Here is a 67,592-nt window from a genome sequence, read left to right as displayed (position 1 = left end):
TAATTTGTGTTGTTTGGATTATAACAAAAGTGACCATGGAGGGAGTGGGAGGGGATTCATTTGTGTTTCACGATTTCATTCAGAGAAATTTAAGCGAGAAATGTAAGTTTTATTCCAACATAATTAACTATTATAAGGTTCTTCTAAAAATAAAAAAGAAGCAACTATAGGTTTGTTATTATTGTTTAAAAAAAAGTCTATAATCATTTTTATTAATCCAAGTTAATTATTTTAAGGCTATTATTTTAATTTTTATTAATCATGACATAGTTAAACAAAATGGAAGCTAAATAATAAACAATAATGTGGGTAATTAATTTCAAGAAAAAGACATTTAATTGACTAGTCTTGAGGGAAGTTCTCATTCGAGCAAATTCAAGTTTCTTGTTTAAAATTTGAGAATTGTCCTTCAATATTTTTTAGGATAAAATTTAATTTACTCCCTATTTAGAATGACAATTATCACTTTATCACCTACAAGTAGAAAAACTTCAATTTACTCATATTTTCATTTAGAAGATGATGGCAAAAGGGAAGGGGGCATGGTGATGACCTTTTTTTAATTTTCTTAATAGTAAATAAAAGTAAATTGATGTTTTCACACTTTAATAAGATAAAATATATCAACTAGTTAATCAATTACATAAAATAATTGTTGGTCACAAAATATAATATAATTAGGAAAACTATCAATTTTTTTTTTAGTGTAGTAAAGTTCGTCACAAAAGAAAATGAATAAGATATTAAATAATGTGCCTCTGAAAAAAAAAGTTCATGAAATATAATATTACTCAGGACAAAATTTTAAACTACTATTTTTGTTTTGTTTTGTCATAGTAGGTAATTATCTGCGAGAAAAAAATAGGGTCTTAAAGCTAATCGAAACCATATTAGTTTTGGAGACTAATATTTTTTGTCACAAATGATTTGATTAATTTTACATCCCTCTTTTAGTTACGAAATAATTATGTCACCTATAATTATATTTCACCACCATATTTTTTGTTATAAAAGACGATATTTCGTAAAAAATGATCAATTTTGGAGGGAATTTTTTGTGCTAAAAGAAATGACATTTTGCGACTAATTTTATGTTTGTCACAAAACATTTGATTAGGTGACCAATTAATGGGTCCTAAAATTAATATTATTCGTTAGAAAATATAACATGAGCCAGGACGAGATTATCGGCTACGATTTAAAAAATTGTCACGATAAGTACTATTTTATGACAAAATTGATTGACACTAAAAGTGTACATTTAATAATGATAAAATTATCAGTTTTTCACTTATAGTGTTGATGCGCTCATTATTTCTAAATTATTTTAATACTCCCATAATAAACTTTTATGTTAAATTAATTTGCAGTATGTTAATTTTTATATTGTAAATATTTCAACAATAAAGAGGAAATTGAAATTGAAAGTGGGAATAAAAAAGAATTGCTCAGCCATTTAGAATGCATGATTGAGGAGATGTAATTAATAAAAAAATAAGTATTTAAAAAAATTTAACAAAAGGGCAAAGTGAGCCATGACTACTATTGTTAGGTGGCTATTTTGCTAGCTAACTATCACACATTTTAATTTATATATATTATAAAAATAAAATAAAATAAAATAAAAAATAATAAAATAAAAGAAGAGGATGCGTTCCTTGCCTATAAAAGGCAAAGGGATGCAGACAGAGAAGGTGGTAGAGAAGAGAAGAGAGGAAGCTGAGACTAAGGATTAAGAAAAATTTCTTGTTCTATGTAGTTCATTCTCTTATAATATATTTTAGAAGTTTGTTAAATAAAATGAGTGTTATGCTTTTCAATATGAGTAATTAATTTTTTGAGATGAGGTGAAAAGTGAAGCTTAAGGATTCAAATGTTTGATTAATTACTCTCTCAGTGAATCTTAAAGTTTATTTTAATTTGTTATATTTTTCTTCCTTACTAGTTTCTTTTGTGTCATGTTAATTTATAGATCTAAATATCTTCAAATTTATATGATATTTTAACATAATATGGACACTTCAATATAGTTGTGGCACTTTAAGTATTTGGTCATATATTTATCACACTAATGGTTAGTTAAGAATTAAATAGCATAATAATTAACTGACAAAATAAATGCAAAATATAGATATGAGAGAGTGTTATAACCATAGTTTGAAATCTGAAAGTGGATCTTATAACATTAGCATATTTTTAGATTGATTCCTATTAATTTCCTTTTCTGCATTTAATTTTCTTTGTTTAATAATTGACTACTAGATTTTAAATTCTCTGTGGTTCGACCCCAGACTCAATGGTTATAGTATAACTAGACATTTTTATACTTGAGAGTAAACAACACTTTTGAGTTATGTCACAAATCTACAAAGGTCGTAATAAAATCGTCTTAAAAAGTCAAATTTCTTGCAGTGGTTTGAGTTTTACGTCTAATAAAATGATTGAGATTGTGCAAAAAGCTCCAATTAAAGAACCCCAGTTGTTCTTAAAGAAAATGTAGTTTTAAAAATAGAAGCTAAATCGAACCAATTATTCTTGAAGACCATGAGATAATTGATATGGTTTTGACCATTTATATTAAAGACAAGAAAGTTGTTTTTGAATAAGACTAAGCTGAAAAAGTGAAATTCAATGAAGAGCAGATCAATTAAAATATGGAGAAAATTAAAGAGATATTCTTATGGTTTGTTTATATAAGTCTACAGTTTTTAGAAAAGCCATAATCAAGAGCAAGAAGAAAATGAAGTTTTAGTACTTATGAGTTTCAAGAAAAGTTGATGCAAACTACTATATGCATGTTTGAATTACAAGATTATTTAATTCTTCACTGCAAGTTTCATCCTCCACATAGTCTTTTGTTTTCAGTATATTTCGAGGACAAGTTTTTTTTTTTTTTCTAAAAAAGGACGAGATTGATGTAGGAAGTATATATAGTAAAACATTTCAAAATTACCGTCTTTGAGTTGATTTAGAGGGCATTTGGAATTGAGGTTGGGTAGCTGTAGCTTATAAGTTACAGCAGTAAGGTATTTGGTAAACACTAACTGTTGTAGCTTGGAAGTTTTGTTGGTATAATTTTTCACTTATATGATGGAAAATCTATTATATCTTTAATATTTTTATCAAAATTATTATTTAAAATTTATATTTACTACATATTATTAACTTTTGTTTTATATTTACATCTCTTTTTCTACAACACCTTGATATGTTTAATTTGTAGTTAGGAAGTGAGCTAGAGTTGAAGAAGAAAGACGAGAGGAAGTGTTGCCAAAAGCTTAAACTTATTATATATTTGTTCCATTAGCTACACATTACATATATAGCCTCTAAACTAAACACCTAAGCTAGAAGACAGAATAACAGTGGCATATAATCTGGAAAATAACAAACTGGTGCCGAAAAATCAGCACTCAAGATTATTCAATGGAAACCACTAAGGTCTAACAAACTTGACCAAGTCTTGATGATGACCAAATCTTCCACTCACCCTCTCCCGCTTTAAAGTTGAAGACGTGCATGCAATCCCATGCATTTTCACACGTCCCATGCATTTCCATACGTGGTCTGAAGGCATGCATGCAATCCCCATGCACACGAGCACATATCATTCCCCCCCACTCACAATATCCTTGTCCTTAAGGATGAAATCAGGGTATGTCTTGGCAAAATGCCGCTTAGTTTCCCAAGTGGCATCCTCCACTGGCGCACCAGCCCATTTAACCAATATATAAGGTTTTAGACGAAAATTACCTTTACGTATCACACGCCGATCTAAGATAGCCTCAGGCTGTGGAAGAAATGTTGAAGTTTCTGACATTAGAGGAAGTCGCGGAGAAGCAAGTGGTACTGATCCCAAATGCTGATGCAGTAAACTAACATGAAAAACATTATAGATTTGAGAACCAAGCGGAAGAGCTAACTTATAAGCAACTGAGCCCACCTTTTCAATGATTTGATACGGACCAAAATAACGTGCAGCAAGCTTCATGGAGCCACGAAAGGCCACTGATGTCTGTCGATATGACCGAAACTTTAAATAGACATAATCCCCCACTTGGAAATTCACTTCTCGTCGATTCTAGTCCGCTTGAGATTTCATATGGTCCCGAGCCCGAAAAAGATTCTACCGTAACTCATGCAAAATAGAATCCCTGTCTCGCAAGTATTCATCCACTGCTTGGACCCGTGAAGTATCCAGTACATATGCTAATAAGCTCGGGGGCGGAATGCCATAGACAACTTCAAAGGGAGATAGTTTAGTAGAAGAATGAGTGGCTATATTATAGCTAAACTCAGCCCAGGGAATCCATTTTAGCCATTGCGCGACTGATCGCCTGCAAAACAACATAGATACTATTCCAAGGTGCGATTGACCACCTCGGTTTGGCCGTCAGATTGTGGGTGATAATTAGAACTCATGCATAACTTAGTCCCTTGCAGTTGAAACAGAGTATGCCAAAACGAACTGATAAATACCTTATCTCGATCACTAACAATTGAAGTGGTAATACCGTGTAGGTGAACCATATGGCTGTCAAATGCCTTGGCTACAATTACAGCAGTAAAATGGTGCTTTAAGGGCACAAAGTGGGCATACTTCGTTAATCGATCCACGACCACCATGATGATGGTATACCCATTAGAAGATGGTAACCCTTCTATGAAATCCATTAAAATGTCAATCTACATTTGTTTTAGAATGGGTAGCGGCTGTAATAGTCCGGCGGGTCTCATATTGTCTACTTTATATCGCTAGCAGATGTCGTAATGTTGCAAGAATTCTTTGACCGTCCGCCTCATGTTGGGCCATAAAAAACTACTTTTGATGCGGGCAAGAGTTTTATGGTAACCAAAATGCCCATCTATAGGGGATGCATGACAGTCAGAGATTATCTTAGGAATTAGTGATGAAGTGGAACTCAAGTAGACTCTATCACGTTTGAACCAAACTCCATCTCTCTGTAGTAGCTGGTTAGACTGAGACAAGCTCCTCCGAGATAGGTCTTTATAAAATGTGTCCTACTGTACCTCCTGTTGAAGAACTGGCCACCAATTTGCATGAGGTAACGAAATTACTAAAAACCCCACCATTCGAGATAATGAATCTGTACCTTGATTCTTAGGCCCTTTTTATATTCAATTTCATAATCATACCCGAGGATCTTAGGCAGCCATCGAGTTTGTACTGGTGTTGTGATCTGCTGTTCCAACAGATATTTGAGACTTTTTTGGTCAGTTTGAATTGTAAATGGTTTCCTGAGTAAATACGATTGCCATTTTCAGATTGATTTAATGATAACAAGCATTTCTTTCTCATATGTGGACAATATCAAAGTAGAACCTTTTAAGGCCTCACTAAAATAAGCTATTGGTCTGTTTTGTTGAGAGAGGATGGCTCCAGTTTTGATCCCACTTGCATCATACTCGATCACAAAGCGTTGGGAAAAATTCGGTAGGCGCAAAACATGTGGAGAAGTCAATGCTGTTTTTAATTGATTAAAAGCCACTATTGCATCCTTATTCCAATGGAAGCCATCTTTAGTTAAGAGCCTGGTCAAAGGAGCTGCTATACACCTAAAATTGCGATTAAACTTCCTATAATATCCAGCCAAACTAAGAAATCCATGGAACCCCTTCGTTGTCGTTGGTGTAGGCCAATAAATGACTGTTTGTATTTTAGCAGGATCAATAGCCACACCCTTTTCAGAGATGATATGACCCAAATACTCAACCTATAAAACTCTAAATTGACACTTTGACTCTTTGGCAAACAAGCTGTTAGTTGATAAAATTTCTAAAACTTGACGAAGATGCGAGATGTGATCTTCCTAAGTTCTAAAATACACCAATATGTCGTAAAAAAAAAGTATGAACCTCCGAAGATATGGACGAGAAAGATTATTTATGAGACTTTGAAAGATTGCAGGAGTGTTGGTGAGTCCGAATGGCATAACAAGAAACTCGTAATATCCCTCGTGTGTAAGAAAGGCTGTCTTTGGAACATCTTCCCCTTTTACACGGATTTGGTGGTAACCTGCTCGTAAGTCTAACTCGGAGAAGAATTTGGCGCCGTGGAGTTCATCCAAGAGTTCATCTATGATTGGGATTGGATATTTATCTTTGACTGTGATAGTGTTAAGTGCTATGTAATCCACACAAAATCGCCAAGACCCATCCGCCTTCTTAACTAGTAAAACTAGAGATGAAAAAGGACTGATGCTAGGTCGAATAAATCCTGCTTGTAGGAGCTCTTTAACTATTTTTTCAATTTCATTTTTTTGGTAGTAGGGATATCGGTATGGCCTTACACTCACTGGTTTTGTAGTTGGCTCCAAGGGAATTTGATGATCATGTGTCCATTTTGGTGGTAAGCCACAAGGCAGTTGAAATACATGACGAAATTCGTTTAGGAGGCATATGAGGTTAGGTGAATATTCATTCAAATCTTTATTATTGTTAGCAGGAATAATTTGAAAGAAAAAACCAGTGCCCTGTAAGTTGAGAAAGTGTTTACCAGTGAGAGCCTCTATGCCTGCTTGTTCAATTCCTCGGAAGGTATGGATGCATTCTCCCTTTCTGAAGGTCATTATCAATTTCTTGTAGTATGTCTCGATAGGCCCAAGAGTTTCAAGCCATTGAACGCCCAACACCAATTGACATGCTGCAACTGGTAGGATGTAATAATCTGCGGTGATAAGATGATTGGTGTATTACTAGAATTCTGGTTTATTTTTTGGACAAGTGGAGGTCTTAGCACGCTAGCTGTTGTATTTGGCATCGTCCTAGGTATCACTGAGGATGTTTGGAAAGGATAGGACATGCGAGCCTTTCTTTGCAGTAAGTTCCGTTCTTCGACGCACCGAGCCACTCTTATGGCGTCTGCCAAGATTCGAGGTTGTTTGATCTTAACGTCTAAGCGAATGTCATCTCGGAGTCCTGCAACAAAACAACCAACAAGAAAATGTTGAGGTAAGCCATCAATCTGATGGGAGAGCTTTTCGAAGGCTTCTTGGTAGGCTACTACTGTTGTAGTTTGTTTAAGGTGAGACAAAGCTTCAGACGGGTCCTCGTAGTCGGTCGGGCCGAAACGGAGCAGGACTGCCTTGGTGAACTCCTCCCAACTTAAAGGTCCACGAAACTTCATCAACCATCTTTGCCATTGTAAGGCAATTCCCTCTTAATGGAAAGAGGCTAGTTGAACTTGTTGATCAGGGGTAATATCTTTGAAGTCAAAGTATTGTTCTGCTCTGTAGATCTAACCACTTGGGTCTTCACCGTTAAACTTTGGAAACGACAATTTTATATGGTGATGGGGTTTTTCAGTAGTTGGACCATGGAGAGAAGGGCTTGGTTGGTTTCAGTTGTGTGAGGATTCTGTAGGGGCAAAGGGATTGGTTTCAGTATTGACAGTGTTTGAGCTGCGTAATATTCGAAGGGCTTGAAGCTCTGTCAAGACCGTTTGCAAGGTGGCATTTACTTGATCAAAGCTTGACTCATGGCGGGCTAGAATTTCACTAACTTCGTTGTGGAATTCAACATTAGTTTTGCCACGAGTATCCATGATCAAATCCGCTCTAATACCACCTATATGTTTAACTTGTAGTTAGGAAATGAGCTAGAGTTGAAAAAGAAAGACGAGAGGAAGTGTTGCCAAAGGCTTAAACTTATTATATATTTATGGGAAAATATCCACCAACCACCTATTTTTTCGAGCTTTTTCAAAAATACACATATATATATTTTTTTAGCTGAACTCCACCTAAAGATGCATTTTTTTGCATTTATCCACTGTCGTCTTAACTATGTTACTAGAATTAATAGAATATCGGTCAAATGACCTTTTTACCCACGAATATAAAATTATTATTTAACCCTAAATAAATGCCAAAAAATAAATGAAAAAGAAAAAAAAATAAAAAAAGTACTAATAAATTGAAAGAGCTGAAGTGTGATTAGATATGATTAAATTAAACATTAATCAATATCCAGCCGTTAATTATTGTAAAACATAAAACATAAAACTACTTCAATTAAATAATGATAGGGATTAAAAGTTAAAAAGCTTAAGCTTAATCATCATCATCTAGATCAACACCCTTAAAAGCTCATACTCCTTCCTGGCTGCTTCCTCCTCGGGCATGAAATTATTTTCAATCCCAAAAAACTTCATGATATACTCGACACTCTTGTTCTTGATTCTGTTGGTCAAAGTCTCTGTCAAATAATCCAACATGTCTTTGATATTCAAATAATCCGCCACCAATAACATCTCTTTCAACTCATCATTACTCTTGCCCTTCCCAAACTCCTGGTTGAACGTCTTCACCCCCTGTTTCGGTGACATTTTCTTTCGAAACTCCATGGGCCTTACGAAATTTGATTATGTACGGCAGCTGCGGCACCACCATGTCCTCTGATGTGTCGTCACTCGTCGAAGAATGACTTCACAATCTCGAACACCCTTGCTCTTCCACTTTGAATAGTTACTGTTCGCCGTCTTCAAATATATTTTCTTCGTTGCCTGAGCAGAGCAAGAGGAGGATGTTTCCCAAAATTATTACAAATCAACTTAACCTATATTCCAGGGTTACCATACAAATCGAAACGTAGAAGCTTGATAGCAAATAAATTGGACAAAAAATGACGTGCTTTTGGAGAAAAAAATGGCTGGATTTTAATGGTCCTCAAGCACTTTACAAACATGAAGTTTGATGAAAACTGGAAAAAGATGTCCTTTTGACTTTTTTTTTTTAATTTCAACCGTTAAACGATGTCGTTTATTTCTTGTATTGGGTGAAATAACAATTTTATCCCTATGGCATCAGCAAAGTTTTAACAGAGTTAAGACGGCACTGGATAAATGTAAGAAAATGCATTTTTAGGTGGAGTTCAGCTAAAAAAAAAAAGACATGTGTATTTTTGAAAAAGCTCGAAAAAATAAATGGTCGGTAGATATTTTCCCTATATTTATTCCATTAGCTGCACATTACATATATAGTCTCTGAACTAAACACCTAAGCTAGAAGACAGAATAACAGTAGCAGATAATCTAGAAAATAACAAACTGGTGCTGAAAAATCAGCACTCAAGATTATTCAACAGAAACCACTAAGGTCTAACAAACTTGACCAAGTCTTGATGATGACCAAATCTTCCACTCACCCTCTCCCGCTTTAAAGTTGAAGAAGTGCATGCAATCCCAAGCATTTTCACACGTCCCATGCATTTCCATACATGGTCTGAAGTCATGCATGCATTCCCCATGCACATGAGCACATATCACACCTCAATCTCAAACAGGACCTTAGTATTTTATTAGAATCTATTTTATTTTAGTAAGCTTTTTTGAGTTATATTTGTAATTTTAGTTTACGGATTTTAGATTATTCTTTTATTAGAAAAGGCTAGAATTGATAACAGCTATTATTAGTAGTCTTGTTATTTTTATTTATTATCATACCTTTCATTGATAATATTTCTATTTTAGGTTTATCTTTATTGTGAATACAAGTTTTTCTTTCTTCGACAAGTATCCTTTCTTAGGTATTTGAAACATACGTTAGAATGACATCACTTCTACACTGCGTTCACTTACATATCTATTTATATTAATATATTTTAACCCATGCGAAAATCAAGAAAGCAACATGCATACATATCTATTTATATTAGGATCCCTCTATCTTACGTGCATGTAAGATAGGGATTGACTTTATATTAATATATTTTAACCCATGTCAAAATCAAGATAACAGCATGCATTGCTTACTTTTTATTGTCGGTTCACATATGACGTAAATTATTTTAAATATCTCTTAGTTTGATAATTTATGTTGTCATATCTTTATCTAGATATTCTGATTTTAGCTGACATTCTTGTTGAATAACATGCAAAGTGAATGTTCATAAACTCCATGTCAGAATTGATTACTATAATCATTAGCAAAGATCATGGGAAGTCAAAGGACAAGCATAGTGGTAAACAATATCTTCAAGATCGCTAATCAAATTGCAAGCACTAATCTATTTCTAATAGTACTGAAGTTATGGTGTTCTAGTTTATTAGAATCGATCTCATATGAGGCACTGTAATTTAAAAGAAGAAGAAAATAACATTGCTTCAACTTCAGGAAAGTAATAGGCTTCCAGTATAATTGACCACTTGAGGCAAATCTCAAACTCAAACTTTAGAATGTCGGTAAAAGCCAACAACAGGCATCAGCAAAAACATATTATACTTAAAACAGATGGAGATCACATTAGAGAATACTTTGTAAAACTGCATGTGTGAAACTTAATTAAAGACAACTCAATTCTAGGCCGTTGCCATGTATATCGCTTGTGCTTACATGTTGTAAAATGTACACCCTCCCAGTGCTAAATGGATTCTCAGAGCAAGTACATAATTGTGTGGAAAAAACAGCTCGATGGGGGGAAGTGACACCGAGAAATGCTGCATTAGCAGTAGATAATACTGTTGACAGTGCAAATACGGTTTGATAAAGCTACAAAAAGGTATGCTTAAACTTTAAGCAGAAGCAACAAGCTGTGGCTTAAAATTCTTTAAAATGGCTTTTTAATCTATATATTTAAATTGAATCGTAAGAAAACTTCTCTCATTATTGTAAATGCGTGTGTCAAGCAACAAATTCTTCAATGACTCTTCACTTGTAGCTTCAAAAACTCATCGAAGATACGATTTTAGTTACCTGACAGTAGTTCATTAATACAAGATTGGAAATTACATTACAGATAGATTGAAAAAAGGCTCAGAACAATTACATTGTAGAGTGATAATGTACACTTGAGAAGCAAGCTCAGCATCCAATTTCCTTTGAACATCAATCTCTTCTATTGCATGTAACAACACATTTTAGAAGATATGCTTAAATCCAAATCGTTCCTTTTAACATCAATCTCTTCTATTGCATGTAACAATACATTTTAAAAGAAATGCTTAAATCCAAATCATTTTCTAAAGCTTCAAATCAGACATAAGATTGAGACCAGAAACTGCTTTGAGATTGAGCAGAGCCATCAGCACAAATTCTAAAACTTCAATGGCTCAATCATACTTCTCCCTCCAAGAGTAAACCAAAAAGAATACCCAAGAAAGCGCCAGAGCCAAATCACCAACCACCTGTCTAGGCCAATCCCAAGCCAAATCTGCAAGCCTTCTCTCAAAAACGACCCTCCACAAAGCCATCGATACATGTACAAGCATACACCCTTTAGCAAAAAAGCTCTGAAACTCAGCATCCTTCACAAATGCCACCATGAACAGCAGAAACCCTACTACAAACAGAAGCAAACCCGCAAAAGAATTTGAAATCTGAATCAATAACTGATCATGTGGGGTTGATCCTGTAAGCTTTTGCGCAGTCTCAACACCATGACCAATCACATACATTTCTTTAAGATAAAACATAATCGAAGATCCACATGTGATAGAAATCAATGAATAGAGAATGCAGATCACACAGAAAATATATGAACCCATCAAACCAAATGCAAAGAAAAATTAAGAAACCACCCTATTTCATTTGTTATAAGATCAAAACTTTACCGTGTGACAATTCATAAAAGATGAACCTCCCAAGTAATAATCTGCATTATTGAAGATGTCATTGAGAGTTTCAATGTGGGGTCGGGAGGAATAGAAGATGAATCTGATCTGCAAATGCAAATGGGTTTTAAAGAGATTGAAGAGAGTAAGGTGTTTATGTTAAGAGGTTTATTGGGATGCGGATTTATGGCAGTTGGGTTTGGCGGGTTTTATGATTTTTGTCGGTAATTTTGGTAAATTATTTGATATAGACCACCATAAAAGATAGAAATCAAAATTATATAATTATATTCATAATTTTCAAATAAATTCATGCTCCTTTATTAAAATCTTCGATTAATTTTTTTTTGGAATATTATATAAATTTTTTTTGGAATATTATATACAATACGTTCAATCAAAGTCCATCAAATAATTGAAGTCCACTAAATCCCAAGATGTGGAATTAAAAAAAAATATTGAGAGACTCGAATGCTCACTTTAAAATTAAAGAAAAAGGTATCCATTAACCCAATTTAAAAGTTATCGGCGATGTCTAATTTTAGATGTTACTTGATGATTAATTAATGAAAAATGATACTTGCACCGAGTCAAATCTTGAATTTAAAATGGCTCCGTTTTACTAAGTCAAAAAACGTACCGTTTGGTGCCAAAATTGTTTTCTCTTTCCTTCGTTGATTGAGGTAAACTCTAGCCATTATTGCCTTGAAATCTAGCCATCACATATACCCAACCACCCCACTGCCACTATCGACAGCCACCACCGTTTCACTTGTACACCTGAGATAATCACCCATAACTCTAGTCCCGATTGTGTTTGTGTTTGTGTTTGTGCGTTTCTATTTGTTTTTGCTTGAAATTTGGTAAAACAATTCATACCATATCCATCAACATGAAGGTACTTGTTTGGGGGAAAAATAGGAAAGATAGCAGAACGCCACGTGTCGACGAATGGAATAACTTCAATGTAATCTGCGGTACCCGGCGTGATTCGAGGTACCTCGCACAATTAGAGGTACCTGACATGATTAGAGGTATCCGGCATGATTAGAAATACCCGACATAATCAGAGATACCTCGCATAACTCCAGAATAACTCGAGGTACCCCGCATAACTCCAGAATAACTAGAGATACCCTGCATAGATTGAGGTACCCCTTATAATTCAAGGTACCCGGAATAACTAGAGGTACTCGGCATGATTCGAGGTACCCAATACGATCAGAGGTACCCCGCATGACTCTCGTATAACTTGAGGTACCCCGCATTAATTGGAGTACCCCATATAACTCGAGGTACCCGGCGTAATTAGAGATACCCGGCATGATTAGAGGTACCCCGCGTGATCAGAGGCACCCTACTTAACTCCAGAGTAACTCGAGGTACCCACATGGATCGGGGTACCCTATATAACTTGAGGTATCCGACATGTCATACTCAGGAAAATCCTCTTAAAAAGTCCGCTATAGGAAATATCTCCATATCTTGAAGGATAATATTTGATTTTGTCAGAATTAGGAATCGAAAACGTTGTACCAAAAGGAGGGGACAACCGCCTGCTACCTTTGCCAAAAGTGAAGGACATTGTCCCAAGGACTGTGGTCCTTAGCCGCTTACCCGACAGTTACTGTAAAGGTACCCTGGACCACTTTCTAGCGCGCGCCACGTTTCCAAGGGATGAGATACGCCGTGAGCATGCGCATAACAGCCCCAAAATCACAAAAGGTAAAAAGACGTTAGCAAAAAAAGATACGCCACGTGGCAGCTGAGGTACTCCATATATAAATGTGCCCAGGTTTTATTCTCCATCAGGCTCTCATTCACCCATAAACACTCACACTCCGAAAAATAGGTTTTCTTCAACCTTGAACCTTAATTTACAGAGGGTTGGCCAGCTCTCTTTACCATAAAAAGCTTGAGTTTGCTGACTTGAGCGTCGAAGTATGAACGCCGGGGTACCCCGGTTTCACCTCTGACCTCTATTTCATTGTTTTGCAGGTGTGAAGCTCATTTTGAAGGACACTTTTCTTACTTCTGACCTTTCTTCATTGTTACTACTCTCTCTACCCTTTTCGTCTCCCTCGAATTTCAGATACATTGCACACAACAAACCAATGAGGTAGCCCGTCTCCCCCAAAAATACAAATTCATTGTTCTAGATAGGTTTGGCTTCTCCTACCCCCAAAATCTGTCGAAAACAATTGGCGCCGTCTGTGGGGAGGCACACAAAAAGCCTCCACAGCGGTTACCAAACTAGTTATTGTGTGTACTTCAATACATGGCACTCGATGTACCTCCCGAAGGTTTAATTGTGGATCCTACAAGAGTGGGAGATGATAACAGTGGTGAAGGTAGTGATCCCGCAAGAATGGTAGCCCGCCTCAGCAAGGGCAAGGGTATCAAGCATGAAATACTAACTAGGTAACCCAAGAGGGGGGGTGAATTGAGATTTTAAAATTTAAGCTAAGCAAACCACACAACAATTTAATCTATTGCCATAATCAAATTGAAAACAATAAATTCAATCATGCACAATATTAAAAGAGTAAGGGAAGAGAAAACAAACACAATGATTTTTACGTGGTTCGGCAATCCCCGCTTACGTCCACGCCTCCAAGCTCACCGGGCTTGAGGATTTCACTAAGCTAGCCTCCCAAGGCTTCAAACGCTTACAATTGACTTCCAAGGTGTCAATGTACCTTTACAACAAGAGATTATCCCCAATCTCTTAACCCAAGTGTATCCCAACACTTACAATCTTTTAACTTGATTTTACAAAAAAGATTACAAATGAATCTCTCTCACACAATGTGTTTGATCACAAGTGAAAGCTCAATGTGTGAATGAATGAGATGAATACAAGGATTTAAAATTCAATGAAAGTTGTATTCTCAATATTTTGCTCAATGATGATCGTTGGAAAACTTCTTGTTTGAATTGGATTGAGCTTATTTATAGTTGGAGCTGAAAAACTAGCCGTTACAAACTGTCTGCCCGAAAACAGTTCACCGTTAACCATTAACGGTTAACCGTTTACGCTGGTCAAAAGTTACCGTTGGGCCAAAATTTCAAATAAACGGTTAGCCGTTTAGGCTTACCCTTTCGCCGTTAAATTCCAGAGACCTGCAAAACAAATTTAATTTAACCGTTCTTACTAAACGGTTCAAGGTTAGCAATCTGGAAATAATCGGTTAACCGTTTTCAGTAAACGGTTCACCGTTATTTTCCAAAATCATCATTTTAACAATACTTTGCAGAACATGCTTTCTGGAAATTATCGGTTAGCCGTTTTAAATAAACGGTTAGCCGTTTGCTACAGTGAAATTGCTACAGTGAAATTATTTTCTAAAATTACAGTTTGACCCCAAAACTTTACAAAACTGTAGCATGGCCCAAAATATTATGAAACATTGCACATAGGTCCAATTTCAAAATTTCTAAGTAATGCTTTGTTAATCCCAAAACTTTCTGAAATTATGGTATAGACCAAAATGCTATGACACTTTTCAAATAAGTCATTCTCCAAAATTTCAAGCAATATTTGTTTATTTCAAAGTTTTCAAAATTCTTTCAATTAAACCATAAACTTTGAAAAACAACCAATTTCATAAAATCATTTTTCCATTAAATATGAAACATTTATAATGTGAAAATAATAATTTATTTAAAATGTATAAAAAATAATTTGATCTTAAAAGATTAATCATTCTTAATCTTGTTTGTTATCATCAAAATCAATATTATGGAAACATATATGTTAACAAAGCAATCGACAAGTATTTGCCAAGATGAGCAACCTATCTCTCACAAGCGTTTTGAAGATCTTGCCCATGCAATACTTAGGGCGGTTGGATCTCGGGCACCCGAAAGTTCGCTTCTATCAGTAACACTAGATGCTCCCCCATCTCAAACGGACCAACAAGCTATGGTCAGAAAAGAGGTACCTGAGGCCAGCAAGCCAAAACATGGGCCATCGGGTACCCGTTTTAAGTTTCAAACCGTGGGCTCCCGAGACGAGCGTTCCACTGCTTCTTGCAATTCCCGGAGCAGCCAGGGTATGAGGCGTGCAAAACGTGCCCACGAGAATCTCCGTGAAAAGTTAAACGCCAAAGGGGCTTCTCAAATGGTGGCGACATCATCGGGTACCCCTCGCACTTGTGGAAAAAATGGAGAACCTGTAAGTCCAAGTGAAACTCCTCTCCGAGAAGCAAAACACCACAACTACTCCAACACCAATGACCTACCAATCACTATTTACTATGGAAATTCGGACGGCAGCTCTTCCCGAAATATTCACCATGCCTCAGGTACCCCAATACTCGGGTACCACTGATCCCTCGGAGCATGCTGAGCTATACCGCAACCAAATACTTATCAAGGGTGTAGATGAGAATGCCATGTGTAGGATGTTTAGACACACACTCACGGGCCCCTTGAAGTCATGGTTTTGGTTCTTGAAGGCAGGTAGCGTATCTTCCCTACACCAATTATTATCCGAATTTACTAAAGAGTTTTCCTATGCTTCCACTCAAGATAGGGCAGCCTCCAAACTTGCCTTTATCAAGCAAGGGGAAGTCGAACCTTTGGCGGAGTACGTGAGCCATTTCCACTAAGAGGTGTTGCGAACCGGAGCATTTGGAAACCAACACACACTGACCTATTTCTAGAAAAATTTGTAGTTGGGCAAGTTATGACGTTCCTTTCAAAAGAAGCACCCACTTTCATATGGGGAAGCTCGTTCCCGAGCATTGCAGCAAGTAGAGATGGATGAGAGATGCCATTTAAAGCGCCAAAAAGATAAGGCCGAGGTCACAAAGAACAAGAAGAAGCCCAAGAGGACGGAAGCCCTAATACCAAGGGTACCCCGAATGCGGAGCCCTCCATGGGTTGTCCCGCATGGACAAGGGTTTAACACTCAGGGTATCTCACGGGTACCTCAACCTCTAAGATCGCCACCACCAAAGAACCAAGTGCCACCACCGAGGCCTCGGTGGTGGGGTACCCCATAACCAGTTACTTTGGAGTTATGTGGGGATACCCCACGGGGACCAGATTAAGCCCAAATGTGAATTGGAGGCACCTTGGAATCCTCGAATACCCAAAGATGAAAAAGGGGTACCACGGTTGAAGACCCAATTTCAGTCTCGATTTGCGCCACCGATCCAACAAAGACCGTCAAAATAGGCTCCAACCTTTCAGAAGAACAACAAAGAAAAGTCATACTACTAGTAAAGTGATAACACTCTACCTCCTTCTATTTATTTTGTTTGTTTTCTTTAATGCTTGTATGTTTCAAATATATGCTTGGCTATGTGGGGTATCCAGAGTGTACCCCAAATTAGTCAGTTTCCTAAGCCTTTAATGATAATAACAAGTGATCCCAGGATCCCCCATATTCTCCTTAGGATAACAAAATAATGTCATATAATGATCCATATCGCCACTCTTTATGAATGCATTTTCTTTACAAAGTTTGATAATGTGAGCTCTTTTATTTGCCTCTCGATTTTTTGATATGGATGAGTAGCTTGAAATGCTATAATAATATGTTCACCATTAAACTAATTCTATATATGTCGTTGAGCATTGTTTATTATGAAGCAAGATGGTATCCAGAGATCACCTTATTCTGGGGTACCTAGGGTACCTTATTTAGGGTACCCGGGGTGTACCTGACCAATCTCCGATCATGATAATCTACTCAACAGGAGACCCAACAAAAGGGCATGCTAGTAGCCGCCTTTATCATTATTTGTTCGCCATATTTGATTCCATACGAATGGTGAATCATGAGGTTTCGACCATCTCGCATAAGGGTAGGCGAGCAGCCACCTTTATCTCAATCTATATTGTTTATTTGATTCCATGCGAATAGTGGATCATGAGGTTTTCGACCATCTCGCATAAGGGTAGGCGAGCAACTACCTTTATCTCAATCTATGTTGTTTATTTGATTCCACGCGAATGGCGAATCATGAGATTTTCGATCATTTTGCATAAGGGTAGGCGAGCAACCACCTTTATTACTATTTGTCTTGCATATTTGATTTAGAGTGAATGGTGGATCATGAGGTTTTCCATCATCTCTCAAAAGGAATTGCCATAAGTTTTGTGAAGATTTGCGGCAAGCATTTCAATGAAAATCGCCATACGTTGATTAAGGGTACCCCACGCCAGAAAGCTATTCCTCAGATATACCAGGAGGAACTCTAAGAAAGCTTAAGATAAGCGACAAGCATATCTAGAGGAATCGCCATATGTTTGATGAAATTGAGTTATTTCGCCATGAAATAACAGATAGCTCAAGGGATATCCAGGCATTAGGGTACACAAGGTACCCTATACACTTTGTCAATAATGCCGAATAAGGTTACACAGCAGGATGGTTATCTTCAGCTTCATCCCTTAGGATAAGGGGATTAACAAAAGTGCTAAAAGTAGCAAAAACACAAGGGTCAGTATCAATGGTACCTTATAGATACCTCATTTGAGGTACCCCAGCTGATCTCAATGAGCTTTCAGACCAAGATGTGTTGGGAGCGCCGCTATCGTCAATCGCCTTCAATATTTGGTGTTCTTCCCCAGAAATAGATGAAAAATTTTTGATCAACCAGCTCCGTCCTTTCCAACATGTCCAAATTGGTAGCCATTTCTGAGGAAATAGAGCCCATCTTCTATTTTTGGGTTTTTAGGGTACCCCTAGAGGCGCCCTCTGTTCAGTTACCCATCAAGCTAAACATCATATTGCCACGTGTCGCTCCTACTTTTTATGTAAGTTTCTTTTGCCTCCAAAACATCTCACCAAAAGAAACTAAGGGGATGTTGTTTGGGGGAAAAATAAGAAAGATAACAGAACGCCACGTGTCGACGAATGGAATAGCTTCAGTGTAATCCGCGGTACCCGGCATGATTTGAGGTACCCCGCTCAATTATAGGTACCCGGCATGATTAGAGGTACCTGGCATATTCGGATGTACCTCGCATAACTCCAGAATAACTCGATGTACCCCGCATAACTCCAGAATAGCTCAAGGTACCACACATAGATTGAGGTAACCCTTATAATTCAAGGTACCCGGAATAACTTGAGGTACTCGGCATGATTCAAAGTACCCCGCATGATTTCTGTATAACTCGAGGTACCCCGTATTGATTGGAGTACCCCGTATAACTTGAGGTACCCGGCGTAATTAGAGATACCCGGCATGATTAGAGGTACCCCGCATGATCAGAGGTACCCCACTTAACTCCAGAGTAACTCGGGGTACCCCACATGGATTGGGGTACCCTATATAACTTGAGGTATCCGACAAGTCCTACTCAGGCGAATCCTCTGAAAAAGTCCGCCATATGAAATATCTCAATATCTTGAAGGATAATATTAATTTTGTCAAAATTAGGAATTGAAAATGTCGTACTAAAAGGGGGGAAGCCGCGTGCTACCTCTGCCAAAAGTGAAGGACATTGTCCCAAGGATTGTGGTCCTCAGCCGCTTACCCGACAGCTACTATAGAAGTACCTTGGACCACTCTCTAGCGCGTGCCACGTTTCCAAAGGATGAGATACACCGCGAACATGCACATAATGGCCCCAAAATCACAAAAGGTAAAAAGACGTTACCCAAAAAGTATACGCCACGTGGTAGCTGAGGTACTTCATATATAAATGTGCCTCGGTTTTATTCTCCATCAGGCTCTTATTCACCCATAAACACTCACACTCCGAAAAATAGGTTTTCTTCAACTTTAAACCTTAATTTACAGAGGGCTGGCCAGCTCTCTTTACCATAAAAAGCTTGAGTTTGCTAACTTGAGCGTCGGAGTGTGAACGTCATGGTACCCCGACTTCACCTCTAACCTCTATTTTATTGTTTTGTAGGCGTGAAGCTCATTTTGAAGGACACTTTTCTTAGTTTTGACCTTTCTCCATTGTTACCACTCCCTCTACCCTTTTCGCCTCCCCCGAATTTTAGATACACCGCACACAACAAACCAGTGAGGTACACCGTCTCCCCCAAAAATACAAATTCATTGTTCTAGATAGGTTTGGCTTCTCCTACCCCCAAAATCTGTCGAAAATAGTAATCAATCACCATCGAATGAGGAAAAAAAATGATATCTTCCTTGATATGTGATCTGTAGAGTTTTTCAAATGTTTTGGCTCTTGATCATATCATCTATGAATTTTGTGATATGGGTTTGTGGGAGTGAAGGGTTTTAATTTTAGATTAAACATATATGTTTCGTTTTATATGCTGAAACTCATCTTTTATGGACAACGTTCGTAGCACTACAGGTTGAGGATAAGATCTTTGATTGTTGGAACAGTTGAATCATTCAAGGTATAATATGTAATTGCTTAAAAGTAGATGAGTTGTGAAATCCATTTGTTGGCTCATAAGATAAAGAAATAAAGGAAGATGAGGATCCTATACTAGAAGATGTAATTGAAGTAGCTCAAGAATAAAAAAAAGACATCATTCCAAGCGAAGTCTATAATGATGAAATTATGGCGGTGAGAGTACTCAAGGATGAAAATTCAAAGATGAGAAAGTATATTCCTAGAATAACAGTTTAGGGGCAGCTGGGAAGTAAGGAAATAAAAAATGAAATGTGATGGAGAAACAACATATGAAAGAGACAGGCAAAGGAAAAAGAAAAGAATTATTACTGTCGAAAGGACGTCGTTTTACTAAATTTTTGGGATTTGACTCAGGGTGTATAGCAGCGTTGTTACTCATATATGCTTTAGAGAAAGACTTTACCTTGAAAATTTTGTTAATAAAATATCTAGAAATGATACAAAACAAAATTGGAAATTTGGATCACGCGCATTACAGAGGAAAAGATATTTAATTTCTTCGCATTTATTAATGCTTGGAATGCCGTGTTCAAAATGTAAGAATTTACAATATATAATCAACATGATATTGGTTAGTGAACTAAATAAAGTGGATAAACTTATAAATAATGTGGAAATTCTTTAATACTTGAATAACTATGTCTGTTTAGGATCCTATCTTTATTTAATTTGTTAATTTTTTTTCCTAACATTCGACAAATGTGCAACGTGAGTGCCTCATCTCAAAGTAAGCAATGCCCACCATTAATTACATTAAAAAACTAATGTTAAAAAAATTGAATGAGATGGGTCTATTAATCGTAAACATTAAATTTTAACCGTTACTCCAACTCAGATGACCAATGACGCGAAAGATATTCACAGCAAACCAAGCTACAATCACAGAGCTTAACAACATTATACTCTAATTTCAAGTAGTTTTTGCACCTCTCTAACGTTTGAACTGATCTAGCTAACGTAATCTTTATTTACTCAATGTGAAAAGGATAAACACAAAAAATCTAAAAAATAAATACAGATAAAAGATTGTGATACGTGTTTGAAAAATTAAAACTTTTGAAAGTTATGCGAAGAGAAAGGATTGAGTTTAGAGGTGGGCACCATATGATTCGGTTTGATTTTCTCAGCAAACCAAATCGACTTGAACCCCATCGATTTAGGTAAAAAATGAACAGAATAAGAATTGATTTTTAGTTTGGCTTGATTTGGTTTTGGTTATTTTTTATTCAGTTTGATTCCACTTATTCAATTGGATTTATTGAATTTTTCTTTGTATACTGAATCGTTTGATTCAACAAATTTTAAACTAAATATGAATCGAGTTATATCGGTTCGGCTTGAACCAAACAGACTTCCCACTCCTAATTGAGGTTGTTTGATGTATGTACATTGAATACTATTTAAAATTTATCATTATATGTTGCTATAATAACATATTTCGACGAGGACACGAGAGAAATTATCGACAACCATTAAAATAAATTACAAATATTTGGTTAAACTTTTTTTAAAAATTATTTGAAAGCATAGGCGGTCTGATTTAAGCTTAATTTTTGGATTGTAATTGTATCGTTATTGATATTTAAAAAAAAATTAAATTATCAATGTTGGATCTTGACAAATTCATTTTGCAGGTTTTTTATTATGTTTTAGGAGCATATTAAACTCCAAAGCAGGCCCCATATTTTAAATTACTTATATTAAATTTAGATTTCACATCTTAGTATAAAGTTTGTACAAAATTAATTAGGCTTTAAGGCCAAAAACTTTGATTTTTCGAGCAAATTTAATTATAGTTTAATTATACTTTAATCTTAAGAACAATAGTCTTCATCAAAATTGATTGAATTATTGTCTTTTGTTGGTGCCGGACCTAAGTTGATGAATAAAAAATATTTTTCAATTGAATATTTAGAAAAATAATTGAATTGTTTACGATTAGGTCATTGTCGTTGCACTTGACTCTTCTCTCTCCCCCCTCTCTCTATATATGAATATATATTTCATAATTGTTGTTATTATTAAGTGATTGAATTGTTAAACTTTATGCCCAGTATTCATCACAAATCTTAATAAATTCAAACTTAGTAGCATTTTTTTTTAATTGAAAATATGAATAATCAATTTTTCCAATGCTCATATCACTTACTAATACAATTAACATTCAAGAATTAGTTGATGATTCAACAACACCATACTTGTACAAGCTCAACCCTCTTATTAAATTCTTTTAAAAAAAAATCGGTGGGAATCAAATTACATATCAAAACCACACAATCTGAGGACTGCCCACACCTGACCCAAATGATCCATTAATGGAATGTGAAGTGGGTCTATCATAATTATATATATATATATAAAATTGCTAGACTGAGTTCATTTTTGATATATCATAAGATATAGTGCGATGCATGACTTCAATTCATTTTGAGGCATGTTTCAATTGGATTCTAATTAGGTTTACTTTTTGTTTTCTAATTAAAAAATAATAATGAGGTGTAGTTGGAGGTTGGAAAATTGAATTGGGATATTGGGTCCTTTATTTGTTATTATTGTCTCAGTGTTTCTGTATCAATAATGGTCACGCTAATATCTATTAAAAATATGCTAGGATAACTATACACTTATAACAATTAAATCTCTTTAACAAAAAGGTCCAAAAAGATTCAAATAAACATAGGTTTCGTCTTTTAGTTATAAAGCAATTATGTTATAATCTTTGTTAAATTTGTTTAGAATTAAATTTGTGTTTTTATAAGTAGTTTAAAAATTTTGCATTGATTACTACCGTTTGGCTACTGGTTATCATTCCTTATGCTTGAACAAAGGTCCATGTATCATATGTGTTGTGACAATAAAATTTATTTTTATTAAAAAATGAACCCTTTCTTATTTGAGGTAGATTTTTGAACTAAATTTCAAATAAACTTCGTCTAAGCAGTTGATCATGAATTTCAAAAACATGTGTTACAATATTGAAAAAAGAAAAAAATTGTTTTAACCATAATTTTGTTTGAGAAAGTTCCTCCTTTCTAAATGTTCTTTCATTTGGTTTATTTGGTTTGATTTTTTTTTTTTAAATAAAGAGGTGAATTTAGCTCAATCCAATTTTGTAGCCCTCCAACTTCCCAAAATTCAATTTTATTAAATTCAGATAAAATCCGTCAATATTTCTTTAAACCCTCTTCAAGCCGTACTCATGCCGTAGGGATGGCAAAATCCTCCACGGATTTGGGGCCCCATGGAGCCCCACCCCAAATGAGGAAAATTTTTAATAATTTTTGGAGAATGGGGTGGGGAGTAGGGGAAAAGTAATCCCCAAATTATTAACGGGGCGGGGTTTGGTATTGCACTCCCCACCCCAATCCCCATTATATATAAATATATTTTTAATTCTTATTTAATAATTTTTATTTTATCAACTATAATGTCAATTAATAATTTTTTTTAATTTTTATGTAATATAAATAGAATATGAATAAAAGAAAATCCTACAATATTTTTCAACTTTAAAACATTATTATATTTTTTTTTCTCTTTTAAGGATATGCTCTCTTTAAATATTTTTCACTTTTAATATCATTTTAAGATATTGTTTCAATTTTTTAGAGATTTTTAAAAAAATTTCAATACTTTATAATATGGTAATGATTTTATTTTAAGTTTTTAATTTTTAATTTACTGAAATCATATTTTTATATTTATTATAAAATAAGTAAATGGGGAATGAGGTGGAGATGTGAGAATCATTCTCCACGTGGAGATTCTCCATCCCCAACCCACTAAATTTATTAAAAAATAAGATAAAGAATAAAGGTAAATTTTTTTAATAAGGTAGAAAATGGGGTAAGCATCCCCACCCCCACCCCGCCCCATTGCCATCCCTAACTCATGGCATAAAAACCACGCTACGCGTCGTGGGTCAAGATTTTCTCACAATTTTTAACGCCACCAAATATCACGTTTCAAACCCTTTTTTTTGACTCGTAATCACTTACTTACTACTAGTACTATTTTTTAAAAACAAAACAAAGATGCCGTAACAGATCAAAACTTGCCACGTGGTAAAACGAAACGAATAAGACTCAACGACCAAAAGCCGGTAACAGCAAGTCCCCTTTCATTTCGGTATTGAAGCTTCTTGTTTACTGCTTCAATGGGCTGACAAAAAAGTGTAAATGAGAGTGGATTGGTTCCGTTGACTGAGACCCACCTTATGAACAAATACAATCTTGCCTTTGCCGGCACAAGCCGACTCCCTTATGTATAATAATTTATTAATACAGCACATAATTCCCATGTATTTATTCATGTACATAAGCGTTGAACGGTCGGTCTTTCTTTCAAACATAAGAACATTTTACATACCCATCTCGTTTTCTTGCTCATTAAGTCTTTTAATTGTATAAAGAACGATTTTTTTTTCATTGCCACAGAGGAGGATGAAAGAAAGAGTTTTTTGGTGCTGATATTTTCTTGAAGTTTGATTTTTTAATTTTTTGGGATTGATTTTGGGATTGCTCTGGTGATATGGGTGGTAAGTGTGCTAAGCCCACAGCTGTTGAAGACAGCCGGGAGAGGCTAAACCGAAAAGAGGAGTCATTGAATAAGCACGTGGCACGGGTCAGTTCTTCAAGAAGAGAGGAAGTTGTTCGACCAAAGGGTAAAGGGGACAATACTGATGTGAAGGTTTTGTTGATTGATAAGAGAGTCAATGGTTCCAATAGGTATTATGATCACCATAAGATTGAGAAGATTGCTATTGACGATCATCAGGTTGAGAAGAAGATGATTTATGATCAAATTGAGAGGAAAAAGAAGGTTGATGAGCAGATTGAGAAGTGTGAAGTGAATGTAATTAATCATCATCCGGCTATTGGGAGATTGCCTAAAGGTGTAGAAGGGGAGCAGGTGGCGGCAGGGTGGCCGACTTGGCTTGCTACGGTGGCTGGTGAGGCTATCAAGGGATGGATACCGAGGCGTGCTAATACTTTTGAGAAGTTGGATAAAGTAAGTTCTTTGATTGATTTCATGTGATTCTCAATTTGCTTTCAATTTAATTTTTGTTTCTTGTAAGGTGTGAGCATTGCTATTTCTTCGTCAGGTTGAGTATTATTTCATATTTGCTTTATTAGTCTAGTTGATCAAACTTCGAACTGAGATTGGTTTGGCGGTGTTGATTGGGAATGTTTTGCTGCCTTTTTGAATTTAGAACTTTTTCTTACCACAAATTATGCAAATTAGAAAATATTATAATGGTAGAGGTCCATAACCAATGCTTTCGTATAGCTTCAGGTAAATGACCTGGGGATAACAATATCTAACTTGTGTAAATAGATGATATTTTGATTGTATAAGATGCTCATGAGGATATCTTGGTTTTGCAGATTGGCCAAGGAACTTACAGCAGTGTTTACAGGGCTCGCGATGTTATTCATGATAAAATTGTTGCTTTGAAAAAAGTGCGGTTTGACAATCAAGATCCTGAGAGTGTCAAGTTTATGGCCAGGGAAATTGCTATATTGCGTAAGCTTGATCATCCAAATATAATTAAGTTGGAAGGGTTGATTACGTCCCAAACTTCTTGCAGCTTGTATCTTGTTTTCGAGTATATGGAACATGATCTGGTAGGGCTTACATCACTTCCTGGCATGAAGTTCACAGAGTCTCAGGTAGCCTTTTTTTTTTAAGCAGTCGAGAATGGTGTGAACAACTGTTGATTTTTCTTTTCTTTCAATATATAAATATAATGACGCCTAAATGCAGCATAGTTGCGGCTGTTTTCTTAATTTTGCAAGTGATAAGTATTTGCCCTTATATAGAATTTTCTGCAATTCTTACGTTTATTCTTCTTGGTTAGGTTAAATGTTACATGAAGCAACTTCTAAGTGGACTTGAACACTGTCATAGTCACGGTGTTTTGCACCGTGACATAAAGGGTTCAAATCTTCTTCTTGACCATAATGGCATATTGAAGATTGCGGATTTTGGCTTAGCAAGCTTTTTCGACCCTAAAGATAGTGTTCCAATGACAAGCCGTGTGGTCACGCTTTGGTATCGACCACCGGAACTTTTGCTTGGAGCGTCTCACTATGGAGCTGCAGTGGACTTGTGGAGTACCGGTTGCATACTTGGGGAATTATTTTCTGGGAAGCCTGTATTACCTGGGAAAACAGAGGTACCTTTCCCTTTACTACCTTTATTACATGGAACCTATGCAATGGCTAATTGAGGGTTATATTTATTTTAACTTTTGAGGGTTGTTGGCAGTTGAAAATTCATGGAAATGAGGTTATGTCCATATGAATGACTCTTTTAAGTGAAATAATGTATACTTTTGTAGGTTGAGCAGTTGCACAGGATCTTCAAGCTATGTGGATCACCGTCTGAGGATTACTGGAGAAAATCAAAATTACGCCATTCAACAGTGTTCAAGCCTGTACAACCATATAGACGGCGTATTGCAGAAACATTTAAAGATTTTCCTGCAAGTGCTTTGGGGCTTATGGAGACCTTAATGTCCATAGATCCTGCTCATAGAGGAACTGCAACACTTGCTCTTAACAGTGAGGTATGCTGATTATCTTTTTTGGGATGGTAATAGAGTATAATCTGAAAAATTGCTTTATGGAACATTATAAGTGGCAGCTTCTCTTTGAGTAATGATCCAAAGGAAACAGATAAACCTTAGAAAGGTATGGAACAATGGCCATTCCATGAGCTGGGAATTGTCTTCTTACTGAGGTGTTATATATTCTTTTAAACTCCTTATACTTCTCTTTTCCAATTATCCTCTGCCCAATTTTTCTGTTTCCAATTTACTATGGGCAACTCGTACTTGACCTGTTCCATTGGGTTAATGATTTTATTGCCTTTATTTTTTCAATTAATTTTTTTTGTAGGAGAATTTACCAAGATTCCACCCAGTTCTATTGTCTTTTGCCTACAATGAGACTTATTAAGCTTGATTTTGTGAATTTTTTTTTTAACAGTTCTTTACAACACAACCACTTGCTTGTAATCCATCAAATTTGCCAAAGTATCCTCCAAGCAAAGAGATTGATGCTAAGTTGCGAGATGAAGAATCTAGAAGGTACATGTTATAATTTAATCGCATTAAGAATCAACATAACTTTTAGCTTTCAGTTGAAGATTAGTATCTTGCTTTAAAGTAATAGCATTTATTTTTAGAGAAGAAACCGTATGATATTTTGTTTCTGTAGTGTATAAATTATGGGGATCCTGAAGTTTGGTGCCATAGAGTAGTAGATGGTCATCAACTCAAATTCTGTTGTTTTCTATGACACAATCAATGCAAACAACTATGATAGGCACCAGATATGATGAAATCTTGAACAAAAAGGTTGGATGCATCATGCATGCATTAAAATAACTGGCTTTGCACTTAATCTAATCATGTTGAGTAATTGCACTCAGCCTCAGGACCTTGAACTAATGGTTTTCAAGCAAGTTTCTTTATGGGCTAAAAAATCAATTTGGGGTTTCATACCCACTACCTTTAAAAAAAAATTGTTGAGTAATTATTGTCCTTCTTTTAATACTTTTGTTTGTATTGTACGTGAACATTGATTCTCTCTGTCCAATTATGAAATTATTGCTATTTTTTGTTTATTCATTGTGTCAAGGAGAGGCTAAATGTCCATGCAAGTGGATTTCACTGTATTAAACACTTCGTACATTCTTACAGGCACGGAGTAGCAGGAGGCAGGGACCAAAAGGGTGACCTACATAGGAGTTGGCGGAAAGAATATCTGCCAATTCCTGCTCCTAACCGCGATGCTGAATTATCCATAATGCAGGTAACTTTAAAGGAAGTATAGAATATGATTTTGGTTTTGGTTTTGGCATTGGTTTCAATCTGGGTTGCGCTAAAAGTGATTAGTATCCAGATATCATCGCTTCTTTAAAAATCTATGTACATAATGTGTTTAACAGAGAACGGCAGACTCGTAAAATTACTTATGGGCTGCTAATGCATTTTCGTGACTGCATTTACTAAATTGCACATTGATTTGCACATCCTGTTGGTACTCACTGATTTACCAGTTTGCATAACCGAGGGATAAAAAAATGTTACTTCTTTAGAAGATTCTGTGTTCGAGGATAGCTCTTTTGTATCTGATACTTGAAAGAAAATATAGGGAATGTTGTTATAAAATACTGTGTTGGATGGTTCTGTTTTGGAATGTGTACAGAATTTAATCCATTTTATTTTTAGTAAATCGATTACTCTTTTTTTTCATCATTATTTTTGCGTTTTTGGCCTGAACTATCCAATAACTTTTTGCCTCTCTAATTACAGAAAAGACATCACACAAATTCAAGAAGCAAAAATGAAATGTTCATTTCTCAAAAGGAGGCTGCTTATGCTATCAACCCCACAAAACAAAGACAATCTGGGAAAGAAGCAAGTAAAGATTTCTTGGAGCATCAGCGGAGGAAAGTTTCTAATTCTGGGCCGTTGGTTCATGGGACTGCAAAAGTTTCACATTCAGGACCATTGATTCAGGGGGCTACCTGGGCAAAGGTTGGAAAAGGATATAATGATCCTCCAGCCGTTTCAGGCAGGTCCAACTTGGCAACATTATCTGGTTTTGTAGCAAGCAGAACTGTGCTGCCTGAAGATCATCGTGAAAAATCTGGTCCTTCCTATGTAGGAGTAGGGAAACAAGTTGGTGGGTCTCAAAGATCTTATAAAGATTTAGTTTCCACAGGAAAGCAGGATTGCAGGCAAAATATTCAGAAGACAGCAGAACCAAGTTTGGTTAGTTTCTTGACTTTTCTCTTTAGTTTGAAGGTCTTAAAATCTCAAGCAACATCCTTTTCAACTTTGATCTCAAAATTCAGCATCTATTGAAGCTAACACTTTACTTTCTTGTTAATATTTTGCTGCAGCATGGTGGCGGTCCCAGAGGAAACAAGATTTTTGTCTCTGGCCCATTACTTCCAACAAACAATGTTGATCAGTTGCTGAAAGAGCATGATCAACATATCCAAGAATTTGCTCGACGAGCACGACTTGAAAAGATTACACCTGTTAAAGCTCATGCTTAGGAAAAGCAAGCAACAGACAATTAGACAGTTTATATAACCGGAGCTGGATAGATATGTAGTTAAATTTAGAGTCCTCTCTTGTGGCAGAGCTGAAAAATTCAGCTGTCTAATGCCCAGAGATCAAATTTAGCTTGTAACGTTTTATGTACAGCACTGCTTCTCCGTACCCGCATCAATGTTTTTCGTATTTGGTGAGTGTCTTTGAAGGATAAATTCTTTTCATATCACTGATATTCCTCATTGTTATACACAACAGTGGAATAAAAATACATCAAATTTTGTGACAATTTTTTCTTTTAATTCTTTCCCCAGCCTATTTATAATACATTCACTGTATATTTGGAGCAGTGCAAGTCAGAAATTTTTTAACTTCTAACTGACATAATAGCCTTCAAAATGTAGTTACTTTAAAAGCCATATTGTTATTATTACTTATCAATGAATTAATTACCTATCAAGTAATATATTTGCAATCAATTTCACTAGGTAGATAAATAAAATTTAGAAAGTGAAGCTCATTTCTGATGATGGATCATCGACTAATACTTGCTACCAAATACAAAATCTGGAAAAAATCAACTATGCAGTATAACTTGAATTTTCTTGTATAGAAACAAATCTCTCTTTCTTCCAAGCTTTCAACCAACTGTAAAAAGAATAAGTATAATTCATGAAAATAACTGCAAATTTACAGTGCAATTTTGAGCATCAAGCACTGAATAGTCATCAAAACTGGGATCAACATTTTGTCACCTGCCTTCAAGGAGAACATCTGAGGCATTTAGAGAGGGAGAAGAAGAACGATTCTTGTTAATTTCGTTGAATGTTGGGTGTCCTCTACTGCCAGCAAATTTCCAGCTTGACGTCATTGCACATGTTTCAATTCTCTTAAGCAAATGCACATTCATTCCCTCATCTTCAAGCCCAGTGCCCTCAGTTTGTCCCTCTAACATCTTCAATACTTGCCGTATTGTTGGCCTCGAATTTGCTTCTGGATGCGCACACAACAGTCCCAAATGCAGCACTTTCTCTACTACTTCATCAGCATAACCACCCTTAGCCTTTAATCTTTCATCAAGGACAGAAAGTAATTCACTTCTCTCTGTTAGGCTCCACATCCTATCCACCAAGTTTCGCTTCCCTTCTTCAATAGGTCTTCGACCAGACATCACCTCTAGAATCAACACACCAAAGCTAAATATATCAGTCCGAGTTGATGCTCGTCCTATTTTAACCACCTCTGGCGCTATGTATCCAGCAGTTCATATAACTTGGGTTGTGCTTTCTACTTGTCCATGATGGTGCATTTTAGCTAATCCAAAATCCCCTAGTCTAGCATTCATCTTTTTATCAAGTAACACATTGCTTGCCTTAATGTCTCGATGCAAGACTTTAGATTCCCAGCCCTCATACAAATACAATATCCCACTAGCAACATCTTTCAAAACCTTAATCCTCTGCTCCCAACTCAATGCGATGCTCTCATCACATTCAAAAATCCATTTGTCCAAACTTCCATTCTCCATATAATCATAAATCAAGATCAAGCTTTCTTTCTCTTTTTTACACCAACCTCTTAATCCAACCAAGTTTCTGTGCTTCAGCCTGCCTAAACTTGAAACCTCGGCCAAAAATTCTCTCATCCCATGCTCACTATCAAGAGAGATCCTCTTCAAAGCAACTTCTACTCCCAACAATTGACCTTTATAGACCTTTCCATTTCCTCCAAGCCCAATTACATTTTCTTCAGAGAACCCCTTTGTTGCTGCATGAATCTCTTGATAACTAACCCTATGCGGCCAATACTCCAATTCCCAATCTTCAGTTTCTTCTACATCTTTCATCTTTTTCCCTTTCCACTTCAAGCATACCATGTACACCACAACCCCACATCCCATTATCAACAAACCACCAACACTGACACCCAAAATGAACCCTTTTGATCGAAACACAGAATCTTTTGGAAGCACAAACGAAGGCAAATGTGTTGTCACCAAAGCATCCCCTATTGAAAAATTACTATTGCTAAAGCTCCAAGCCAATATCTTATGACTCTCAACTAATTGCCCAGTTCCTGCAGAGAACCCCACATGCATTTCAGCCAAAAGAACCCCAGAAAGATTAAGGAACTCACTTATCAAAGCCCGGTTAGGCCTTCTTGCCCCTGCCTTAGCCAGAGTAACATTAATCCTGAAATCTTCATAATCAATCCAAACTTGATAATTCTCACCATTATTAAGCCTCAACTCCTTGAAATTCCCCTCATCTTCTTTGCCCTCCCAAAACCCTGCAATATTTGAAGCAAAAGATGTAAGTGAGTTCACATCAAGACCCACATGATTATCATTGATATCAATGAATTCTTGGTTCTTGAACACATCAAACTCAACACCAAACACATGATTGTCCGGATCACCATCATTAGTCAAGTTGAAAAGACCAAGATGCTGAGCCGAGCTAGCACCAGCTATGCCAACAAAGGGCAAGAACACAAAGGCAAAGCCATGACCAGGCAAGAGATGCTTGTAAGGGGCAATGGAGAAAATGAAAGATGTAGAGAAAGGAAGCGGGGTAGATGAATTGGGTTGCTTTGTTGCCACCTTTGAAGGGTACAAGGCTCGTCCTATTGAAAAAGTTGTGTCATTTGTAAGAGCAAGGATTGAATTTTCAATTCTTGCATGGCCATATGTGTGGAGATTAGTGGAATTGAAGTTGGTGTTGAAAATGAAATCAAGAGATGATGATACCGGAAGCAGAAGTTGTAGTTGAAATATTGTTAAGAGGGAAACTGAAAAAGTGATTTTGGAAGACATTAGAGAGACAGAAGACGTGATTCGAGATGATGAAGCCGAAACGGTTAGCAAAGCAATAATAGCTTAGCTAACTTAGATTGAGTCATAGTTTTGATAAATGAAATATGGCCATGATACATTGACGGTGTTAGTATTAATTATCTTGGAAACATTCGCAGGTCAGACACTAGCATCTTTTGATCTTTAAGATTTTTTTTTGGGATGGTAAAAATCTCTACGGGGACGAGTATCTTCAGGGATTTTTTTCATTTGGGGAGGATATGAGGATAATTTTATACCCAATTTCTTATTTGGGGAGGGAACGGAGAAATTTTTTTACCCAATTTCTTATTCGGGGAAGGAAAGGGGATGAGGTGGAATCCTCATCCCCTACCCATTTCCCCATTTTAATTTTTAATTTTATTTTAATTTTTTAAAATTACTAGTAAATAAATTATAAAATTTAAATTATAAAATTATAAATATTGGTAAAAATAAAAAAATATCAAAATATTTATATTATTAAACTTTTAGGCCTAATTAACTAATTAAAGTCCTAAATTTTTATTTAGGACATTAAAAGATCGAGTAGATTCTATTAGCCAAATATATTTTTTAAATTTTAATATTCTTTAAATATTTTAAACTTAAATATATTTTTTATTTATTTTTAGATGTTATAATTGCCCACAGTGAATCACAATTTTAATATTTAATCTAATCTAATATTTGTTTTTGATTTGCTCCGATTTAACTATTGTGTTGTAAAGGGAATAGTCCACATTTATAAAGTGCCCACGCCACCATTGAAAAAGTTAATTTTGAATCTAAATTCGATTTTATTTGTAACAATTTTGTATTAAACTATTAATTTGTTCATGATAGTTTGTAAAAGAAGTTTGTATTCCTTGCATGTTGCGTTACTTACTAATTTAATATATGTGACTTTTGTAATAGATATTAATATAAGATATATTTCGAACTTTACTTTTATTTGAAATTTTTATTTTAATATGATTAACTCAAAATTGAAAAAAAATGTATTAGTTATTCAGGGATCGGAGACCCTCGGGGATCCCCTGTTATTATTCGGGGAGGGGATGAGGATTCTCTCAAATAATTCTGACGAGGACGGGGACATACGCAAAATATCGAGAATGGGTACGGGGAGATCGGTCCCCTCCCCTCCCCTCCCCATTGCCATCCCTAATTTTTTTTTATATATATCTTTTGACTTTTCAATTTTATACATTAAAAGTATTTTGGTCAGCTTAAGTAGGGGCTAAATTTATTAAAATTTGTTAAAAGGGTTTAGTTATATTGAAATTATTTTAAGATAAAGTATTTTTTTATAATTATATGATTAAAATTAAAATTATTTATTATTTTATATATAATTAAAATTGGTACTGCACTATAAATAAACTCCAATATAACTACAATATTTATTAAAATCATACTTTATAAATTATCAATAATAAGTTCACAAGGAAACTATTTTTGGATTCCCATGCTGAACTAGGGGTGGGCAAATTATCCGACCCGACCCGATCCGACCCGACCCGATCCGAAACATTTCGGGTTCGGATCGGATCGGGTGGTCAACAAAACCCGATCGGGTGAAATTGTCTCAACCCGATCGGATCATGATCGGATCGGGTTTCACCCGATCCGATCTGAAAACCCGATCGGGTTGAGACAAAAAAAAAAAACTTGGGCAAAAAGCCAAAAATTACAGATTTACACTTACAATATCACACAGACACACACACGGCACACTCACATCTCACACGAGTACATGCATTGAATCAGTAACTCACACTCTCACAGAAACAAAATACAGATCACAGGAGAGAGTACAGACTCACGGATTTACAGTAATTCACAATTTCACATTTCACAAAGTATTCACCGCAACAAAACAATTCAGGAATTCAGTCAATTCACTCCAAACTATTCAGTATTCACTATTCACCGCAACAAAAGTTACAAAACAATTCAATAATTCACCAAGCAAACAACACAAGCAAAGCAATTAAGCAAAGTAACAAGTAACAACTCACAGTCACAAACCCTCACTCACGGTATCACTATCACAATTCACAAACCCTCACTGTCACAGTGTCACACAAAAATCACTGAAACCAGCAGCCGTCAAGCACAAGCAGGCAGCAGCCGTCAAGCACAAGCGGGCAGCAGCCGTCAAGCACAAGCAGGCAGCAGCCAACCCACTGTCCCACGCTCATTCACGCCTCACGGAGTCATGGCCTTCGTCGCTCACCACGCGCAGCAAACACACACGCACAGTTCACGGAGCTAGCTTCAACGGCCACCACACGCAGCCAGCAACCACTTCCGAGAACGACCCCAACTGAAGCCGAACCTGATTCGCGAAGATTGTGACCCGATCTACAGATCTACTGCAACCAAGCGCCGGATCCACGCCTTGAATCCTCCACTCCACCATAACTCAGTCCGATTGAAGATCCACCCAGCAAGCTGCCTCCGATCCACTCGAGTCTCCACCATTGGCATCCACGGGTCACGGCTGTTGAGTGTTGACATCCGGCCACCACACCCATTCACGGTCACGCCTCACGGGTCACGGATCCAGCCTCCAATCTCAAAAGGTCTCTGTCTCTCTGACTCTCTTCACTCTCTGTTTTGGAATTGGAACTTGAAGGCTTGAAAGCTGAAGCCCGAATAAGCAAAGCAAGAGTGCAAGACAGCAAATCCGGCTTTTAAAGTTATTTAAGAGATGGTATATATTATATAATTATATATGCATTAATGATTAATTATAATTTTTATTTGTTATATGTTATATGAGAAATGTTAATTGTAATTTTGTATGTTAAATTGTTAATTATATATAATTATATATTGTTAAATTTTATCAATAAAATAAAAATAATCTGGCATTAATTTTCTGTTATTAATTAATAATTGATTTTTTGTATGAATAGTAATGTTAGATTAAAAATTAAAATTAAATATTATGTTACAATATAAATTATAATTGTATATGTCATATGATATGTGTATTTATAGAATAGTTTCAACATCAACAAAAAATTAACCATTAACCAATTTAATTGCAGTAGTTTCAAGTTTCAACTTCAATAAATAATTAATCAATTTAATTAATTGCATAATAAGAATTAAGAATTTAAGATACGGATATGTAATTAATATTATATTATTTTGGCCAATGGATAATTAGATATTATAAATTAAATAATTAGTTTAATTTCTTGGTTTTCTTTTATGGAATATGAGGGCAAGAGAGTTTCTCGCCCTTTCTTTGGGTATGCTCAGAAAGTGTTTGTTCAGAATGAGGGCAAGAGAGTAGTATCTGAGGTGGAACGATATTTGAGTGACCCAGTTGAAGATCCAAGCAATCTTAAGCTCAATGTTTTGCTTTGGTGGAAGGTTAATGGATCAAAGTATTCGATATTAGAGAAAATTGCAAGGGATGTCCTCGCTGTTCCTGTTTCCACAGTGGCATCTGAATCTGCCTTTAGCACAGGGCGTCGCGTCATTGACGAATATCGGAGTTCTTTGACCCCTTGTATGGTTGAGGCATTGATATGTACCGAAAATTGGTTACAAGCTAAACTTTTTGCTAATCCTGTCTACAACCTTCAGGAAGATATTAAAGAGCAGATATTCCATATGGAGCTACATGAAGGTAATATTTTTCTCATACTTTATAAAGTTAAGATGTATTATAACTTTATAAATAGCATCTATATGTACTTAAGTTACTTACTAATTTCATTTTTTTTTTACATTTTAAAGAGTTTGTAAGATCACAAGCTTCAACGGTGGAAACAGTGAGCGCTGATATGGGTGTTATGGATATTTGAAAGGTAATTCTTAATATATATTATTATTTATAATTTCATATTATATGTTTAGGTTGTAATTTACACTATAATAATAGACAATAGTTGTTATAGTTTTAATTTATAATTGTTTCATTTATTTTAGATACATTGAAATTGTTGGAATGGTATTACTTAGGAATTAGGATTATTATTAAATTTACTTGATGATGAATGCCATGAAATAAGCCACAATTGACTTATTTTTTTCTTATATTTAATCAAGTACACACATGAATTGGGCATATGTGTTTGTGTTTAATGTCCCTTTATTTGTAATGTGGCTTAAAGAAAGTAGTTAAACGGTTATCTATTATTTTTTCAATTTTTTCCTAGGGGATATATGCTTCAATTCTTCAACTTGGAGTAGAAGAAATTGAAGTTAAAATTTGTCAAAGTGCTTGCGAGGAACGGTGGAGCCGTGGAGGAAGTTGATCTAGATTTACATTTAAACTTTGTTGTGTTTTGGATTTTGGAACTTTGTCATTTGTGTTTTGGAAAATGGAAACTATTTAATTATGTTTAATTTTGTGTTCTAAAGATTAATGTTTAGATTTTAGAATTGGACATTGCGCTTTGGATGGAGACTATTAAATTTAAACTTTGTGTTAATTTTAATTTTATGCTTTGTGTTAATTTTTAATTTTGAATCATTTGAATTTAATTCTGTAATAGTTTTCTTTTTTTGTTGGTTGAAATGAATGGATGAATGAATGAGGGAGGATAAGGAAGGTGGGAAAGAAATTTTTTAGTTAGCAAGGTGACAAGAGTGGAAGAGAAATGTCCTTGTTTTATAAAGGACATGCACGTTCATGTTGTTATTTCCAGAATGAAAATGAATCAATCCCTTACGTTTGCTGTGTTTGTCTTTTGGATTAGATAAAGTGTATGCAAAGTGTATGTAAATTTTCTTTTAAACGGTTGTATCTCCACTTCTCCAGAGGTCCCCATGGCCAAAAGCCAAAAAGAATAAAAAAAATAGAAAAAAAATGTTTCCTTATCAAGTATCAAGTATCAACGTGTGGCCCCATGACAAAATTAATGTGGATTCCACATTCCAGTCCACTGATTGAGTTTTGCCATTCGGTAGAGGGTTTTTTTTTTGTGATTTATTATATTTTAATATTAAATTTAATGGGTTTTATCTTTTACTATAAGACATTAACACTTATTATTGTGTCACATAGCAAATTGTTAAGGTTTTCTTTGAATTTTGAACAAACATGACCATAGGATAAGATTAAAATTTGTAAAAAATAATTCATTTTTTGATTGTGAAAAACTTTTGGACAGGAGAAATTCTAGCGTGATGATTTGGGTCTTCATAATCTAATATGAAACCACTAACAAATAATATTTTAACATATGTATATAATTTCTAAATTTATAAGTTATTTTATGAAAAGTCATACAATTTCTTTTTCCTCCCTTTCACTCTCTTCCCTCTAATTAAAGATAATTAATGGAGTAACTCAATTAAAATTACGTTTGATTCCCAATTGCTAAATTGGCAAATTAATTAATTATAACCCGAATTAATCCGAATAACCCGAATTTCATCCGAACCCGAATTAACCCGAATCCGATCCGATTACACCCGACCCGAATTAACCCGAATTCATCCGAATAACCCGAATTTAATCCGAATCCGAATTAACCCGCATCCGATCCGATCCGAACTCCACCCGACTTTTTAACCCGATCCGATCCGATCCGAATTTAATTCGGATCGGATCGGATCGGGTTTTAAGTTCGGGTGGGATTCGGATCGATTTTTATCCAACCCGACTAACCCGAAATCCGATCGGGTTGATCCGAACCCGACTCGAACCCGATTTTGCCCACCCCTATGCTGAACTGTTATCAATTTTGGATTCAGAAGAATTGTTAGGAATCCGTGTGCTGCATTCTACCGTAAGGCTGTGCATTTTCGTTGACTTTCACTTGACTAAAGCATGACTGGACGATGCAAGCAAGCTTATGTATGCACGAAGCAGCAGCTTGCAATCCACAATTTACGTCATAACCCGGGACGGATCCGCATGCCGCTCCATAAGTTGACCCGGCCTCAATCTTTTGACTGCGTTGACCCTCATTCGCCATTCATCTCGGCCGTTCTTTTTGCTCCCAACTGATGCTCCTTGTTGTGCCCGTCATCTATAAAAATTTAGGTGGTATTTCATAAAAATTGATATAAATTATTTTAATAATAATTTAATTTGTAAAAATTAATTGTAATATCATATAATATGAGTTGTAATTTTAATAATAGTCTTATGTAATAAAAAAAAAAAGAGAAGTGTGTGTACATATATACATATATATGTGTGTTTTTTTTAGTGAAAGTATAAGTAAAAATACACTAAAATATAAAATATATATATATATATATATATATATATATATATATATATTTCGATACATCAGAGACCGTAGGCTAATCTTATATCAGTTTTGGTGTATGATTAGGGTAATTAGTTGAGTGAATTTTATTTTGAAAAAGACCAGATAATGAGATAATTCTAAGCGTTCGACTTTTGGGTAATAAATGAATTTTTTATTTTATTTCCAGACTTAAAATTCTGGCGGCATGAATAATGTAGTTATGTAATTATCGGATTTTGACATGCAACCGACAAGAATCTGGATTCGGGATTTGGCAATGGGCCGTTTGCTTTACAATCGGGTAATGTTCGATCCAGCTCATCCATCAACCGATTAACGTTTGTTTGTTTTGTTTTGCGGGGAACTGAATAGCTGTGCGACAGTCACGGACCACGCGTGTTAAGCTTTTATTCGGCGTACCGTAGGTTTCACACCACAGCTTCTTAATATGAGCTTGACATACACACAATTGTGCACCATAAAATAGGTGATTGTACGCGATCATCCTTATTATTTTGTACTTCCAATGATAATGATCATGTATTCACACATGTATTATGGTTGACAAGAATAGTTGATATTTGTCATTTATGGTTGATTATAGGTCTGTTTAGAATTGAGGTTGAAAAGTTAAAGTATTAAAACATTTGATAAATTTTAATTGCTATAATTTAAAAATTGAGTTAATTTGATTTTATACATGTATAATGAAAAATATATTATATTTTTACTATTCTTATTAAAATTCTTATTTAAAAATTATATTTAATATAATATTAATTTTTATTTTATAATTATAGTTTCTTAACAGTAATTATAGTTTAAACTTCAGTACCAAACAGGCCTATATCTTTAATTTTTCCATATGTTGATTTTTAAATTAACAAAAATAGAAAAGTCAAGCCTGATATTTGAGGATTTGACTATACTTGCTGACAAAAGGTACAAACACTGGTTCGATTTTCCATTTTTCTTTTTTTTTTTAAATAAAAAATAGCATTTAAATATGTGAATTGGAAATGTCTAAAATTGCTAAAATTGAGCGTGTATTATAACAGTTCTGTACAAAGATAAAGGGGTGGTAAAAGTCTAAATTAATATTTTTATTTTCTATTTTTCTCAAGATTTAAATTTAGGTGGCCAACTAAATAAAACCACTTGAAAATTAATCGTTCAGGCCCCTGAGATAATATTTCAAGAGATTTTATCTCAAATGATTTAACATTTATTTTTTAATTATAGTATGATTAAATAATTAATTTTACAAATTTGAAACTTTAACATCCAATAAAAGAATGCAACTAAAATATATTTAGTTATCATTTGGAAAATGTAAAGTACAATATAAAGAGTTAATGGGTTACTGAGTGCATTTGAGTGAAATACATCCTGAATCATATCATATGGGCTATTATTGTGTGGGTATGCTTAGAGATCATTGGGATGTCTCTAGTAAAACAATACAGGATACAAAAAAAATGGGCTATTGTTTTGTGGATGTAATTAGAAATCAAATAAGTGGATTTAGTAAATTATAACACCCTTCTGTCTATGGAAATTACATAAAAGGACAAACACGAATATAATTAACCCATTTATACTTTCTCTCTCTTCCCCCTCTTTTAGGTATGCTTTATTTAATAAAAATGGCTCCTTCTATAGTGAGGTTATATGAACAAATGCTTGAACTAAAACATGTTATTGCTATAAGAGCATGTACAATTATAGGGAAGATATTCAATATTGATTCGTATGGTATTATTCAAGGAGTTGATAAGCTAATTCTAGTGGATGGTTATTTGTGGGACTGCTTGCCTAAACCAAGGGTAGTTATAAATACCACAACAAAAGTTCGTAAGAAAATATCTTGAAAAATCTATGAAGATCAAATTCAATTGTAATAGTAGAATTGTTCATTTATTTTTACTACCAATCACAAGTTTCATATTATATGCAGTACCTGTACTAGAAATTATGATTGAGGATTCCTTTATTAACCACCTACGTCAGAAATCCTACCAGAAACCTTTTTCAAATACAAAAATTTAGTATCTTCCCTTGGATTCATTAGTTAGCCTAGAGGGTTTATTTGTACAGAATTAGAAAAAGTGAATTAATCTTCATAAATTAAAAAAATTATCATAAATGTGAAATATTTATCAAAATCAAAATGTGGGAGAGACAAAAAAGATACACAGTTGTTTGTCTGCTTGGCTAGTCAAGCATGGGCTAGTCCATAGATCTTTGGGCTTTGACTACAAAGGAATACAAACTTTACAAATAAAGCCCGAGGTTTGGCACTTTGTTGCTGTCATTTTGTATTATATGTGGTTGCAATTATTTGCGTTCCAAATGTGCCTATTATGTAGCACTAGTTGGAATGCTAGCTGGTATTTATCATCTTACACGAATATCATATGATCTAGATCAACTATAAGAAGTATGCATAATAGTATTTGCTCCAAAGAGTAATCATAAAATTCTATTAGTTTTTTAAGTTTGAAAAAGTGCAAATTTCAAGAATAGAAATCTTATGATATGCTGAAAATCCTTTATGATAATAATCTATGATTGACACATGGCTTAATGATTGAAAGTTGGATAGGACGGGCCTTATATAAGGATTATATTGCCCCTAATTTTTATTAATTAGTGTTAAAAATTGTATGTTGATTAATAAGTAAAAATGTTAATTTGTGCTTATAATATAATTTAAATATGTAATTATGTAATATATTATGAATTTCTAATTATTTTTCTAAATATTTGATTTTGTGTATTTTTGTGTGTTTATTAGGTTATAATAATATTTTCACGCAATTTGAGGCTCCAAACAAATGTACATATATCAAATTTTGATTCCAGAAATCCAAGAAACTAGATCATTGTCGAGGAGTATTCGCAACTTTTGTTGTAAATTTATAAGTTTTTACTACGGTAAATGTGACAATTATGAAATTATAAGTTTTTACTAAGTTAGGAGTGTTAATTGTTAGTGGAATGTGTTGGATGTGTTTGAGTAGATTAAGTTAAGTTTATGTTTTGTTAGTAGAACAAATGTATGGCTAAGATGTAATTATTTTTGTTTATTTGAGTGGTGTGGATTAATCATATATTAGTATAAATAGAGAGGAGGGGGAACACACCTCTTTACACATTTTCTTCTCTTCTTTCCTCTCAAATTCTTCTTCTCATCTCTCTTTGTAATATATTTTCAATAAATAAAATTAATTTTATTTTCAATTTTCAAATATTTTTTTAATTATATTTTTTAAATTTTAATAATTCTCTTTATTTCAATTATGTTGAGCTAAATACTAATAGTTAGGGGAAGGTGAAACTCTTAGTAAAAAAAATGATTTAATCAAATTCTATTTTTAATTATATAAATTAAATTATTTTCTATATAATTTTATCCATATTTTATATTTTGAAATTTTGATTTATTGTAAACAAACTTAGGAGTTTGGCACAATGAATTGTTAAATCTTAGTATAAAGTATGATAAAATGATATTTTGACTTATTGTAAACAAGTTAAGTTTTGGCATATTAAGTATAATTTATACAATTAATCTTTTGGGCAATAAAGTAAAAATAAAAAGCATTTATTAAATTGTATTTATTACTAAGAGTAGATCCATAACCCTAACTAATTAATTTCATAGTTTTTCTCAAATTAAATTGCATATATTTAAATTTAATTTTTATTTTTTAGATAAACTTAAATAAACAAATTAAATTATTTCTCTGTGGATCGACCTTGAACTCACCGAGTTATAGTATAATTAGGCACTCTTATACTGGGGAGTAAATTAAATACTTTTAAGTCGTGTCAAGTTTTTGGCGCTGATGCTGGAGAGAACTATTTATTTTATTTTATTTTATTCATTTTTTTTACTTGTTGTGTAAATGTTCATTTACCTCCTTTTTCTTTTCTTAAATTCTGTTATATCCACAAAATTGTTTTGAATCTCACTTTCACCCCAAAAATTCTCATTTTGGCTCATTCTTCTCATGATTGCAGTTTGACCACAAAATTGTAAATTTTTTTGAATAAGTCCCTCGCCAATATTTCCCATAATTCTCAAATTTAAACCTACAATTTGAACTTTTTTGGATCATATTTGGACTTCTTTAGACCTTATTTGGACTCAATTAAAAAATGTTGACTTTAAAAATTACTACAAAGGCCCATTAATTTGAATTAATCACTTAATTGGTTAGTAATTTTTAAAATTTCAAAAAAAGAGTCTATACTTTGAGATAATTATTTTTTTTATTTCTGCAATTTACTTTTCGCATTTTTTTATGTTTCTTTATGGCATTTGCTTTGTTTATATGTTTGGTTTACCGCTTATTTAGTTAGTTAATTTTCAGTTTATTTATTTTTAGTTTGTATTTTTTTCTTGTACATTTTTCTTGTTTATTTAATTTTCATTTTGTGTTTAATTTGTGTAATTTTCATTTTTTATGTTATTAATTTGTTTGTGTATCATCTTTACAACATAATTTCACACACAAACATCATCATCGTCATTGCATGAGACATTGGTCTCAAATTTCAAGTGGAAGATTAATTCGTAGATCTCAATCACCCCCGCCAATCATGGACGAGATCCAAGACGAAAATATTTTGGGCCAACTTAATCCTCTAATTAATCAGGGAGACAACTAATCTCAACATGATCAGAATCAACCAAAAACTTTGAGAGACTACATAAATCCAACAAGAACCGGAGCACCATCATGTATAGTATTTCCTCTAGAAATGTCTCGATTCAACTTCAAACTAGGTATTATCCAACTTTTACCAATATTTCATGGTTTAGAATATGAGAATCCATACTTGCACCTAAGAGATTTTGAGGAAATTTGTAATACATACGCAGACTAAAATTGTAGCATGAACATAATCAAATTAAAACTTTTTCCTTTTTCATTAAAAGATAAAGCTAAAACTTGGCTATAAAACCTTAGATCTGGATCAATAAGAACTTGGAATAACATGCAAGAACATTTTTTTAAAAAAATTCTTTCCACCTCATAGAATCAATTCTTTTAAAAAGCAAATAACTTCTTTCACTAAAAAAAATAGAGAAACATTATATCAATGTTGGGATAAATTTAAAAATTGGTTAACATATGTCCAAACTATGGTTTTAAAACTTGGCAATTGGTCACTTATTTTTACGAGAGCTTAACATCACAAAGTAGACAAGTTGTAAAATGGTGAATTTAGAGATAAAAATTCTGAAGATGCACTAGATTACCTTGACCAATTAGCTGAAAATGCAGAACATTGAGATACTGTTGGAATTTTTGAATTGACAAATAAACCACAACCATCTCCATCTAGTGGAGGAATCCATAACCTTAGGGAAGATCATGATTTGCAAGCAAAATTTGCATCCCCAGTTAGGAAGGTTGAAGCTTTGGAGAATAAAAAGAGTGATCAAGTAAAATTTGTTCAAGAAATTGCATGTGATGTTTGTAGTTCTAATGATCATTTCACTCAAGATTATCTCACTCTGCTTGCACTTAAAGAATGTTTGCATGATCAAGCTAATGTCATTAACACTTTTAACAAGCCAAACCTATATCCATAGACTTATAATCCTGGTTGGAGAAATCATCCAAATTTTAGTTGGAGGAATAATAATAATGCACAATCTTCACAAGCACCACCTCTACAAAATTTTCAAAATGCTCAGCCTTATGCACCTTATGTTCCACCACCATGAAAAAATTTGGAAGATATAATGCATTCTTTCATTAGGAAGCAAGATGCTATTAACAATCAAAATGCACAAACCTTTTCTGATTTGAAAGATACTCTTACTAAAATTTTTTCTACACTCACAATTCAAGAAAAAGGAAAATTTCTAGCTCAACCACAACCAAATCCTAAGATTTAACAAAATTCACCCATGGACCAAGTTAATTCAGTTATAACTCTTCGTAGTGGTATGGTTATTGATAGACTTATTCTTGAACCTTGTGAAGATAAAGATAATGAAAATTCAAAGGGTAAGGAAAGACTAAATAAACTTACACCTAGTGAAAAAATAACCATTGTTTCATCTGAACCACCATTTTCGGCATGCATTGAATAAACTAAGGAAATCAAACAGTTCTTCTGAAATTTATGAAATCTTTAAGCAAGTAAAAGTTAACATTCCTCTGTTAGATGCAATGAAGCAGGTACCTTCGTATGCTAAATTTTTAAAGGACTTATGCACTGTCAAGAAGAAATTGAAGGTAAGAAAGAGTGCGTTCATGGCTGAACAAGTAAGTACCATTCTGTCTACTTATAATAAGTTAAAATATAAAGATCCTACTTGTCTTACTATTTCTTGTATTATTGGAGATCACAAAATTGAGCATGCTTTGCTAGACCTTGGTGCTAGTGTTAATTTGCTTCCATATTCAGTTTAGCTTCAACTTAATCTTGGTGAGTTAAAATTAACTTCAACTACACTTTTACTTGTCGACAGATCAGTTAAAGTGCCAAAAGAAATAGTGGAAGATGTTTTAGTACAAGTTGAAAAATTCATATACCCCTTGGATTTTATTGTCTTAGAAACCTGTTGTGAATAATTATAAACTAATTCCTGTAATTTTGGGTCAACCATTTTTAGCAACTGCTAATGTTTTGATTAGTTATAGGAATGGTTTAATGAATTTATCGTTTAGAAATATGACATTAGAGTTGAATGTTTTTAACATATGTAGGCAACCTAATGAAGAAAATGAGAATGAAAATGAGATTGATGAACAAAAGGAATTGCTTGAATCTTATATCAAGGAAAATATTTAAAAAGGAATTTTTTTCTGAACTTAGTGATATTTGTTTGGTTAATTCAATTGAATCAAATAAGCAACTTGAACATGATACTTCTAATATAATTTTGTTACTTAATTCTGCACAGACTTTACAAAATAATGATGAGAAACCATAATTTGACGAGCTTGGAATCACGGAAAATATCGAACAACAAGAAGCACCTCTATTGGGATTGAAACCTTTGCCGGAGGGATTGAAGTATGCTTATCTTAGAGAAAACAAATTTATCCTGTTGTGATTTCTTCCACCCTAACAAGCGACCTAAAAGGTAAGTTACTGTCTGTTCTTAAAAACAATTAAGGAAATGCGATCCTTTTTAGGACATGTAGGATTTTATAGGAGGTTTATAAAAAAACTTTAACGCCATATCTAAACTACTTTGTAACCTCTTATTAAAAGATGCACCATTTAAATGGACTGATGATTGTGAAAAATCTTTTGAGAAAATAATTTAGTTTTAACATCAGTACCCATTATGCAATCTTTTGATTGGTCTTTGCCTTTTGAATTAATGTGTGATGCAAATGACTTTGCTGTTGGTGCTGTTTTAGGACAAAGAAGGGATGGTAAGCCGTTTGTGATTTATTATGCTAGTAAGGCTTTGGATAATACTTAAATGAATTATTCGACAACTGAAAAAGAATTACTTGCTGTGGTGTTTGCATTAAAAAAATTTCATTCATATTTGTTTGGTTCTAAAATTGTTGTTTTTACTGATCACGCTGCTGTGAGATATTTGATGACTAAACAAGATGCCAAATCAAGACTAATTCGTTGGATTTTGATACTTCAAGAATTTGACATCACTATCAAAGATAAAAAGGGTGTCGAAAATGTCGTTACTAATCATTTATCAAGACTTACATATGAATTCACATAACACCCATCAATGACTCTTTCCCGGATGAATTTTTATTTTCTGTTACTTCAATGCCATGGTATGCTAACATTCTTAATTTTCTTATTCCAGGTAAAATGCATTTGCAATGGAATGCTTAAGAGAAGAAGAAATTTTTGGTTGAAGGTAAAAAAATTTATTGGGATGATCCTTACTAGTTCAAATATTACCCTAATCAGATTTTTTGGTGATGCATTCCTGATAATGAGATAAGTAATGGCATTTGATAAGTGTATTTTTTTCATATATTTTGCTATTAATTTCTCCATCTTTTTCTTGTTTTGATCTTAAATATTCTAGTTATTTTAGTTAATTTTTAATTTAGTAAATTATATTTTTATTGTGTTAATTTTTATCTTAGTTTTTTTTTCATTTTGTTATTTTAGGTATATTTTGGGATTAAAGAGAAATTAAATTGGAGCATTTAGGAAAGAAATCCGATTGAAAGAATCAGAATAGGAAAAGAATTGAAGATTGAGAGACAAAAGTGCACAAGAGATCAATAATTGGAAAGAATTAAAGAAATAAAGAATATTTTCCAATTAACTTGTACAGGCCAAGCAAAATTAATCTTGCACATGGAGCTAAAATTGAAAAAAGGAAGCCAAGCCAATTACAAGCTAAGCCATCACATGAAAGCTAAAATTGAAAAAAAAAGAAATTGTCAAAGTGGCCAGCACGTGAAAGGAAGGAGAATAAAGCCTTTTGGCTTTAGGAAATCATGGCCAAATCATTATTGGCTTATTAATTGAAGCATGAAAGTGGCGGTTTGGCTTGGATTTAATTCTTCCCATAAAAGCCACAATTGAAGCATTATAAAAGAAAAAAGCAGAAGCAACACAAGGGGGATTTTTTCGGCAGCACACAAACTGAAAAATTTGCAGCCACAAAGGAGAAGAAAAAAAATCAGCAGCCGAAAGAAATTGAAGAAAAAGGCAGCCATGATTGGTTTTATCAATTCTCTTATTCCCAATTTAATTATGTTAGGCTAGATTTTCTATTTGGTTGAGGGTGAATTCAAAACCCCAAACATGTCATATGATTAAGTTTTAATTTATGTCATTCAATTTATTTAATTGAGATTGTTTATGTTCTTCTATAATTAATGTTTATGATTTTATTCTCGTCTTGTTTGAGTGGCCAATTAGATAGGATTTGAATAAATTCTATTGCTAGATTAAAATTCTTGATCCAATTGTCTTGAGATTTTAATCATAAGTAGCAGGTTGGAATCAGTGATTTCAATTGGAGAACATAACCTAGGTTAAATAATCCGAGCTTGTGTGTTTATTATCGAGATTAACCTAATATCTTTCTTTCCTTAATGCTTCCATTATCTTAAATTTAAAGAGCTTATTTTAAATTATTTAATGGTTAGAGATTAGGTGAAGAGCTTGTTTTACCTAACGACACACTAAGAAAAGATTGAGACTAACAGAGCTTGTTGTTATCTACAGTTGATAGTTTCAATATGAATTGATATATTATGTGCATGTTTTGTGGTGGCGAATGATCCTTTAACCAAAGTTTTTCTCATTGTTAGTTCTTTATCCTTTAACTAGAGTTTTTATTTCTTGTTAGTAATTTTAATTTCTTTATTTCTTGCTATTTAGTTAAAAATTCAAAAACCCCCATTTTTTTTCTATTTTTAGTTGGCATTTTCTTTAATTAGATTAATTTATATTATTATTCCTATTATTATTTTATTTTAAGTCCTGCTTTAGAGTTGATAATAAATACAGCTAATATAGTCTCTGTGGGATCGATCCTTACTCACTCTGTACTAATTATTTATACAAGTAGTAAGGTTCTAAATTTGGTGCACCCTAACGACACTACCATCATTAATTTTTGTCAATTTGAAGCATGTGTTGGACACTTTTTTTCAAGAAAAAAATACAGCTAAAATTTTGTAATGTGGATTTTATTGGCCTACCATATGTAAAGACACATATCAATTTTGCAAAACTTGTGAAAACTGTCAAAAATTAGGATCAATTACTAAAAGAAACATGATGTCTTTAAATCATATACTTGAGATTGAAGTATTTGACTGTTGGAGAATTGATTTCATGGGTTCGTTTCTACCATCTTTTGGATTTGTGTGCATATTAGTTGTAGTTGATTATGTCTCAAAATGGATTGAAGTAATTTCTTGTCGAAATAATGATAGCAAAACTATAGTTAAATTTTTAAGAGAAACATTTTAAGTCGATTTGGAATCCCTTGAGCCATTATCAGTGATGGAGGTAAGCATTTTTGTAATAAGTCATTTGAGACTCTAATGAAAAAATATGGAATTACAAATAAAATTGCTACCCCTTACTATCTTTAAACAAATGGTCAAGTTGGATTAGCAAATAGGGAGATAAAACAAATTTTAGAAAAGACTGTAAACCCAAACTACAAAGATTGGACTCTTCGACTGACTGATGCACTCTAGGCCTACCGTACTGCATTTAAGACGTCTTTAAGAATGTCACCCTATTGGCTAGTTTATGATAAACCTTACCACTTACCTGTTGAACTTGAGCATAAATCATTTTGGGCTATTAAAGCTTGTAATTCAAATTTGGATGATGCTGGTAATGTGTGAAAATTGCAATTGACTGAACTTGAGGAATTAAGAAATAATGCATATGAAAATTCAAGAATTATTAAGGTAATAACAAAAGTTTTTTATGATAAAAGAATTTTCTGGAAAACATTTGAGATTGGTAAAAAAATATTGCTTTTTAATTATCGTCTTCATTTGTTTCCAAGAAAGTTAAAGTCAAAGTGGAATGACCTATTTGTTGTAAAAAATATACATCCATATGGGGATGTAGAAATTGAGAATCCAAAGAGCATTTAGAGTTAATGGACAAAGAGTAAAACCATATTTAGAATACCAACCACGTGAAGAAAGTACCGAAATAAATTTGAGTTACCCACCAAATCTTGATTAAGTTTTTAATGAGTGATTTAACTTTTCACTGTTATTTGACTGTTTGAATTGTTTGATTGTCTTGAATGATACGCGTTATGATGTTTCTTACTTAAATGTGTTTGATAAATGTGTTTTTTTTTGTCATTATACATCATGAGCAACTCAATAAGGAAGTTTCTGTTCACACATCTTAAAAACCTTTTGCAAGTGAAATTTCACTTGAAAAGCCTCATACAAAGCTGTAAACCTCATACAAAGCTGTAAATCACATCCAATTTAGGATCTGCAACCACCAACATTGGTGTCCTACGTTGAGAATCTAGAAAGACAACTCAGAGAAATAGAGGGTGGTATATACGAATTCTAATTGGAGCTTGAAATTAACTCAATAAGAGGATGAATGTGAGTCCATTTTCCTTTTTTACATTGTGTGTTTTCTTTTTTTTTTGTTCGCCTTCACATTTGATTTTGCAGATTTGATTTTCTTCATTTTGATGTGTTTTGATTTATTTTCCCGTATAAATGGCGGATAACGGTATCCTCAGTTTCCTAATAACTGAAATCTCAAAATCAAGCATGGAAGAAATACAATACAAATTGCATAAACTTTTTCCTTCTCTCCCTCAAAATACCCTCAAGAAAATTTACAAAGCTCGTTGTGAACGATTGCGTTTGGTAAAAGCACATTTGCTGAAAAAAGGACAGCTAAAATACTTAGCTCAAAATGTCATATCTATGTAAAATTTAGTTGCAAACGAGAAATTTTGTAAACCTTTAAGAATGGTTTCTGATAATCGAGAAGATAAAATTAAATTCGTGCTGGCATGAGTAAAGAATCGTTAGATGATATCTTACGATCTCTTGAGACGTATCGAAGCGGACATGTGGAATATGAAATTCATAGGTTATGGAGACTATTCCAAAAAGAAAGTGCACAGTTTAATCTTCAGAATCTAACTCAAAAAGACTATGTTTGCTAGTTTCCAAGAAAACTGGATAGGAAACCTATCCTCGACCCATAGAGGGCGTTCAAGCTGTTATTAGACGTAAAACTAGATGAGCCACAATCACAACTACTAGTAAATATCCTTTTATTTTGTTGTTCTTTTATCATTTGAATTATTGCGTTTAATGGTGTGATTTTGTATGTAATCATTATTTTTTTCTTTACTGTTTTTTTCCTTTCACTATTTGCTTTTGAATTATTGAGACATGAGCTTTATGCGTCATTTGAAAAATACACCAACCTATGTATAGCTATTTATCATTATATCTATACTAAGATCTTTAAATATGAGATCTTTTTTTTCCAAATACTTATAACTTATTTTTGAAGATTATTTTAATGGTAGCATCTTCAAGTAAACAATTCAAAAATATTTGTGTGTTTTCTGGATTTCATTATGGAAAATACAAGGAGTTCGTTCAAGCAACTGTAGATCTTGGTCATGTCATACCTAAGAGGAAACTGCACCTAGTATATGGAGGAAACCAGGTGCTATGTATCATTCCACAGACCTTAAAACCTCTGGGATACATGTCTGACCCACCAATTAGAGAAGAGTTAGTTGTCTCAAGTATGCACGAGCGAATATCTGAGATGTTAAATCATGCTAACGCTTTCATTTTCTTGTCAGGTGATCTTGCAACTTTAGAGGCACTGATTACATTTGCATCTTGAGCCCATTTGAACATCCATAAAAAACCCATTGGTTTGCTAAATGTTAATAATTTTTATGATGGCTTTCTTTCATTTTCTTGCCATTACATTCATTAACCATGCAATTAAGAATCATTTTATTTCAATCTCCGCGAAAAAACTCTTTATTTGTGCTGCTACTGCTAATGAATTACTTATTCTTTTACAAGCATACAAACTAGAGCTAGATCCTAGGACCTTGGCATTAGAATGATTAACTAATGATGGTAACCCTAGCCCTAGTAAGAAGTACAAGTTGGACTTAACTCTTCGGTTCTAATTATCTTCTTGGAGCAATCAACTAATGTCTTCTAAACTCTACTTCTTTCCTTTAAGCCATTGAGGACAATGTCTTGTTCTGGTTGGGGGAAGGCAATAGTTGACAGTTGTGGAATATTTCAAATCCTAGTAATATTTATGTCGAAGATGGCAGAATATGGGGTGAAGCGACTCTAGAAACGCATCTTCTACGGCATGTTCAGGTATGATCTTTTATATTTTTTGTTTTATTATTTATGTTTTCTTTATCTTTTACGTCTTTTTACATGCATATCTTTAAATTATGAATAATATTTAGATTAGGTTGGGGGGAAGAGATAATTAATGTAAATTGTAAATAGGTGTGTTTACTTATTTATTTTTTTAAAAAAAACAAAACAACAAAATTTTTCTTGTCTAGGATGGCTGTGTAAAGAGTCACGACTTTTGAGACGCATCCCTAATAGTCATGTTGTATTATATTTTGATTTTAAAATTCATTGTAAGTTGTTTTTGTTCCCTTTTCTTTGAATTACTCAAATTTGTGAATTTCCATTTGGTTATTAAGTCATTTTGTTGTACTCATTTAACATGTATTATTAAATCATTTTTCACACTCACACTATGACACATACTAGCGGGTGGTTATTAAGTCATTTTGTTGTACTCATTTAACATGTATTATTAAATCATTTTTCACACTCACACTATGACACATACTAGCGGGTTGTAAGTTAAAAGTTTTGCAGCATTTAGTTCTTTTGATTTATTAGGGATAATATCTAAGGTAGTAGAAAGTGTATATTGCAAAAAAAAAAAAAAATTGAATGTGTTTAATTTTCTTATATCTAAAACCCAAGTAAATAAGTCCGTATGAGTGTTTCAACACCTAGTGTCCTAAGGCCAACTAGTCTAAGAGTCATTGGCCCAAAACTCGCCATATGGGTTATAGATATATTGTTTGCTTATTTCTTAAAGACTCGAGTAATTAAGTCTGTAGGGGTGTCTCAATACCTAGTGCCCTAAGGTCAATTGGTCTGGGAGTCACTGACCTAAAGCTCGCTACATGAGTTAAAAATGTAATATTTAAAAAAAATAAAAAGTTTGAATAATTTACTGCCTGAAGATAGAATTTCTAAAGAGTTTTATAATGAAAATGATGTTTTCTTTTTAATGAAGCCCTATAAGTATTGTGTTAATTACCTGAGTACAAAAGAATGTTTATGATATTCTGGGTAATGAGTGAGCGACAAAGAGTTAGAAAAATTTAGGAGAGTTTATTTATTTGGTAGTTTAGAGTATAGATGAACAACTATTAAGTTACATGTGAATTTTGCAAATCTTAATTTAACATAACGCTTTAATTGCTAGGGGTTAGCAATAAGCTAGTTGGGGGATGTGATTAGTGTTAAAAATTATATGTTTATTAAGGAGTAAAAATGTTATGTTGTGCTTATAATATAATTTACATTTTTAATTATGTAACATATTATGAATCTAATTATTTTTCTAAATATTTGATTTTGTGAATTTTTGTATATTTATTAGGTAAAAATAATAATTTCCCGCAATTTGAGGCTCCAAACAAATGTACGGATGTCAAGTTGAGATTTTGAAAGTCTGAGAAATTAGGTCATTGTGAGGAGGATCCACGACTTTTGTTATAAGTCTATAAGTTTTTACCACAGTAAATGTGATAATTATGAAATTATAAGTTTTTATTATGTTAGATGTGTTAATTGTTAGTGGAATGTATTGGATGTGTTTGAGTGGATTAAGTTAGGTTTATGTTTTGTTAGTGGGACAAATGTATGGCTAAGATATAATTAGTTTTATTTATTTGAGTGGTGTGGATTAATCATGTATTAGTATAAATCGAAAGGGGGGAACACACATCTCCACACATTTTCTTCTCTTCTTTCCCCTCAAATTCTTCTTCTCATCTATCTTTGTAACATATTTTCAATAAATAAAATTAGTTTTATTTTCAATTTTCAAATACTTTTTTTAATTATGGTTTTTTATTTTATAAATTCCCTTTATTTCAATTATGTTTAGCTAAATACTAATAGTTAGGGGAAGGTGAAACTCTTAGTAAAAAAATATGATTTAATCCAATTCTATTTTTAATTATATAAATTAAATTATTTTCTATTTAATTTTGTCCATATTTTATAGTTTGAAATTTTAATTTATATTAGACAAATATGGGAGTTTGGCACAATGAATTCTAAATATCTTAGTATAAAATATGGTAAAATGGTATTTTAACTTATTTTAGACAAGTTAAGTTTTGACACATAAAATACTTAATCCATAATAAAATTAATGGGAAAATAATTGTAATTATACAATTAATCTTTTGGGTAATAAAATAAAAATAAAAAGAATTTATTAAATTGTATTTATTACTAAGAGTGGATCTATAACCCTAACTAATTTAATTTCATAGTTTTTCTCAAATTAATGGGAAAATATTTGTAATTTATACAATTAATCTTTTGGGCAATAAAATAAAAATAAAAAGAATTTATTAAATTATATTTATTACTAAGACTATATCTATAACCCTAACTAATTTAATTTAATAGTTTTTTTCCAAATTAAATTGCATATATTTAAATTTTATTTTCATTTTTTAGATAAACTTAAATAATTAAATTAAATCATTTCTCTGTGAATTGACTTCAGACTCAATAAGCTATAGTATAACTAGGCACTCTTATACTTAAGAGCAAATTAAACACTTTTATGTCGTGTCATTTATGAAATACGAAATGCTTATTAAATTCTAAGAAATTAATCTTCACTTTTACCCAGTATCAAGAAATATTTGAATGTTATTTTCCAGATCAAACGGAGGAATCGAAGTCTCATTCATATCATTATTGTGAATGGGATAAATAAATTAAAGAGTTTTATATCATCGACTTTGTATCAAACACACCACTTTGACGAGCTCTAGCGGGTCATATAAAGGGGAAGGAAGAAATCAAATTGAAAAGAAAAAGAAAGAAAAAAAAGACTATTCCTAGACATCTAGCTAGATGGATAAGTATGCATGGGTCATGATCTACATTATTAATAAATATGTATGGCAAGACATATCATTTAGTTTGTTGTGATAGATACTCATAAATATTAATTATATGCCAGGAACCAGAATTGAACTTGTGACATGAGGACTTTTAGTCCTCTGCTCTACTAGTTGACTATCCCGACCATTTTCGACATGATGTTCTCATCTTACTAGATGACTTGGGTCTATGTCAATTAAAAAAAGAAAAAGGGATTAAAAGTCTTGGGAGGGGAATTTCATTTCTTGAATTTTCCAAAAGAAGACTTTGTAAGTTTATGTATAAGTAATAATGTGGAGTGGGAATCATTCAAATAATTCTTTGCTCAAAGATGTTTATTTGTATATATGTATAGACCACAAGGCTTGTGATAAGAGAAAAAATTCTGCCCAAATCCTTTGAGAAAAAAAAGAGAAAAGGTAGGAGAAATAGTTAAGGAGTCTAGCGAGATTTGAACCCTTATGATTTCTAAAGTCGCCAAATTTGTAGAATGAGACTCTATATTTATTCTCCTCTAGTTGATCAACTCTTCAAAAGTCAAAAGAATGGATAGATCAGACCACATATGTGGAGTGAATGATTTGAGCTGGGAATATTCGATTCTTTCTACAATACATAATCGATTTATAGAATTTTTTTTTCATAAAAAGTTTAATTGTGATTTTTTTAGTTAACTTTTTATTATATATATAAATTCTATATAGCCTTATCTCTAATTCTTTATGAAGCTTTGATATTCAATAGAAGCATTAATTTTACTTTCTTTTTTTTCTTTACCAAAAGGGGAATTCAACTCCATTTATTAGAATAACTTCGATTGAGTTCTTGCACCTATCCCCCTTTTTCACTTTTTCAACCCCTGTTTGTTCATAGAAAAGGGGATTTGGCTTAAGATTACCCCTTTTTAATTCATAAGTTTATCTAAATTTGAAAGTTATTAGTCAATAAGTTTCTATATTAATGTGGCGTTCGCTTTTTTTTTTTTTTGAAATCTGAATAGATCTGAATTAATCTGAATTCCTAATAGAGTTGAATGTTTGAGTCTAAATGATATATTTGTTTTTTTTAGTCGCTAAAAACAAATATTAATTTATTTGGTTTTTTAACTTAAAAAATCTAAAAATTAGTATTTTTACATTTATGCCCATATAAATTATAAATATTAAACAAATTGTAAGCATCTCAAAGAACATAGATAAGTTGATATATTCTCATCGTAACATAAATCATGTTTAATTGAACACAATCATTTAATATTCTAAATTAGTATGTGTTAATCAATTATATTGTAATTTATGGTGCTTTTATATGAAAAATATTCATAAAACATTGTGAAGATAGATAATGTTAATTTGAAGAGAATAAAAAGATAAAAATAATAATAGTCTACTACTATATTATCACAAGTTATTGACTTAGTGATTGAAAATTTTCATTAAGTTGAAAAAAAAAGACTTAATGACTTAATTGATTGGAATTAAGTCAATTAAGTTAAAAAAAAACAAACAACTCCTGAGGCTTAATCCAATTAAGTTTATAGTGTCTACCAATTTTGCCATATCCCTTTTGTGTTTCAAGAACTCAATGCTATTCCCCATTTCTTTCATTTATATGAAAATAGTAGAATGTTGTAGATAAGGATTCTATATTGAAATGTACTTTTTCTTTCTTCTCAGAAATAATTCTATCATTCCTATATCTGCAATTCATTATAAATGTATATAAACTACCATAACATATATGTGTGTTTGTGAAAACAAAAATGGAGAAATATCTCATTCTAATCTAGATTCCATTTTGTAGGATTATATCTTTCTTTTTAATTTCATTTTATACTTGTCCTTTTGACACGACTCAAAAGTGTTATTACTCTCAAGCATAAGAGTGTCTAGTTATAATATAACCCGGTGAGTCCGGGGTCGAACCATAAGGAATTTAAAAATGTAGTTGTCAATTTATTAAACAAAGAAAGTTAATTGCGGGAAAAGAAATTACTAGAAATCAATTTAAAAATATATTAAGGTTACGGGATCCACTCTCAGTATTCAAACTATAATTTTTATACTCTCTCATTTTTATATTTTGCCTCACTTTTACCAGTTAATTATTATATCATTTAATTCTTGATTAACTATGTGTGTGGATAAGCATGGAATCAAGCATCTAATGTGCCACATTATATTAATGTGTTGACATTATGTCAAAATACCATACAGATCCAAAGAAAATCGATAAATTAACATGACATAAAAATAATCAGAAAATAATAAACTAAACTTAAAAACTCACTTGAGAAAGTAATAAATTTAATAGTTTGAAACCTTGAGCTTCACTCTTCACCTTAGCTTAGTAAAATTTGCCACTCATATTAAAAGAAAACAAAACATTCTTTTTATTTGACAAAATTTTGAAATACATTACACGGAAATTGATTACATAAGAAAAGAAAAAAAGGACACAATTCCTCAGCTGCACTCTATTCTCTTTCGGCTTCAGCTCTCTCTACTCACTTGGATCCCCCCGGCTTGCTTGCATCCCCTTGCCTTTTATAGGCAAGGGATGCATCCTCTTTTCTTTTGTTTTATTATTATTTTATTTTTATATTATATATACATATATTGAAATGTGTGATGGTTAGGAGGCGTGATGGCCTCCTGACCATCACCATAATGATTTTTATTTTATTATTTATTATTTATTTTAATTACATCTTCTCGATAATGCTTACAAATGGCTCCAACAGTCCTTCTTTGATCCCGCTTTCAATTCTAATTTCATATTTATTCCTGAAAAATATTTGCAAGATAAAAATTAACATATTGTGAATTAATTTAGCATAAAAATATACTTGGGGAGTATTAAGATAATTTAAGAATAATGAGCGCATTAATCGACACAATAAGAACAACTAATAATTTTATCCTTATTAAATGTACATTTTTTAGTATCAATCACACCCCCCAACCAGCTTATTGCTAGGCCTTAGCAATTTAAATGATTAAAAGTTAGCGAAATTTCAAAACCAAATTGAAATCTTTTTTTTTTTAAATTGTGTTTACTTTTTTCATCAGATTAATGACAACAATCAAATAAAAGTATAAGCATTATCTTCAGCCTAAAGAAAATCACACCCGCACAAAACAGTTAAGTAAAATCATGTAAAATGATCAATTATTAGAGCTACATTAATCAAACCACTTTTAAGAATGATACATCAAACCTTAAAACCTGACGATTAAGAGTGACTCTCTTAAAAGAAAATATACCCTAAATTAAACTGTCACTCTCTAAAGTGGTAGATTGAGAAAATAGTAAAATAATATGACACGCTCTCACTAAGATGAAGCCCATGGCCTCCGTTGTTGGTCTTATAGTAAGGTAGATTAATGCCTCACATTAAATTGGATGAGCTCCTCACGGAAGTTATTAATTAGAGTTGGCTACTAGATAGGACTTCCTTAAAGAATTAAAAGTGACTCCCTATTGTAATTGTTTTAGTTGGGAAATACAAAAGATTGAAATAATGGTTATACGCCTAACTTAGCTTGGTTAATATCCTCCCTACGGAGTTCTTAATAATCAAACCTAAGAGGTTAAATAAATCAGTAATTTATTATTATTATTTGATATGAGATATCTAGAGATAATAATAAATTTTTTAGGTAGACATGGTTATTAAGCGACAAATTTAACCAACCTTCATAGGCTTATTTAGTGCAGAATTAGATTATCGATGCGTAATTCAAAGTAGTTAAAGAGTTCTGCTTGTACATTTCATGCATTTATTATTATGCTAAAATTCACAATTAGAAATGTATATATGCTCATATGATTTATTAATTTTATGTTATATTCAAAATATGTTGTTCAATCTACTTGTAGCAATTCTAATCCAGAATAAGTTAATTGGGCTAACTACCTATATTGGACAAGGAGTCTTAATGTTGTCCTCACAAGCGAAGAGGACAAATAAGTTTTAATATAAAATTACACCCCTTCCCCACATACACTTGGTGAAAATACAGTCCAAGCTAAAAGAGATGCCCACAACAAGTGGAAACAGTTCGATGAAATGGCAACATGCTATGTACTGGCTTCGATGTCCAATTTCTTGTCTAAGTAGCACGAGGACATGCCCACAGTTGCTGAAATAATGTTAAGCTTATTTGAGATATTCATTAAAAAGGACATGACTCAAAATTTAGGTATCATCAATGAGATAACAAATGCTTTATAATCTGAAAGAACACTGTACAAGATCATATGATGAAAATGATAGCACTATTTTGGCAAGTAGAGGAATTGGGTGGGAATTTCAATGCTAAAGAGTAGAGCGATATGGTCTTAGCTAGATTAGCTCTTTCATTTCAACCATTCAAGCTCAATCTTTCAATAAGCAATAAAGATTGCACATTGATAGGATTGATGAATGTGTTGAAGGTTGTAGAAATTATTCTAAAGCTAGCACCGGTTGTTCATTTAACTTAGGACTAATCTTCTTATTCTGGCTGTAATCCTAAAAGAAAGTGTAGTATAAAAAAGAAGAAGAATACATTCAAAAAGGCATCAAACCCAAGGGCAGTGCAAATTTAGAAAAAGGAAAATAAGCCGAAAAGAAAGTGTTTTCATTTAGGACAAAAGAGGCATTCGAAGAGAAATTGCCCAGTTTACTTAGCTAATGTATCCCAGGTTAAGGGTATAAGTTTACTTTCAGGTAATGTTCTTTTCATTGAGACATATCTAACGGTTGATTCTATACATTCTTGGATAGTAAATTTTGGAGCCACTAATCATATTTTCAATTTGTTGCAGAGGTTCTAAGAAACAAAGTCATTTAGTGATGAGAGATCAGTTTTAGGCTGGGCTAGAGGCTTAATTGTTGTAGCTAGAGCAGTGGGAGTAGTTCATCTTTATTTTGATGATTTGAGAAGGTTAGTATTAGATGATTGTTTATTTGTTCCATAACTTAGATGACATTTTATTTTAGTTTGTGCATTGAATAAATTTGGTTATTTTGTTATTTTTAACTTAACTATAGTGATAAAGAAGAATAAGTCGTTTGTATGTTCTGGTATACTAGATGACAATCTATACTATTTATTTCCTAAAATCAACTCTCTCTACATAATACATAATTAAATAATGAATCTAATTACCATAAGAAAATTAAGTTATCTCCTAATGAAACGTATCTGTGGCATTTGCATTTAAGTCATATAAGTATAGATAAGATCCAAAGATTAGTTAGCATTGGACCTTTGAGTTCATTGGTTGTAGAACTATTATCGATCTACGAATCTTGTTTAGAAGGTAAAATAACCAAAAGAGCATTCAATGCTAAAGGCAACAAACTAAAATCAAGTTATCTGTGGCATAAGAAAATTAAGTTATCTCCTAATGAAACGTATCTGTGGCATTTGCATTTAAGTCATATAAGTATAGATAAGATCCAAAGATTAGTTAGCATTGGACCTTTGAGTTCATTAATTGCAGAACTATTACCGATCTATGAATCTTGTTTAGAAGGTAAAATAACCAAAAGAGCATTCAATGCTAAAGGCAACAAAGCCATAGACATGTTAGAGTGATTACATTTTGATGTATGTGGGCCCATGAAACATAAGCACAAGGAGGTTATAAATATTTCATCTTCTTCATTGATGGTTATTCAAAGTATGGTTATGTATACTTAATGCACCATAAGTATGAAGTTTTTGACAAATTCAAGAAGTTTCGGGTAGAAGCAAAAAAGTAATTAGGAAAATACATAAAGACACTTGGATCTGATTGAGGTGGTGAATACCTCCTTAGTGAGTTTAGGATCTATTTATCAAAACATGGGATTTTATCTCAATAAGTTGCACCAAGGACTCTTTACCAAAATGGCATAGCTGAAAGGAGAATCTGTTCGGTTCGGTTTTGGAATAAATTTTCGATTTCAGATTGGTTCAGGTTCGAAAATTAAAAAAAATCGTTCGATTTTTTTGAAAATAAAATCTGAACCAAAACCAATAGGTCAGTTTCGGTTTTTAATTTCGGATCGGTTTCGGTTCTTTTAACGATTTAATTTAAGCAATCAGTTTTTCGATTCTTTTAATGGTTTAATTTAAGCAATCGGTTATTTAGTTTTTTTTTAATGGTTTGCAACAATTACTACTACATATGTCATCACCACTATGAAATTATTCATCATCATCACCAAATTAACTTAATATATTCCATAACATAAGTCCAATGACAACATAAAACAAATAAAAAATTCCAACAATGACACAAAACAAAATAAAAGACAATCAAATACCCAACAACATCCAGGCAACATCCAAGACAACATCTATAACCATGAGAAATTATTACAACATAAAAATTAAAAATCAACCATAAGAAATGCCATTACTTTGCTCGCATTTCCCACCAACTTCTTCCAACTTTAATAACTTCCAACATCCACACTTGTCAACTTAAATCTACACAAATAAAATTGAAATGAGTAAAGTAAACATAAATATAACTATAAATGTATTCGTACACACAATGCCAACTATAATCAATTTATGATAAAAAAAAATAAAATAAAATATTGACTTTCGGTCAAGGACCATTTTGAAATATTTGCAAACGAATTAGGCCATAACAAAATTTCTCTATTTCTCACCCAGCATCAGTGACATTTGTAGATCCAGTCACATATGTAGATCCAAACAAAGCTAATAAAACTAAATACTATTAATAATCTAATACAGTAATAATAAGTAAAAAACCATGAAATTAAAAAGATTAAAGAGTTATTAAAAAAAAACAAACCCATTTTAAAAAAAATAGAGAGAAAGCAGAGCAAGTGAGTTACCTGGCTGGCTGGTTGGCTGGCGAATGAGCAATGGAAGGAACGGTAGCAGCAGGTCGGCAGTATCAGCCAATGGCAGACAGAGTTAAGACTTGGGTGTGTGGGTTTGTCCGTTCATGGTGCACCGGTGCTGGTGCAAACATTTGTGGTCTGGGTATATATGTGTTGTAGTGAAATTACAAAAATACCTTAATACCGTGCGGTTCAGATTTTAAAATTTTTTATCTAAAAACAGAATTGAACCGAAACCGAAAAAATCCAAACCGAACCGATTTTTTTCAGTTCCGATTCGATTTTGCCCACCCCTATTTGTAACTATAGAGGTCTATCTATAGCCAAAAGCATGCTTTTAGTTCTTGAAACATTATATTTAATTAAGCATTCAAATTGTTTGGATTTAATCAAAATTCTAATAAACCTTGTGTTTATAAGAGGATAGATGAGCGTTTGTTTGTATATCTAGTCTTGTAAGTAGATAATATCCTACTCATTGGGAATGATGTAGGAATGCTATCATCAGTTAAAATTTGGTTGTCTACCTAATTTGATATGAAGGATTTGAGAGAAACTAGTTACATTTTTGTGATTAAGTTTCTGTAAGATCCATAATAGGTTTATCTTCCGTTTGCTATGCAAGATTCCAAGAAATTAGGTTCACTCCCTTTCAGATATACATGATGTCTATCTAAGGATCTATCTCCTAAGACTCTTGAAGACATATATCATATGAGATAATATCCTTATGCATATGCAATAAGAAGTCTTATGCATGCTATGCTATGTACTAGACCAAATATTTGTTTGCCTGTAAGTATGATCATTAGATATCAATCAAACCCAGGACTATAGCATTGGATTGCAGTAAAGCATACACTTAAGTATCTCTAGAGAACGAGAGATTATATGCTTGTGTATCATAGTGAAAATCTTGTACATATACGGTATACTAATTTAAATTTTCAAGGAATTATGGATACTCAGAGATCCATTTTTAGTAATGTGTTCACCTTAGGTGATGGAGTTGTAAGTTGGAGGATTGTAAAACAATCTTGTGTTGCAAACTCCCTATGAAAGTTGAATATGTAGTCGTTTCTTGGAAACTGCTAAAAACGTTATATAACTCTAAATATTTTTATAGAACTTGAGGTAGTTTCTTTTGCTAAGATGCCCATTGTGCTTTCTTGTGAGAATGGTGGGGCAGTCGCATAGTCAAAAGAACATGATTTTTTTTTATTTAAAGCAAGTGGGAGATTGTCAAACTTAGAGTTATTATTATACTCTTAAAGTGTTAGTCATATAACATTTTCTAGTTTTAATATAATATATTTATATGTATTGAACATATGATATCAATACTAGAGGATATAAATCACACAGTCTTTATAAATAAAAGATTTTTCACAGCTCTTAAGGAAACAAACATTTTATTATGTAAGACTGTAACTTTTCTACTATTTATTGTGAGTGAGTCTATCTTGATCGCTAAAGTAGAGATTTCGAGTAAAATAGTCAATATTTGATATGCATATTCAACTGGACTACAGTAAATTATGATATAGTTTAACAAATTCTGTTGATCATAATTCATATATATTTATATAAGCTCATTCAACCTTAATCCTGAGTGGATAAGGAACTTGCGTTTATGGATTACGTCTTTTGAGTTATTACAGAGTGAAATCCTTATAAACGATCAGAACCTCAATATTTTGGGGATGCAATTTCATGGATCGTGGGAACATACACTTACAAGATAGAGAATGATGCTTATTTAGGTTTTTTGTGATACTTGATCATTTAAATCTATAACGCAGTTTATTCTATAAATTATTTATTGAATAATAATATTATTTGTAAATTTATTTACAAATATAGATATAATGAAAGTGATTATTAGAACACATAGTGACTTAGGGGTAAATATATAAGTATAGAGGCATGCCATTCATCATGGGCATGGCTTTAATAATGCACATCAGATAGAGGGTTTATTAAGTAGTTATTATTGGTCTAAGACCAAGACTAAAATTAATTAAAAGAAGTTTTAATTAATTGTGCTTTTATTTAATTACATGGGTTATTAGAGTGTAACTTTGAGTTTTTAGTAGAACAGCTTGGGGTGAACTTAATAGTTTTGGTGTGTCATAAGATGACTAAACCTTAATTGTTAAGTTGAAGCCAGAATACCCATAGGTTTGTAATCCTTTTGCTAGCTCAATTCCTAGTCAAATTCTAACTCTAATAAGTGCCTATATAAGAGAAGAAATTAGAACAGATAACATACTTTTACAAATAGATTTTTTTTGGAAAAAAAATTAATGTTCTACAGTTTCCATTTTGTGTATAGAATTTGAGTTTTTTACATGTCCACTCATGTGAGGGGGATTATTGAGGATAGCAAAGAAGATTCCAACCATCTTCTACGGTTCTTTATTAGAAATCTAAGGTGTTTCTCTAACATTATGCATTTATACATAATCAAGAAAAAGATGCTAGCTTTCACTGATTTTATAAAATAGAAAAAGTGTTGTTCTGGATTTGATTTCTAGCATAAAGAAGAGGAAGGACTTGTAGAGAGAGGAAAATATGATAGTGGAGAAGAAGATAAAGTTGTAGATAGAGAAAAGGACTTAAGGATTAGAATTTTTGGAGGGTGATTTATTAATTATAATTTTTGGAGGGTGATTTATTAAAGTGTAAAAGTTTTAGAACATACATATGGTAATCAAATTCAGGGTTGTTCTGTCACACTTCTGAACATTTAGAGTTGTTATAGATATTACAAAATTGAGTGACCATCTAGTATGAAATTTCTAAATTGTAATTCTAGATCGGATACTTCCCTATACAAAACTTATGTTTATTTTTGTAATTTTTAGAGTTATTAATGAAGAGTAGTATTGGTATTTTATAAGTCAACTAATCAGTCAACTAATAGAAGTAATGGAAAAGTAGTAAAGCATTATTTTTTCATAGTTAATGCAGTAACTACTAGCCTTTAATAACTCTTGTAGTAGTTGGTTATTTTGAGATAATTAGAAGAGTGAAAGGATAATAATCATTGATGAATTCAAGGTAAGGCAAGAGAGGGATTCGAACCCCTAGTAAACAAAAATCTATATAGCACTTCTAATGCTATGCCTTGAACCACTTAGCTGCTCTCTTATATATTGATTTGAGTTTTATAGAGAGAGAAATTTTGAAGAGAATAATAGAGATAACAAAACTTTAAAAAGTTTATGACCCATAGAATTATTTGTATGAAGGGTGAGGTTCAAAGCTACAAAATCTTTTTATTTTTTTGTTACTGATGGCAAAAGGGTTAGAGAGTGAAAAACTAGTAAAAATTAAATATTCAAATAAAAAGATTGTTAATTTAGACAGAAAGGGTAATTTTTGTATTAAATGAAGAATAATTTAAAAAAAAGGATTTTAAAAGGATAATTGTGAAGTCTTAAAAACGGATTTAAATTTAGTATTGAGCTAATCTTTTTGCAAACCTTTCAAAAATATATAATTTGTAGTTATTGGATAAGAATATAAAATATAGGTCACTTCAGCACCAGTTCAAATCCCTTAACAGCCCGTCACTTGTATTTAATTTGTTATAGGTATTAATAAACATTATTTATGTGACTGAGGCCCTATTTGGTATTGAAGTGCTATAACTTTTACGTTACAACTGTTGCAAAAAAAAAAAGACTATAACTATGAAATAAAAATTAATAATATGTAGTAAATATAATTTTGACAAAATTAGTAAGGATATAATATATTATTTATCATACAAGTGTAAGATCTAATCAACTTAGTATTCAAGTTTTAATAGTTAGTATTTATTGAACACTTGAGTACTCTAACTTTTAAACTACAACTATCCAACTTCAATTATAAACGGTGCCTAAATCCGATTGCATTAACAAACAAGTAAATAGTTTTCATTAGTCATTATGTGGCGTCTTCTTTTGTATGTTCTGTCCCACTCCATATAAAGAGAAGAAAAACTGCTTTCCCTCCAAATTAGAGAGGGAAAAAAAAGAAAAAAAAAACCTGATTCAAATTAATTTTCTTCTTTCGGATCTTTGTACTCCAACAATTTTAATTGTAAGTTGTTTATTTCCCCTTGTTGTGTTATTTCTCTTTCCCTGAAAGATGAATAATGGTTCTACATTTTCAATTGGAAATGTTTATGATTGATCTATAGTTAAAAATTTGTGTTTTTTAATTTTAAATAGAAAATTTACTGTTAGGATGTTTGTGAAATAGGATACAAATGTTGCTATTAAAATTCCTTTTTGAATCTTGCATTACTTACCATCGGCTTGCATTTTGGCCTTGTGGGAACAGAAGGAGAAAAATAGATTTTTCATTTTTATCTTTTGTTGTGACTTGTGGATTTCTCAGGTGTATACCATTACAGGACACGTTGTTGATAAAATTTTACTAGTCATTTTCAATATTTTTTAATGAACCATTTGATTTAAATTTACACTTCTGTCATTTGTTTGCTTGTGAAGCTTTTTCAACTGCTTTCTAAGCAAAGAAGAGATTGCATATTCATGAACCCCAAGGGGCACTCAATTTGTGTCAAGAATACAGCTATCGTGAATATGACTGTTTTGTATTGTTCTGAATGAATTTATATTTTGTAACTTAAAGACTTTAGTTATATGGCATCCATCGTTGAATTGCGAAAACTTGTATTGGTAAAAATGAAATGCTGCACCTGTTTTGACTGACCAAACATCTTGTTGTTTGCTACATTAACACGTGAAGGATTTGTCTCTTATTTATTTTGACAAAACGATAGTTTTGTATTGTTCTAATTGATGACTAAGTTCCTGCATTTATTTATTATTACCTGCAAAGCTGTTCTTTAATTTCCAGGTATGGTAATTCCAATTCACCTTAAAAAGATCTCTTAGGTGGTGTTTGGTTTTACGAAAAAAGAGGAGAGGAAATGAGTGGAATGGAGGGGAAAGGAGAAGAAAGGAGTGGAAGAGAATAGTGAAATTAAATTTCATTGTTTGGTTTGACATAAAATTTGATAGGGAAATGAATTGTAATTTTTTTCTTTGGACAAATTTATCCTTTTCCTTAAATATTAAATTATTTATATTAGTAATATATATATATATATATATATATATATATATATATATATATATATATATATATATATATAAAATAAAATGACGGTCCGGTGGCCGGTGGGGGAAGTCCGGCGGAGGTCCGACGAGATCCGGCAGTGGTCCGGCGACATTCCGGTGGAGGTCCATTTATAATATTAAATTAATAAAATAAAATTATAAATAATAATTATTAATGACATTAAATAAGTTAAAAAGATAAAGGGCAGTGGCAAAGCTAAGAGTGGGCTAGCTTCGCCACTGATAAAGGGTAATTTTGAAAATTTTAGTTTCTAATATAAGAGGAATTTAAATTCTTCACTACTTAGTGTGGAATTCAAATTCTATATTATGATGGATATTAAATTCTAATGAAAATTAAATTCTTATACATTTTTTCAAACCAAACAATGAAAATAAAAAGAGAATTTAAATTACTTTCATCTTCTATATTTTCTCCTCCCAACCACACAACACATTAGCGTCTGTAAAGTTCTTGATGTCATGCTTTTTGCATCCTCAGTTCATTGGAGCAGGATCCAAGAAATCACCAGCTTGCTTGCAGGCAATCCGGGTACCAAAAAAAATTAATATTTTATATTTGTTTTTATAAAAAGCTGGTAAAAGGGTGTCTAAAAAAAGAGTAGTGAAATCCAGCAGGTTGTGCATATGATAAAATAATGCTCCTTTATTTTGAAGAATCTGATCTAGCTGGATTCTGTCCAAATCAATTTTTTTTAACAAATCAAAACTAACTGTATGTGTCTTTTTTTTAATTGAAATTTAAAGTTTAAATCCGGATGATTTTTTATTGAAATTTAAAGTTTAAATCCGGATGATGATCTTTTGAACTTTAAGGCTAATAGTTCAGTATGATTAAGCATATAAAAATACTATCCTGATACTGCTACTTTTGGTGGAGATTAATTCATCGAAGGAACGCATTTTTAATATTTTCCAGATTGCCAGCTACTGCACTGAACAAATGTCTTTACAATGCTTTTTGCACATAATATATATTATGAAATGGCGTGCAACCTATATAAAAGATGTTGGGAAAATATGCTCTTTAAAAGCATATGTGTTTATTTAATTGTAATAAATAATTTTTCTGATTAATAAAATAAATGAGGTATTTTATTCAAATATCTTAATTGCATTAATATTTGTATTAAAGTCCATTTAATCATATTATATGTATTTATGTGATCACCATGTGGATTCACAGAAGATATAAATATAAGTTATCTTATGATTAAATAAATTTAGTTCGCAGTTGATAAATAAAGTTGGGCACTTTATTTAGGTATAGACTGTAATAAATTCATTGAATGATTTGTCTTAATCATGTATGAATTTATTAATGTAGTACGACTACATTGAACAGGATCACATATGAGATTTAATTAACTTTGTAATAACTGTCAGACTTATTAAATCTCATAGGCGTTGATTTTACTGTAATCTTAATCTTGAGTTAATTATGATTTCATGATTGTAATTGTTATTCCATTTGAGTTACCAATGGGCATGACACATTCTTGTGGTCAAGATTACCCGGTATCTTGGTGGGAGCAATTATGAATATTGGAGTTATGGATTAACAATATAGAATTTGTACAACACATCTCTTGATGGGTTTTCGGCACTTGATCATAGAATTCTCTGGCCAGAGTGTGTCAACATATTTAGTATGTTGAAAATGATCATTAGAGAAAACCAGTAAGGATCAAGGAATAAGATGTTATTAAATTGATTGGACAGTTGAGATATCAATTTAATTAACGATGTGGTACAAAGGATTGTGCAGTAAAGAAATCAATGTGGCTTGGGACGAATTATT

The 67,592-nt window shown here is 32.8% G+C and overlaps 3 protein-coding genes and 1 pseudogene across 3 annotated transcripts; 1 reads left to right on the top strand and 3 right to left on the bottom strand.

The window, feature by feature from the left end:
* Positions 1 to 8,072: 8,072 nt before the first annotated feature.
* LOC18052721 lies at positions 8,073 to 8,554 on the bottom strand (annotated as a pseudogene).
* A 2,514-nt stretch (positions 8,555 to 11,068) lies between these two features.
* On the bottom strand, positions 11,069 to 11,503 carry LOC18052720. The gene has a single exon (XM_006447234.1). It carries the CDS (start codon positions 11,501 to 11,503, stop codon positions 11,069 to 11,071), a length of 435 nt encoding a protein of 144 aa, XP_006447297.1.
* Positions 11,504 to 24,019: 12,516 nt separating this feature from the next.
* LOC18052719 (probable serine/threonine-protein kinase At1g54610) lies at positions 24,020 to 29,292 on the top strand. The gene is made up of 8 exons (XM_006447233.2): positions 24,020 to 24,940; positions 25,318 to 25,602; positions 25,791 to 26,108; positions 26,274 to 26,501; positions 26,923 to 27,023; positions 27,639 to 27,750; positions 28,254 to 28,715; positions 28,847 to 29,292. The coding sequence occupies exons 1-8, from the start codon at positions 24,461 to 24,463 to the stop codon at positions 29,003 to 29,005; spliced, it is 2,145 nt and encodes a 714-aa protein (XP_006447296.1). The 5' UTR covers positions 24,020 to 24,460; the 3' UTR covers positions 29,006 to 29,292.
* Positions 29,293 to 29,631: 339 nt separating this feature from the next.
* On the bottom strand, positions 29,632 to 31,903 carry LOC18052718 (L-type lectin-domain containing receptor kinase VII.1). The gene has a single exon (XM_024192065.1). The coding sequence runs from the start codon at positions 31,816 to 31,818 to the stop codon at positions 30,268 to 30,270; it is 1,551 nt and encodes a 516-aa protein (XP_024047833.1). The 5' UTR covers positions 31,819 to 31,903; the 3' UTR covers positions 29,632 to 30,267.
* Between the last annotated feature and the right edge of the window lie 35,689 nt (positions 31,904 to 67,592).

Source organism: Citrus clementina, unplaced genomic scaffold (genome assembly GCF_000493195.1).
Source record: "Citrus clementina cultivar Clemenules unplaced genomic scaffold, Citrus_clementina_v1.0 scaffold_2, whole genome shotgun sequence".
NCBI classification, from domain to species: domain Eukaryota; kingdom Viridiplantae; phylum Streptophyta; class Magnoliopsida; order Sapindales; family Rutaceae; genus Citrus; species Citrus x clementina.
This window is presented reverse-complemented; position numbering and strand designations above follow the sequence as displayed.

Coding starts and splice junctions, on each gene's coding strand:
- LOC18052720 (XM_006447234.1), bottom strand. CDS start 11,503: ATGGGTTCATATATTTTCTGTGTGATCTGCATTCTCTATTCATTGATT.
- LOC18052719 (XM_006447233.2), top strand. CDS start 24,461: ATGGGTGGTAAGTGTGCTAAGCCCACAGCTGTTGAAGACAGCCGGGAG. Junction 24,941..25,317: donor CTTTTGAGAAGTTGGATAAA/GTAAGTTCTTTG, acceptor TTGGTTTTGCAG/ATTGGCCAAGGAACTTACAG. Junction 27,751..28,253: donor CTGAATTATCCATAATGCAG/GTAACTTTAAAG, acceptor CTCTAATTACAG/AAAAGACATCACACAAATTC.
- LOC18052718 (XM_024192065.1), bottom strand. CDS start 31,818: ATGTCTTCCAAAATCACTTTTTCAGTTTCCCTCTTAACAATATTTCAA.